Source organism: Mixophyes fleayi, chromosome 4 (genome assembly GCF_038048845.1).
Source record: "Mixophyes fleayi isolate aMixFle1 chromosome 4, aMixFle1.hap1, whole genome shotgun sequence".
Classification (NCBI taxonomy): Eukaryota; Metazoa; Chordata; class Amphibia; order Anura; family Limnodynastidae; genus Mixophyes; species Mixophyes fleayi.
In genome coordinates this window covers 128,142,906-128,209,346 of record NC_134405.1, presented here as the reverse complement: position 1 = coordinate 128,209,346, position 66,441 = coordinate 128,142,906, and the positions used below count along the sequence as shown (strand labels likewise).

Genomic DNA, 66,441 nt, shown 5'->3' with positions numbered 1-66,441 from the left:
ATAAGTGTATTAGCCTAGGGTGGCCCGAACCTTTAATTAGGCTCTGGGAACAACATGCATAGTAGGTTCAATCAAGCACTTATGTACAGCTCTCTACATGCAGGGCCACCTTCTGGGAGGTACAGACAGTACACCTGTAAGGGAGGCAGGACAGACTAGGGTATCTGGTCAGACCCCTTTGTCTGTCTGGGTCCCCTAGTCTGTCCAGGCCCCCAAGTCTGTAAAGGCCCCCAAGTCTGACCACTGTGACTCAGCATCCCTCTGCAATGCGGCAGCTCACAGACACCGATAGGTTGGGAGTGCGCGACGCCGTGACGTCATGTCTGCGGTGCGCGGTCCCAGTCTGTCAGTGTCTTGGACCCACATCATCGCGTCAAGAACAAGGTAAGTGAATTTTGGGCATACCTTGTGCAGAGGGAAGGGGGCATGTATTGTGAAAAGGGAGGAGGACATGTATTGGGAAGAGGGAAGGCAACATATTTTGTTCTGAGGGAGGGGGCATGTACTGTGAAGTGGGAAGGGGACATGTACTATGAATTTTCCAAACAGGGTCCCTGTGACAGGATGGACCATTTTTGCCGTGAACCGACTGGGCTTATTTTGCCACCGTTCCCTTTCTTTATCCCAATTGCGCCCTTGCCGTAGTAGGAGCGGCTTACAATACTGCCACCACCGGACTCCTTAACGGCATCCAGAACCGCGTTCCTTCTTGGTAACTGTCGCTGCTAGTATACCCCCTTGCTGGTGTACCTGGGCTGGTACCTCTGACCTCTTCCTATAGATCAGGGTTGCTGTGGATGAATCCGCCCTGGCCTTGCACACTGGCCAGAGCTGCTGGGTTGCGGGCAGAGCGGTGGTACTGGAAAGCTTGGTCCAAACCTCAGAACAGCCGGAAACGGATTAGATTTGGGTCTAATCTGTAGGTCTCAGGAAATACAGCAGGGAAGAAGTTGTCAAAGCAGGATCTTAAAGCAAGTGATGTTCATTAGCTCCAGTGTCCTGATAAGGACAAATCACACTGGTTGAGGATACCAGTGATCAGAAAGTCAGATGGAACACTAATGATACATTTCAGTACAAACAGGTGCTGGTTTATACAGTTTTGGACACAGCCTGGCAGGGGGTAAGCCATGCCCCTGAACTCTTTGCTGGCCCCAAGAAGTCTGAGTCATTTTTAGTATGAGGATGCAATATGTTTCCCAAAACATAGATTTAAATGCAATGCAAAGTTAACAAAATTTACACTAATCTGCTATATCCCAAAACCTTCTGCGTGCATTATTCGGACAGGATCTGAGATGCAGGATACAAGCTACACAGACACAGAGGCAGCGTCTCCCACCTGTCACAAATCGGGATCTTAGCCGCACTTACCTCATCCGCCGCTGTCATATCACGGCTACCTGGGTCCCTTCTGGTCATCTGCAGCATTCCCGTTCTCCACACCTTCGTTTGTAAACAAACACATACTGTTTGTTCTGCTGCATGGGCGCGGCCATCTTGGATGCAGTCAGGTGATCATTCCAAACCAACCAGATTCAGAAGCTGTGATCACATGAACTGATCAGCCAATATTTGTTTGGGACATCCTATTTAAACCTGCTGCTGTGATCTGTTCATTGCCAGAACAACACACTTCTCTCCAGAGGATAGTTCTTGGCTTCAGTGTTCCTGACTGCATTACAAGTGCAGTGTTCCTGACTGCATTACAAGTGCAGTGTTCCTGACTGCATTACAAGTGCAGTGTTCCTGTCAGAATTACAAAGTGCACTGTTCCTGTCTGCATTACTAGTGCACTGTTCCGGTCAACATTTCTAGACTGCTCATTCCCCTGCTATATTCTACAATGAGCAAGACGATCACCCAGGCTGCTAAGTTCTGTTTCACTCCTGCTCCAGCTAGTCCCAAGGGTCCCGAATCGGATCAAGAAATTCAGACGACCGTGACAGTTTGTTCTGGCCCAATGGATCCGCTAGGGGGACATACTCCGAGGGAGGACTCTGTCCAAATATTAGCTGAACGCATTGAGAGACAAGAAACTAACCAGGGGCAAATTTTGAGATTGCTGCAGGATGTTTCTACACGTATGGATACCTTGCAGTTATTCCGCAGTCAACCATCCCATACTCCGCCTGAGCCAGTAATACCTGCTTCACTACCTACTTCATCCAGAATCCATCTTCCCACGCCAGCTAAATACAATGGCGATCCGAAGAATTGCCGCGGGTTTCTCAACCAGTGTAGTATACACTTTGAATTACAACCCGGGAATTTCCCCACTGCACGTACCAAAACTGCTTATATTGTTTCGCTACTATAAGGGTAAGCTCTGGCATGGGCATCACCGCTCTGGGAAAAATCTGACCCAATTTTATTTGATATTGATAGCTTCCTGTCTACCTTCCGCAGAATATTCGACGAGCCTGGAAGAACAACGTCAGCCGCTTTAGATATTCTGCGGCTTCGGCAAGGGCAGCAGTCTGTGGGTCAATATGACGTTCAATTTCAAACACTTTCCTCTGAACTATCTTGGAATAACGATGCTCTTGTTGCGGTCTTCTGGCAGGGCCTGTCTGACCACATTAAGGATGTATTAGCGTCTCGGGACTTACCTACAGCGCTAGACCAATTGATTACCACCTGCAATCGGGTTGATCTTCGGTTCAGAGAGAGAGCTCTAGAATAGAGGAAGCTGAAACACCCCAAGTTCCACCCTATTCAACGGGTCCGTGTACCGTCCCCTTTCCCTGAAGGACCCATGCAATTAGGCAAAGCACGTCTTTCACCCACCGAGCGAGAACGGCGAGTTAGAGAGAAACTTTGCTTATACTGTGCCAGTTCCGGACATCTGTTACATCATTGTCCTCGTAAGCCGGGTAAACACACCCTCCTAGCTGACGATGAGGAAGTGAGCCTAGGAGTGGCCCTTCGCTCCCCACAAGGCAAGGACTGTATTATCCCAGTCACTCTGAAACACGCTCAAGGCTCCCAATACATTTCAGCCCTGCTGGATTCTGGAGCAGCTGGGAATTTCATGTCTGCCAGATTAACTGCTGAACTAGCCATTCCACTAGAGAAAATTCCAGTGACCATCTTTCTCTCTGCGGTTGACGGTAGCCGTATTCCAGGGGGTACCATTATGCATCAGACTTCTCCAGTGACGCTCCAAATAGGAGTTCTGCATTCCGAGTCTCTTACCTTTTTGGTCATCCCAGAAGCCACTAGCCCTGTGGTTCTCGGGTTTCCATGGCTTCAAACGCATAACCCCCATATTGACTGGTCGACTCCACAAATCCTGGCGTGGGCTCCAACTTGTTTCGGGTCCTGTTTACAACGTGTTCTTCCACATTGCTCCACCTCTGATAAGGAAGTTTTGCCAGTTCCTTCTGCCTACCAAGAGTTCACATACGTTTTCAGTAAGCAGGCCGCTGAAACTCTACCACCTCATCGGGATTGGGACTGTCCCATTGATCTTGTTCCGGGTAAAACCCCACCGCGTGGCAGAGTCTACCCTCTTTCTATCCCTGAGACAAAATCTATGTCTGAATATGTAAAAGAGAACTTGGAAAGGGGCTTTATTCGTCCATCCTCTTCACCGGCAGGAGCCGGGTTCTTTTTTGTAAAAAAAAAAAGATGGTGGATTACGTCCCTGCATCGATTACCGAGGTCTCAACGACATTACCATCAAGAACCGGTATCCTCTGCCCCTCATCACAGAGTTATTTGACAGAGTCAAAGGTGCCCAAATATTTACGAAGTTGGATCTCCGCGGGGCCTACAATTTGATCCGTATCAGGCGATGAATGGAAAACCGCCTTTAACACCAGGGATGGGCACTACGAATATCTTGTCATGCCATTCGTTCTGAGCAATGCCCCAGCGGTTTTTCAGAATTTCATAAACGAAATCTTTCGGGACTTACTGTACCATACTATTGTGGTATATTTGGACGATATCCTCGTTTTCTCCTCTGATATCCAGTCCCATCGCAGACATGTTAAAGAGGTCCTCAGCCGTCTCAGAAGGAATAAACTGTATTGCAAGCTTGAAAAATGCACCTTCAAAGTTGAATCCATTCCATTCTTGGGGTATATCATCTCGGGCACTGGTCTCCGTATGGACTCAGAGAAGGTGCAAGCTATTCTTAACTGGCCTCAACCATCTACACTAAAGGCAGTACAGCGATATCTGGGATTTGCTAACTACTATCGAAAATTTATTCGTGGCTACTCTACTGTAGTAGCACCACTCACCGCCCTCACCAGGAAAGGAGCTAATCCTGCCAAGTGGTCTGAAGAAGCCCAATCTGCTTTTCAACTTCTGAAACAAGCATTTATTTCTGCTCCCATACTCAGGCAACCAGATTTAACCTGTCCATTCTACTTGGAAGTTGATGCCTCATCTGTCGGAGTAGGGGCAGTTCTCTCCCAAAAACCAGCTGATGAGCAATGGCATCCCTGCGGGTTCTTCTCCCGAAAATTTTTACCAGCTGAACGAAATTATGCCATAGGGGACAAAGAGCTGCTTGCCATCAAATTGGCGCTTGAAGAGTGGAGACATTTACTTGAGGGAGCTCGTTATCCTGTCACAATATACACGGATCACAAGAATCTGCTCTACCTTAAAACTGCACAGTGCATGAATGAATCCACGTCAGTCCCGATGGGCACTATTCTTTTCTCGATTTGATATCCATGTCACCTTACGTCCTGGTTCCAAAAATCGCAAGGCCGATGCTCTGTCACGTTCTATGGTAAAAGAGGAAGATTCCATCACTGTGGATCCACGGCCTATTATCAGCCCACTCAGCATCGCAGTCAGTAGACCCGACAATACACCTCCCCAGGGGAAAACTTTTGTTCCTGAGAATCTGCGTAAAAAATTGCTCCAATGGGCACATTGTTCCAGATTTGCCGGTCATGCTGGCATCCGCAAAACTCAATCTTTCATATCGAGAAGCTACTGGTGGCCTACGCTTCATCAGGATGTTCAGCAATTTGTTTCCGCATGTGGCAGCTGTGCCCAACATAAAAGTTCAAGACAATCTTCAGCTGGTCAACTTTTGCCTCTGCCTATTCCCACCAAACCCTGGACCCATATTTCTATGGACTTTGTTTCTGATTTGCCCAATTCTAATAATTTCAATACCATCTGGGTCATCGTTGACCGATTCTCTAAAATGGCGCATTTTGTTCCTCTCCGTGGACTCCCATCAGCACCTATCCTGGCTCTGCAATTTATAAAGGAGATCTTCCGTTTGCATGGGTGTCCTGAAGAAATCGTCTCAGATAGAGGAGTTCAGTTTGTGGTGAAATTCTGGAGATCCTTGTGCCAAGCACTACAGATCAAACTAAACTTCTCTTTGGCCTTTCATCCCCAATCCAACGGGCAAGCGGAAAGAGTTAATCAAGACCTAGAAACATTTCTCCGTTTGTACATATCCTCTTCTCAAGACGACTGGGTAGATCTGCTTCCTTGGGCAGAATTTGCTCATAATATCCATTATCACGAATCCTCTGCTTCCACTCCATTTCATACGGTCTATGGCCTACACCCCAGGGTACCCTTGTTTACTCCACTTCCTACAGCCTCAGTACCTGCCTCTGAAGTTTTCCTAAAGAATTTTTCAGGCCACTGGCGCCAGGTTCTGGAATCTCTACTTAAAGCGTCCCAACGCTACAAAATTCAGGCCGACAAAAAGCGACGAGCCATTCCAAGCTTGAAACCTGGAGACAGAGTCTAGCTGTCTACTCGCAATCTACGCCTCAGAGTTCCATCTATGAAATTCGCTCCTCGCTTTATTGGACCGTTTAACATCTCCCGAGTCATCAATCCAGTGTCCTACAAATTACATCTACCATCTTACCTCAGGGTACCCAACACCTTCCATATCTCTCTCTTAAAACCACTGGTGCTAAATCGGTTTTATACACCCAAACTGGTTTCTCCTGAAGTGCAGACTGAACATGGTGACGAATATGAAATTAAAGAGATCTTGGACTCTCGGTTTCGACATAAAACCTTACAATATCTAGTCGACTGCAAAGGTTATGGTCCAGAAGAGAGGACCTGGATCAAAGCTTCTGATGTTCACACTCCATCTCTCATCAAAAAATTTCACCGCAAGTTTCCAACTAAGCCCCAATCTAAGTGTCCAGTGGCCACTCGTAAGGGAGGGGGTACTGTCACAAATCGGGATCTTAGCCGCACTTACCTCATCCGCCGCTGTCATATCACGGCTACCCCTGGGTCCCTTCTGGTCATCTGCAGCATTCCCGTTCTCCACACTTTCGTTTGTAAACAAACACATACTGTTTGTTCTGCTGCATGGGCGCGGCCATCTTGGATGCAGTCAGGTGATCATTCCAAATCAACCAGATTCAGAAGCTGTGATCACATGAACTGATCAGCCAATAGTTGTTTGGGACATCCTATTTAAACCTGCTGCTGTGATCTGTTCATTGCCAGAACAACACACTTCTCTCCAGAGGATAGTTCTTGGCTTCAGTGTTCCTGACTGCATTACAAGTGCAGTGTTCCTGACTGCATTACAAGTGCAGTGTTCCTGACTGCATTACAAGTGCAGTGTTCCTGACTGCATTACAAGTGCAGTGTTCCTGTCAGAATTACAAAGTGCACTGTTCCTGTCTGCATTACTAGTGCACTGTTCCGGTCAACATTTCTAAACTGCTCATTCCCCTGCTATATTCTACAATGAGCAAGAAGATCATCCAGGCTGCTAAGTTCTGTTTCACTCCTGCTCCAGCTAGTCCCAAGGGTCCCGAATCGGATCAAGAAATTCAGACGACCGTGACACCACCCTTCTGTGTATACAGGCTGAACAGACGTGTTGGCCACTGAGATGTAAATGTCCAATTAAAATGAGGGACTTTCTTTAGAAAAGTTAGACAAATCCAATCATGACATCCTATCTCAGAGGTTACAAATCAATACCTCAAATACTCTGGCATGCGTGCTCTGATCATACCAAGTCTTCTGTTTCGCACTGCGCTGCCACTAAGTTAGCCTGTGCGAGCCCCATGACATTCTGTAACCGATCTCTGAGCTTCAACACATACTCCACCACAGAGACATCCTGGGTGGGTAGCTCCCCTTCCCAAGACTCCCGGAACAGGTCAAGAGGTTCACGGACTCCAGCAGTAGGGAGCAGTACGGAGTTGCCGCACCCAGCACTTTGCCCAGAGACAGACTCTTGATATTCCCCAAATTGAGTTAGACTCGAGCATTACCATCTGTGGGTTGGATGGTAATCCATTAACTGGAGGCAAGATTCTCGCTAGAACTCCACCCGTTCAGTTATCAGTGGGTGTTCTCCATTCCAAAGTCCTGTCATTCTATTTAATCTCATGTTCTTCCGCTCCATTGATACTTGGGCTTCCTTGGCTTCAAAGCTATAACCCCCACATCGATAGGAAGAATGGAGAGATCATTTGCTGGAATACCGAGTGTTCGTCTACCTGCTTGACACTACCCCTTCGAAACCTTCAGCCTAGTTTGGAGCTCATTCCTGTGCCATATCAGGAATTTCGTGATGTGTTTTCAAAGAGAAAAGCAGACTCTCTTCCTCCTCACCGTGAATATGACTGCGCAATCAACCTTATCCCTGGGTCTAAGTTGCCCAAAGGACGCTTATATGCTCTATCAATTCCTGAGGCCAAAGCTGTGACGAAACAAGTGTGATAACTAGAGATGGTCACTGACCCCCGTGTTTTGGTTTTGGATTCGGTTTTGGATCTGGATTACCGTCGTGTTTTGGTTTTGGTTTTGGTTTTGCAAAACCGCCATTGCGTGTTTTGGTTTTGGTTTTGGTTTTGTTTGGTTTTGTTTTGCAATTTGTTATAAAAATTACATTTATTGGTGCTAAAATAACATAATTTAGGTATTATTTTGTAGCTACATTATTATTAACCTCAGTAACACTAATTTCCAGTCATTTTTTATTCAATTTTGAACACCTCCTATGTCACAATATGATTTTCATACACTTGAAAAGAAAAATTGCTGCAGTTCTTGCCAGTGATAACAAAAAGGCCATTGTCATGCCTGGGCATAAGACCAAAAATCCACCTCTTAAGTGTGGAATTATTTTTACACGAATCCTGGCAAGAGTTGTCGATCCATTTGTAACATTTTGAAAGCCACACTCAGTAGAGGTAGGGACCTTAACCATCTGGGATCCTCATCCATGTTTCGTCATTTTTCAGCGAGTTATTGGCAAACTGTTGGGAAAATCAGAAACTTTGGTTAAAAAAAAATTAACAACAAGCATTCCAGCATAATCTACCTCCCTTCTCTCATCTACATCCCAGCACCTGCAATCTTCCCCCCCAACAATTGGCAAGTAAACAATCCTCTGCAAGAGGAAGCAAGAATGAAACCTGTCACCCAGTCGCAAAGCGGATCACAGACGCCCTGGGTACTATGCTAGCGTTAGATCTGTGTCCAATGTCCACTATTAATACAGTTGGTTTAAGACATTTAATTGAGGTGTTATGTCCCTGTTAGCAAATGTCATCACTATACCATTTTACTAGAAAAGCTTATTCTCTCCTGTACCGGAAAGTTCCTAAAAATGTCATTATTGGGTGACAAAATGGTATTCTACCCACTGTACACTTAACCACAGATATGTGTACAAGCGGAACTGGGCAAACAAAAGATTATATGACTGTGAAAGCCCACTGGGTTGGTCTTTCGCCTTCCCCAGCATGGACAGCAGCAGCATGTACCCAGGTGCATCACATTTTTGAGAAGTAGGCTACTCTGTGTATCAGCAGCTTCACTAAGAGGCATACAGCTGACAAACTGTTCCAAAAACTAAGGGATGTCATTGAAAGATGGCTAATCCTGCTTGGAGTCTCCTGAGGATATGTCATTTCTGATTACGACCCCAATATTGGTCCAGCATTACAGCGGGGCTGAATTCCATCACATTTCCTGTTTTGCACACACTATCAACTTGGTGTTACAGAACTTTTGAAAAATGACATGCAGGAGATGCTGTTTGTGTCCATAAACATTTAGGGTCAATTTGTGGTTTCTGCAACAGCATGTAGGAGAATACAGCAGCTGCAAGAAGACTAGCATTTGAGGGGAATATACTTTAGTCCAGCGAAGTAGTTACCTGTGAAGAAAGTGCAGACACAGTTAGCTTGAGTCAAGTGATTGCCTTAATAATAGATTTTGAAAAGGTGCTACATAAAATTATAGTGTGCAATAAAACAAAGTAAATGTGCTAACTATATTTTAATTGTAGATGAAATACTTAATTTTCTTTGCAAGGATCCCAGACTTATCAACATCTTGTTGGGACGTCTTCTCCTTCAGTTTCTCTGGCAACTGCTTGTAATAAAAGAAATTGCTTTCCCAAGACACCCAGTGATGATGCAGATGAGTCCGCTAAACATTTTGATATTTGCTGTGCTGTAAAAGAATTGCCCAAAAACCGTGACAGCTCTGCCCTAAAATCAACTAGTCATTCCCTTTGGAAGGCCATTATCAGCAATTACATCATACTACACAGACTTCTATGATATTGGGATATTGGGATGAATTAGTATTGTTGGAGGAAGATTATCACTAAACCCTGCCACCTCTCCAGTTTCGCAATGAGCTATGGTACAATAAAATGTAACTGCAGATTTAGACCAAGACTGTCAGCCCTATTATTTCTATTTCAGCAATTACAATTAGCAATGGAGCAATGGAGCTCTTCTCTTTGGGTGTTACCTATATAACGCAGCACAATTTGCCTGCAAATTCTACAGACAAGCCTGCTTGTCTTCCTCTCCATCAATGACTCTTAGCAATTGAGCACTCGTCTTTGGGTGTATATTACACCCAAACATTATTAGTGAAAATTATGAAAAATACAGTTTAATCCCTGATAGGCCCTCCACCATCCTTTGCATGTTAATAGTAGGATTGGTTGGAATTATGGTCAAGGTCACACATTTTTTTGACAAATCCTTCAAACCAGCCCAGATGTCAAACTGTTGTGGTCTGCCCCCTGCGTCATCCCTGCTTGTGTTTGGAAAGTGCATATTGGTGCCAGAACCTCACATGCCAGAACTGCTCCCACTGGTGCCACACTGCTGCAGGACTTACACAATCAACCGCATCCTCATCGTCGGATACCCAAATCTCCCCCACATCCTCTTCTAAAGACAAAGTGTCATCCTCACTTGGTGTATCACCGGCTACACTCGGGCTGTTCAGGCACACATCAGCAGAACTGCTGAAAGGGCCCTTCTTTATGGGTAGACTAACAGAATGGTCACGATTAGACATCCCACTGTTGGATGGACTCTCCACAGGGATTGTTGTCATTTGTGAATCAGAGCAAATATTCTCCTGTAATGCCTCACTGTTATCTTGCAGCTCGGCTTTGACGCGTAACAGTAGTTGTGCACCAATTGTAGGCTGGGTAACTTTTTGGGATCTGCCACTAATAGCCAAAGGTGAAGGCCTCATTCTCTCTTTGCCACTGCGTGTGTAGAATGGCATGCTTGCAATTTTTTTTTTATCGTCACTTAACTTTTGCTCAGTTACACTTCTTTTTCGCTTCAATACAGTAAAATTTTTTTGGGTTTTTGTTTTTTGCACTAATTTGAAAACACTCTGTTGTTTGACATCGCCTTGGCCAGATGACGTACTGGGAACACTAACATCAGGACTGGTGACAGAACCTGGTTGCTCATTTAGATCATATGTGGACTGCTTTGAATCCATTCTGAGCGCAAACCACTGGGGAGTGCTAAAAATTATTGAGTAGATACTGCTGACAGATATGACTTTTGACAGCCAGAAATATTAATGCACAATTAGGGAGGACACCCCAAAAACACTGAGGAGTGCTACAAATTATTGAGTAGATACTGCTGACAGATATGACTTTTGACAGCCAGAAATATTAATGCACAATTAGGGAGGACACCCCAAAAACACTGAGGAGTGCTACAAATTATTGAGTAGATACTGCTGACAGATATGACTTTTGACAGCCAGAAATATTAATGCACAATTAGGGAGGACACCCCAAAAACACTGAGGAGTGCTACAAATTATTGAGTAGATACTGCTGACAGATATGACTTTTGACAGCCAGAAATATTAATGCACAATTAGGGAGGACACCCCAAAAACACTGAGGAGTGCTACAAATTATTGAGTAGATACTGCTGACAGATATGACTTTTGACAGCCAGAAATATTAATGCACAATTAGGGAGGACACCCCAAAAACACTGAGGAGTGCTACAAATTATTGAGTAGATACTGCTGACAGATATGACTTTTGACAGCCAGAAATATTAATGCACAATTAGGGAGGACACCCCAAAAACACTGAGGAGTGCTAAAAATTATTGAGTAGATACTGCTGACAGATATGACTTTTGACAGCCAGAAATATTAATGCACAATTAGGGAGGACACCCCAAAAACACTGAGGAGTGCTACAAATTATTGAGTAGATACTGCTGACAGATATGACTTTTGACAGCCAGAAATATTAATGCACAATTAGGGAGGACACCCCAAAAACACTGAGGAGTGCTAAAAATTATTGAGTAGATACTGCTGACAGATATGACTTTTGACAGCCAGAAATATTAATGCACAATTAGGGAGGACACCCCAAAAACACTGAGGAGTGCTACAAATTATTGAGTAGATACTGCTGACAGATATGACTTTTGACAGCCAGAAATATTAATGCACAATTAGGGAGGACACCCCAAAAACACTGAGGAGTGCTAAAAATTATTGAGTAGATACTGCTGACAGATATGACTTTTGACAGCCAGAAATATTAATGCACAATTAGGGAGGACACCCCAAAAACACTGAGGAGTGCTAAAAATTATTGAGTAGATACTGCTGACAGATATGACTTTTGACAGCCAGAAATATTAATGCACAATTAGGGAGGACACCCCAAAAACACTGAGGAGTGCTACAAATTATTGAGTAGATACTGCTGACAGATATGACTTTTGACAGCCAGAAATATTAATGCACAATTAGGGAGGACACCCCAAAAACACTGAGGAGTGCTACAAATTATTGAGTAGATACTGCTGACAGATATGACTTTTGACAGCCAGAAATATTAATGCACAATTAGGGAGGACACCCCAAAAACACTGAGGAGTGCTACAAATTATTGAGTAGATACTGCTGACAGATATGACTTTTGACAGCCAGAAATATTAATGCACAATTAGGGAGGACACCCCAAAAACACTGAGGAGTGCTAAAAATTATTGAGTAGATACTGCTGACAGATATGACTTTTGACAGCCAGAAATATTAATGCACAATTAGGGAGGACACCCCAAAAACACTGAGGAGTGCTAAAAATTATTGAGTAGATACTGCTGACAGATATGACTTTTGACAGCCAGAAATATTAATGCACAATTAGGGAGGACACCCCAAAAACACTGAGGAGTGCTAAAAATTATTGAGTAGATACTGCTGACAGATATGACTTTTGACAGCCAGAAATATTAATGCACAATTAGGGAGGACACCCCAAAAACACTGAGGAGTGCTAAAAATTATTGAGTAGATACTGCTGACAGATATGACTTTTGACAGCCAGAAATATTAATGCACAATTATGGGGGACACCCCAAAAACACTGAGGAGTGCTACAAATTATTGAGTAGATACTGCTGACAGATATGACTTTTGACAGCCAGAAATATTAATGCACAATTATGGGGGACACCCCAAAAGCGCTGGGGAGTGCCAAATATGAAGAAAAAATAATAAACCTCTATCCTCCTCTCTGCACTAGCGATTTTGGTTAGAGCAATTGCAAGAACAATATGGTATTCTCTGTCCCTGCTCTAATTAGCCTATGACTACACCCTGCTCTCTCCCTCTGTCAAATGGCGATGGATTGCTGTGGAGGCGTGTATTTATAAAGTTGAAGTATCGCGAGAACCGAGTCCCGAGATCCGACGACGTCACAATGACGTTCGGCCTCGATTTGGATTCGGAATGGGCGGGAGAGTACCGAGCTGCTCAGCTCGGTACTCGGATACCCAAAGTTCGGGTGGGTTCGGTTCTCGGAGAACCGGACCCGCCCATCTCTAGTGATAACACTAATCATTCTGTTTCTCGTTTTTTACATAATGTGGATTGTAGCAAGTACTTTTTATAGCCCTTGCTTTTTTTCCCCAGCTCACCATTACATATGGCTAAGGGGATATTGTAGCTCAGTGTAAATATGTATATTGTGTATTGTATATTGATGACTTGGCAGTGAGGTTGTGATTCATTGTCTTTAAAGTGAAGCCAGGGGGTTATGGGTAAGGATCAGGTTGAAAGATACTGGTGGGGCTAAACTACTTAGTATCCATTGTTCTCAGAAGACTATTCCAGACCGGCCATCTAGCTGGGGAGGTTCTGTGGAAGAACAGCTCATCTTCACTCCCCTCTCCAACCCCCCCCCCCCCACCCCTAGTCCAGCACTGACCAATGGTTAAGAAGAATAGACCCATGGGAAAAGACTGTGAAAATTTGACCCTAAATATAAGGAGCCACTACAGGAGGGGGAGGGGGTGTTCATTCTGAGATTTCATTCATGAAAGGTGCAAGATCTGGTTTTGAGTTTTCGTTCTCTACTAGAGTCTACAGGTCCTCTCTGGGTAGAGCTGCAGGGGAACTGTATCGTGATACATTCTAGGGCTTTGCAAAGCAGTTAGCACTAGAAACCAGTTACCATATTATTCTGAACTTACTCCTAGAGGCTTTAAGGTAGAAAGTGTCACGAAAAGCGTTGTGGGCTTTAGGCAAGGGAAGATGCTCCCTAAGTGCCGATTTGATAAGGGGAGGTGCACCCCGCCAGTGGAGAGCGAAAGATGGAACCGTGTTTCAAAGAGGACAAATCACAGTGAGGTGATCCCTGGAAGTAAAATGGGTGTGAGCTCTGGGAACAAGAGAGCAGATCATAGCCCAGTGTTGAAAATGTTCCCAAAGGAAGGGATGAAGCAGTCCAGTACAACCAGGAGAAAGGTGTACTGGGATGAATGACTGTGGCAGTGACTGCAGGATGGGGATAAGAATGTGTTGCACCACCCCACCACAATGTAGCACATTTTGGATTATTGGGATGAGGAGTGGCCAAAGATTATTATGTGGAAAGGAGCCAGTCTACAGGAGAAATTGGAGAACCTGTTGGATGTGTTCCTAATGTTGAAAGAGGAAGCGAGTGCCTGTAATCTGGTTTTGAGTTGTCGTTCTCTAGAGTCTACATATGCAGCTGAGAGAGATCCATGGGTCGTCAAGTCTGGACAGTTAGTGGGGTAAGAGACAGATGATGTGGTAAACCTGCCTGGCATTTATTTACTGTGTGTACATAATATTCTAGTGTTGTTTGTATGACAATAAATGTACTGTTTTACTTTTCTAACAGCATTTTCCTGAGTGACTATACGAATCCTAGAAAGTACCGGGTAGACTTCTACTGACATAGGAAGGCACTCGTGGGTTGCCAGCAAGCGTAAAGTGGGTAGCATTGTGCCAGAAAACCCGGTATCTTCACACAAGCCATTGAACAATATGTGAAGGAGAATCTCCTAAAAGGAATCATTCGAAATTCTAAGCCTCCGGTAGGAGCTGGGTGTTTCTTTGTAGCCAAAAAGGATGGCAGCTTGAGACCCTGCATTGACTATCCCGGTCTAAACAAGTTTACGGTCAAAACACATACCCGCTTCCTCTCATCTCTACACTCTTTGACCAACTCAAATTTGCTACTATCTTCTCCAAGATTGATCTTCGAGGTGCCTACAACCTGGTGCGGATCAGAGATGGAGACGAATGGAAAACAGCTTTTAATACTCAGGGCATTATGAGTATTTGGTGATGCCATTCGGCCTCTGTAATGCTCCAGTAGTATTTCAGGACTTAATTAATGATATTCTGCGGGAATTTTTATGCACATTTGTTTATCTAGATGATATTCTAATATATTCACAGTCCTTGATGCAGCACCATCAACATGTTCGAGAGGTGCTTCATAGACTCCGCCAGCATCACTTATATGCTAAATTTGAAAAATGTGAATTTGAGCTCACCCGTGTTACCTTCTTGGATTATGTCATTTCCTCCAGGGGGTTCTCAATGGATCCTGACAAAGTCCAGGCAGTCCAGGACTGGGTTCTTCCCACTAACTTGAAAGCCATTCAACAATTTCTTGGCTTTGCCAACTATTATTGGAGGTCCATCCGCTCATTCTCAGTGCTTGTGGCACCAATCACTGCTCTTACTCGTAAAGGTGCTGATACAGCTAACTGGTCACCGGCAGCTCTTACCTCTTTTTCTGCTCTCATGGAGGCCTTTATATCTGCTCCAGTCCTCAGGCACCGAAACCCTGAATTCCTATTTATTGTCGACGTAGACGCTTCAGATGTTGGGGCTGGTGCTATTCTCTCTCAGAGGGACCCCCACAACCAAAGGATGCATCCATGTGCATATCTCTCCCGGAAATTTTCAACTGCTGAGATCAAATACGATGTGGGTAACCGTGAGTTGTTAGCCATCAAATGGCCTTTGGAGGAGTGGTGACATTGGTTGGAGGGGGCTATGCATCAAGTTGCCATCCTCACAGACCATACAAATCTTCAGTATATTCAGGCTGCCAAGACCTTGAATCCTAGACAAGCCCAATGGGCCCTCTTCTTTACTCGCTTTAATTTCTTAATCACTTTTTGGCCAGGCTCCAAAAATGTCAAGGCGGATGCTCTCTCTCGGAGTTTCATGTCATGTCACGCTCCGCCTCCTGATCCTCGGCCCATCATTCAGTCCTCCGCAATCCATGCTGGCTTGACCCAAGAGCTGGTGGTTACCCTACGCCATTTTCAAAGAATTGCTCCCTCCGAAACCCCTACAGGCAAGCTGTTCGTTCTGGTCCATCTGAGGGAAACGGTTTTGACAGAATGTCACAGAAACAAACTTGCTGGGCATCCAGGAATATCCGAAACCATTGAAGTCCTTTCTCGTTGTGTTTGGTGGCTTACCCTATCCTCTGATGTTAAGACTTATGTTCTCTCTTGTGAGGTGTGTGCCAGAAATAAGTCCTCCAGAACCCACCCTTCGGGCCAGTTGATTCCCTAGTCTATTCCAGTTAAGCCATGGACGCATCTCTCGATGGATTTCATTTTAGACCTGCCACTGTCACCCGGTCACAATTCTATCTGGATGGTCATGGATTGCTTCAGCAAAATAGCTCACTTTGTGCCATTACCCAAGTTACCCAATGCGCAGACCCTGGCTTCAATGTTTGTTCAGCATATCTTTCATTTACACGGACATTGTTTCTGATCATGGCTCCCAGTTTGTCGCTCAGTTCTAGAGGGCCTTCTGCAATCTGCTGGGAATGAAGGGTAGTCTATCGTCAGCTTACCATCCACAATTGAACGGACAAACGGAAAGGGTAAACCAGTTCCTGGAGCAGTATCTCCACCTATACATCTCCAAGTTTAATGATAACTGGGCATCTCTGCTCCCATGGGCTGAATTTGCCTATAATAACTCCTGTCACTCCTCAACCCGTATCTCTTCATTCTTCTGCAACCTCGGTTACCATCCCAGGGCTAATTCTCTCTCCTCCATAAATTCTTTTGGGTCTCCTTGAATGTCCTCTACTGCATCACGACTTAGAACTATCTGGAAGAGGGTCCGGTCTGCTCTGATCCAGGCTTCTTTCAGATTTATATGTGTCAGATCGGCATCGTAGAGCTTGTTACTTTAAAGTCAGAGATGAAGTGTGACTCTCTACACGGAGCATCAAGCTTAGACAGCCTTGCAGGAAACTGGGACCCAGGTTTATTGGACCTTTTACTATCATCAAGAAGGTCAATCCTGTGGCATTCCTAATACATTTCATTGTTCTCTCCTGAAACCGTTTGTCTCCTCTAATAAATTGTCACAGGTGTCGAGGATCACGGCCAGGGAGTGTGGATGGGCATCATGAATTCCTTGTGGAAAAAATCCTTGATTCTAAGAAAGTCCATGGACAAATAAACTTTCCTGTTGTTGAGATAAGAAGCACGCTGTTTTTTGTTATCTGACAATGTATGTAACATTGATAAAATGGTTCTTCCAAGTATGCTTCAATTTTTCAATTTAAAGAAATGTTACGAGATAAAATGTCGTCTGTGAGCGAGAATTGTGAATATATATTTGTACTTTAAACATGGAAATCACAGAATCTGGAAATATGTGTGAATATTTGGTTTACAAAGAGATGATGAGAAAGGAGTGGCTTTGAACACTCGCCCAGGTCTCGTCACTTTGACATTCCCTGTTTGTGAGATTAGGGACTGCCCCTTTGAGGAAATCAGTTTTTCATTGCATGGAACGCATAGCGTCACAGTTAAGCTACAGAAACTTTTAAACAAGTGTCGTATTAGCAGCTGTTTAATGTGAATTAATAACAGTTACTGTAATTCCTAGTGAATAAATGTTAATCTCTAAGCAAAAGTTTTTTTCTTCACAGAAGCTCTCCAGCTACAAAGCACCCTTTCAATCCAGATTGCATTGATCTAACTTCCAATGAAATATGTTTTGGTCTACAGCCACAACAAACATAAGTATAAACTAATGAAGGATTTAAAGAACGTAGATTCTGCTGAGTAATGATTACCTTGTTTTGGAAAGAGATATTAGAGTTTATGGGCTATTCGCATAGCAAATGCATGAACTAGCTGGTTTTTCTGTATGTCGAAGAACGTGAGAATATGTTCTTAAAGAGAAAAGGAGAAATGGACTAACATAGTTGAATATGAAATAGTGTTTAAGTTTATTTTTTATTTTTTTTTAACCAAATTTTATATCAGATGGTTTGAAAGAAAGTAATGCAATGTAATGTCAAATTATGGTAGATAACAAAGGTTTTTATTCTTTTATCCTCATAATAGTTTTGAGTCAATCAGTGTTGTAAGGACATTCACTGCCCTTATTTACTGTGCTATAATCATCATATACTGTAAATACCTCTTTGTATCATGGGTATGGTAATGCATTGATGGGAATTCAATGTTTGCACATAAATGAAAAAGCCTTAACACTTTATGAGCTATTATCTGTGCTCCTGCAATAGCACTTCTGCCATTTATACTCTCCTCTGAGCAAAGCCAAATGTTTAACTAATTTTAAGTTGAAGTAACTTCAGCGCCAGCACTGACTTTGCCAGATTATGACAAGCCTTTCACATTATTTTGTTATAAAGTAAGTGCACACGCACAAGGAGTACTGACACAGATACATGGTCGCAGGCTAAGGTCACTTGCATACTACTCTGCACAATTAGACCCAGTCATATGAGCAATGGCTGCAGCGGCCATAGTGATTGGAAAAAGTACAGATATTGTGCTAGGGCAGCCAGTAACCCTAATGGTGCCACATGCGGTAACAGAAATTTTAAATCAAGCACAAACAAAACACTTCTCAGCAGCCAGACTAAGTAGCACTGCTAACTCCCTGTAACTCCCTGTAACGTTACACTTAAGTAGTGCACAATGTTGAATCCTGCTGCCTTATTGCAGCAAGTTTCAAAAGATGGGAGAAGTACCTGTATATATTGGGGTTTCCCTAGGGATTTGGGGGAATCCCATCCCAGTTTGAACAGGAAGAAAAAGATGCAAACACAAAATATTGTTGTATAGAACTAAGGAGACAAGGATCTTTTGGTTTTATCTGACATAGATACACTGCTACCAAATGCAGACATCTTACGCTACCACATAGATGGACATGTCAGCACAAGGAGCTGAATAAAAGGCCCTGATACTTCCATGCATATATGCAAAAGAACAAAGAGTAAACATTTACATTGATTCAAGTTATGCGTTTTTAAGCGCATGATTATGGCCAATATAGCACACGAGAAAGTGCATCTGGGGAAAGATGCTATGGTTGTACTCACTAGCAGGTTATGGATAGCAGCAGGGTTTGTCCAAGCAGCACAGTCATTAGTGGCAGGATCCCTAAATCTGTGCATAGAAAAACCCGGGTAAGTCTGTCCTATGGAAAACCAGACCCCAGACATAATATCCCTATAAGAGGATACAGATAGACTTTATACAACTTCCCAAATGCTCGGGCTTTGAGAATGTGCTAGTCTGTGTTGACTTCTTTAGTCACTGGCTGGAGACATGGCTGTATAGAAAAGCAAATGCTAAAGCAGTAGCCATGAAATTTACGAGTGAGGTAATCTGCAGATATGGGGTACCAGAGGTCATTGAAAGTGACAGAGGGACACACTTTATGGGGCAAGGATTCAAGGAACTGTTAAAAGACATGGGAATCATATCTGCCCTTCACACCCCCTACAGACCCCAAAGTTCGGGATGTGTGGAGCGCCTTAATGGTACTCTGCAATTGAAAATGCAGAAAATAATGGCTGAAACAGGTCTGCCATGGATCTCAGTAAGAAACACTCCTAAGAAAGACACAGGTTTAGCACCAAATCAGATACTGTTTGGCACAGCACACAGAACAGGCTGTTACTTTCCATAGCAACTACAGCATGTACATGGTGATTTGTTGAACTATGTTGCTTTATTATAGAAACAACTAACTGAAATACATGGTCAAGTGATTTCTTCCATTCCAGGCCCTAATTTTGATGCAGGTACCCATAAACTGCAACCAGGGGACTGGGTGGTCGTGAAAAAGCACGTCAGGAAGAGTTTTGAACCCAGATATGAGAGTCCTTTCCAGGACTCTTATTGACGACTCCCATGGTAGTGGAAGTACAGGGAAATGACACCTGAATACACGCATCCCACTGCAAGATCTTCAGACAAGGGGAGTCTGAGTAAAATGTATTTTACAAGTTTTTTAAAGGTCCAAGTGAGACCAGGGAGTGGTGTTCATTGATATTAGCAGGAGGAATATTGATTGCACATTATGTTCCTTTGCTGTAGGCTGTAGATGTGTACTAATCTAGAAAGGAAAGCTAGGTCTGGAAGAACCAGACTCATGCAAATAGTAATGTAGAGATCATTATACATAATGAGAAAAATTCTAATATTAAAGTTTAACCCAACCAAATAAGAAAAGAGCAACCGATGACTGTAGGGGTTTACACCCAATACAGAAATGTATGTGTGAGTATTGTTACCCAACACATTATTACATTTACACAAGACAATAGGTTAATATTGGACTACCTGACATTTTAGTCTGGAGGGTACTGCCTGACCCTAAATATATAAATTGAAGCCCAGGGTTGCACCTTTTTAACTAGTGACGCAGATGATCCAGAGAAAATGTTTGATGAACACTTACAAAAAATTAAGACATGAAATATAAATTTTTAAAGGAGTACACTGGAGATGCTTATCTAGAAGGATAGTTTTCATGGCTGTACCTGGCCGACTGGTTCAAGGGTATAGGAGGATGGTTATCAGGTTTTATACATGTTGTACTTCAAGGACTGTTACTAATCCTTATTATAATATATATACTAATAAAACTGATGTGGCTTATTAGCAAGTGTATTAAAGCTAAGTGTTTCTCTTCCAGAAAAATTAGTTACCACATCTGTCTTAACAGCTGTACTGTACACCCCATCTAATGAGTGTGAACCTTGTGGAACTCTCAGTACTACGGCCAGTTGTGATCAGTGCAGAAACCAAGAACCATTTCCTTGGAATCCACATGCTTGTTACTGAAGTTTATCCTTATGAAGATATACAGCACAATGGACAATCCCTTCTATTGTGAAATAAGTGACATATAGCACTTGCCGAGCGCACTGTGTATTTTCTCCCTCCCTTTCCTTTTTTCCTTCCCTAAAAAAATCCATAGTTAAAAGACAAAAAAAAAAAAAAAAAGCACAAGAGGCCCCAGAGCCTCTCATGTTCACTGATACATGTGAAGATCTGACATCAGGACATGCAGCGGGTGCAAGATGGTTGTCGACTCATTGACCATCTATCAGCTAGAAGAGGGGCCGCTCAGTTAGACCGCTATTAGGGCCGGGGGGTAGGCCGGCCGCCCCCCCGGATGGAATATACCACCTTTTCGCCGCGGCCGCATCTGATGACATGAGATGCGGCCGCGTCAGCGCACAGGCGGCCGCATCACATGACAGGCGATGCGGCCGCGTCATTGATCCCATTTCATGTGATGCGGCTGCCTGTGTGCCCCCTGGGCTTCCCTCTCCCAGCCCGCACCTGGGGATGGGTTGTTCTATGTATCCAGTTTTAGGCAATCCTATTCATATGTTCTGTTAGAAAGGTGTATGCATATAAGTACCCATTAAAAGCGACAGCAAGAATGTGATCTCTGATAGGTAATGTTAGGGTAAATAATGAATAAAAAGATGGGAAATGAGAAATGTGATTTTGCTAAGCTGACACCATCTTGTTGCCTTATAGCCATTTTGTTCTGTTATAGCTTAAATACAATTAGATGCACCTGTTTTGTAGGAGTAATTCATTATTTGCAAGGCTATGCTTATAACCTTGAACATACCAGACAGGAGATAAGCCAGTCCCCCCTCCTGGGGAGTTCTAGTGTGGATAATGAGAGAATATACTAACATCTGTGTGAAGGAAACATGAGTGGTTAAAACCTTTTGGGGCGTAGTTTTCTGCAATACGTGATTTTTGCTATATAGATAGGAACTTGTAACAAATAAAGCAGAGTTTATTTGTACACTCAAACCATGCAGTGTATTTAATTCTCTCCAGCTGATGAGCTCATAACTGATAATCTGACACTTACAGGTGAACAATCTGATATAGATTCGACATGCCCAAACGAGCTGTCATTCTGATACAACTTTTCTTTATCTGCAACCATTTTCACTATTATTGTTCTCTACTGTTTTCTTCTCTGTCCCTACCCTTCCTGTCAGTACCTCTTTGCTTCTCTTATAAAGAGGTACAAAATATATGGATAAGACTGGCCAAAGGGTTATTAGACAACCGCAGTATTGTGACACAAGCCTTGCATGACTGTTTGCAGTCTTTCCAACCGAAAAATGGGTTTGTTCTAATTGTAGTATTGTTATGTCATCAGTGTCTGATATTAAACACACTTTTGGCCCTTCACTGTGCCCCCTCCTTCACTACACTGCTGTCTCCTCTGTTCTTTACTTACTACAACCTTATTTTCTTCCGTTTCCTTCTCTTCCTCTTATGTCTTCTTTTCATCAGGGTGCTGGCTCCTCTCTGCGATGCTCCTCACTGACAGTGTCGGGACGTGGTGATGTCACACCCGAGTGTCAGCGAACAGGAAGGAGCTGCTGCTGGATGCAGCACCGCAGGGCCTGTGGTGTAAGGAAGTGGGGCGAAGAAGTATCGCTATGTCAATCCGGCACATACCACCCCACTTCGAGCACTGTTGCAGCTACTTAATATAGTTCCTAGAAATTAGTTGTTTTACAGTACCATCTGCAGTCTTCAGCTGATATTCCGACCTGCAGTAACTGGGAATATGTAGTTCAAAGCTTGCCACCAACCTATTAGAAAACCACATTAAAATAGGTGTAATGATTTACTATATAAATAAAATAAACAAGCTCTCTGCCCATGGCCACTCTTAGGGGTTTTCTGCTGCCCAGAACACCCCTTCCCCCACCATGCTGAAAATAAATATAAGGCTTTTCTCTGAAAGCAAAGTCATACAGAAGAACAGTGCATGTCTCTGTGATGTGTGCAGAATATAAGGGGTGGGAGGTTCAGGCAGCAGCAGACCCCGCCTATCATGTGCGGAGTGTACTGTACCAATATGTCTGTCTGTGCCCCAGTCCTGCCATTGTTTGTCGCCCTGTCATGTCAGCGTCTCTCTGTCCTGCCAGTGGTGTCATTCAGTCCTGTCAATACCTCTACACAAGCTATATTACCTTTATGATGCAGGGCACAGTTCACCAAGCATGGGTATTTTTTTACATTGTGTCCTTTATCTATAAGTTGTAATTCGTAACCAATATTTACGGCGATTGTAAATTCGTAAGTTTCTGTATGAAAACTTGTTCAGGAGACCCATAATTCAGCTCAGGCTTAATGCATCAATGGAACTCTTCCTAAAGCTGCTGAAGGATATAATACAAGGGAGAAAGACCTGTCAGATAGTCTGCTAACCTTTTTCCCAGCACTTATATGATTTAGAATTTGATTAACTTGTAGTTAGACTTAATTATTGCTCATCTTTATATGGTTATTCTTGACCTGTTATACAGCAATCGGAAGGTTGTAATGGTAGAAAATGAAATTCATATAACAGAGGCTATACAGGATTACTGAAAGCAAACAACAACTAAAAGGTGTTCTGAAAGGCACTTCCCACATTTAAGAGTTTATTAGTGTTCCTCTTTAGGTTTCTATTAGATTTAATGGCAATGTAATTTAAGTAAAATCTTGGGGAGTATTTCTAGCTCTATTCTTGAAGATGAACGGTAAACGGGAGAAGTATGCGCCAATTTTGCACCTCAAGTAAACATGCCATTTTTTTTAAAAAAAATCCTAACTTGTTTAACCCAGTAATAGCTTTTCCAAAATGTACCAATGACAATTTTTTTCCAGAACACAAGAGGCTTTCTTATTGTAACATAATTGTACAAGTATGGATTCACCTATTTTGCAATTTCTACTGTTTAGAGATGCCAAGTTTATAGGTCAAATATTCTGATGCATCTTTCCAAAGTTCTTAACATTTTACTCCTTTTAACATAGGCTGAGAGGTCAGTAATGTACCCACTATCAAACACATTGTCTGTAATTGAGTGAATGGAACAAGAGATATCACCGAGCACGACCCAGTAGCTGTCTACAGTGAACTTGTTGTAGAGGTTTTAATCTTTTCAATGCTGTGGGTGTTGTCTCTGAAAGAGTGTGAAAAAGGAGAGTGAGAGTGTAATAAATCTATATTATAAGTGTTACTTCTTTCCAGAAGACCTTCAGTCATACAGCAAGGTATGGCAAGATTATGTGAACAGTTTTCAACCATTTTATGCATTACATGTAAGATTGTACAAACTAGTAAAATACATTTGCATTATTTTCAAGGGCAGATTGTATTAGGAACTTGCATGTATTTGGAGATTTGCAAGAAAAACACAGACCCGTTTACAGTTCTCTTCTTGCAATTTGAAGAGCAAAAAAAAAAACCCCAAAAAACACTTTAATGGCCATTTGGGGTAGATTTTCTTCTGTAAAAAAAAAAAACCCAAAAAAGCATGGATTTCTTTGGGCACCATGCAGAAAATTACTAACATTGATGTTGGAAAGTAGCCAGCTCAAAAAGTGCTCAAATAGGCTCAGCAGAGTGTGAAAAAAGCCCTGGCAGCAAATGTGTTAAAACAAAAATAACCTGAGCAAATAATTGTATTAACATTTTAGACCGCAGCCAGATAAAAATATGTTCTGAATAAAGTCATTGTAACAAAATACAATTGTCAATCTTTGGCTTCCTTGTCAAAGCTGTCCTGTTCTGCCTTCCCATGACCACATAGGTTCTGGAGAGTATGTATACCTACGATTTCCCATGCACTGTCCCTCCATCTGAGCTCCATTTATTATTGGAATGACACACAGATACACCCAAGACACACCAGGTGGGGCTTGTAATATCTCCATGAGGAGTTCAGGGAGATGCAGGATGGAACTTACACGTTGCACTGTATCTTTGCTTATATATGAATTCTCCCTGTGCACAGATAAAGTGGCAATATGGGGGAATTGAACACATACATGTTCTCCAATTTTGCTCCTTCTTTATGAATCTGGTTAAGTGAAAACAAATGTGTCTAGCAGTGGAAAACAGTTTCTTTAAAAAAAATAAAAATAAAATAAATTACAATAATTTGCAGGGACAGCATTCTACAAAGTTCCTCTTAAGCTAGTTGTGGTTTATGGTGATTTAGGTATGAGATGCATAGCAAAATACACTATGCTCAGCTAATTGAAACCTTCATTTGCTTGCCATGTTGACAATTACTTCATATTAATGTATATAATATTTCTACCCTATTGGTATGTCCATAGCCTAGGTAGAAGATAAAATACCATTATCTGGTCTGGCACACTTGGTTGAGATGGTACAGCACCAGATAGACCCTATGGGTTTCGTTACATTTCTTCAGATGGCAGATGAGACCCGATGACGACATCAGATGGTGCATGCATGTACCTGATCCTGCTGATGTGGACCTCTCAGGTGCAGATGTTCCACCCAGGCTCCAAATGTCCTGATCTTTCAGATTTGGCCATATGCATTCGATATTAAACAACTCTTAAACAGCATTTGTGAAATATTAGCAGAATGAGAATTGTAAAATGTGTGTGTTCCCCATTTGTTACTTTCTGTACAGCAGTTTCTTCCCCCCCTCCTCCTCCATAAATGCCACCAAGGGCATACAATTATAGAACCATTTCCAAAGTCTATAGCATCACTGGATGCTAGAGCATTCAACATTCACTTAATGAAAACTTCCCTGTCAGCATAAACTGCATAGATGATGCTGCCACTTCTACCCTGCACTATTAATGCGGGAAGACATCAGCTATACTTCCAGTAAGTATTGAAATATAAGAGAAAGGAGTTTTGTAGCACCAGTGAAAGAGAGTGATACCTCATTTATTACCTTGAAAAATAGTATATTATTTATATTGGTAAAGAGGGTGCACCAACCATCAATGGATAATGTAGACCGAAAAACAAAAATAAATGGATCAGGTGCACACTACTCTCTAATTTTACAATTTGATTGAGAATTGTTTACCTCTCTCCATTCTCAATCAAATTGTAAAATTAGAGAGTAGTGTGCACCTGATCCATTTCTTTTTGTTTTTCGGTCTATACTTCCAGTAAGCCCTGAACCAGATGTTCACTTCATAATGCAAGTGCACCAGATTACCTTTAGCTACTGGTTAAACACATGATAATGTCACACCAACTATAATTCACCCACATAAATATACCCAGGCCAAACAATACAATGTGAAATTAGCAAAGGAAAAATCCTTGAAAACCGGCTTTAATCAAGTAGGATTTGGTTCTTATAAATTCAAGTGTAGCTGTAATTTAAGCTGGGTTACACACCTATGCACAGTGGCCTAGTGGTTAGCACTTGTGCTTCACAGCACTGGGGTCATGAGTTCGATTCCCAACCATGGCCTTATCTGTGTGGAGTTTGTATGTTCTCCCTGTGTTTGCGTGGGTTTCCTCCGGGTGCTCCGGTTTCCTCCCACACTTCAAAAACATACTGGTAGGTTAATTGGCTGCTATCAAAAAAATTGACCCTAGTCTCTACCTCTCTGTCTGTATGCATATGTGTGAGTGTGTGTCTATATTAGGGAATTTAGACTGTAAGCTCCAATGGGGCAGGGACTGATGTGAATGAGTTCTCTGTACAGCGCTGCGGAATTAGTGGCGCTATATAAATAAATGATGATGATGATGAAGTATCACATAGACCACACGATTCATGACCATTTGTTCAGCTATTGGAAGAGTCACCCACAGTTGTTTAATTGTATGGTACAAAAACACATCGCATCTGTAGATTTTGTTTTCTAACCTTACTAAAAAATCTCAATCAATGATGGAACAGTATCAGGCAAAATGTGTAAGTAAATTCTCTCCAACATTTCTATAGATTGTACACTCTACAGATATATAGAGAAACGGAGTCAAAATCTTTTCGTCAGATGATTATGAGAGATGAAGATCATAGATCTGAAGGTAAATTACGTAGTGTGTACACATGAATCGGCATGCTCATCGGGACTTTGTCATCTGTGAAATTGTTACAGACATTGCATCTACAGTAAGATTGCATAGGTGTGTACCCAGCTTTAGTCAGCATCCATGTGAATTATTATTAGATTATAAGCTCATTTGGGCAGGGTCATCTTTGCCTTCTGTTCACGTCACTTGTTTGTATCATGATCCCCTCAATGTACAGTGCTGCATAAAATGTCAGCAGTTTATAAAAAAAAAAACCTTATAATTCCAGTAGGACAATACTATCCACAAATGTACACTAATAGGGCTGCATTTATGGTTTTGCTATGGTAGGCTGAATACTACATGTTAATATCAAATGATGCACTACAATATTAAAGGACTAGGAATAGTGGAGGTCCAGCAACAGTATGGGAGGGCTGCACTGAGCGTGCCTGTTGAACAGCCCTGAAATCACTTTCTGAGAGATATGACTGCAACAAGAATTGCTTAAACTGTGGGTAAAGTAGTTAGTCAGCAAAATGTTATGTAGTACATAAATGTCTCATAACAGACTATTCCCCGGTGACATATTTACCATTTAAAATGCACAATTAAACGTTCCTCTTCTGGGCCATAATTGTAAAGCTCCAAGTACATGGTGTACAACAGGGAAACGAATGCCAAGCTCTTGGGCACCATGGAGGCTGGGTCTCTACTGTTACTAGAGGCTTTGGAATGTCCCCTACTGCTGTAGACATAGTAGCAGTGGGGAAAGAAAAAAAAAAGTGATCCTTTTATTGGACGCATACAGTGTTTCACTGCACTGCAATAGGAGAGAATAGAGGTGATGGGATAGGCAGGTTAAGCAGCACCCTATGAGGGTGACACTGCATCATTATTTATTTTTACCCTTATGTACACGATATACATAACCAACCATGTTAGAACAATGCTTGTAACACGTACAGAATAACTTCTGTAACAGCACACATAGCAGCCCAAGAGGTAATGAGCAGAAATTACACCTAGGGAATGTTAAATGCACCCCCTTCGTGTCACTGCTTTACAGGACCATTGGCACAAATACACTAGTGCCATCAGTACAATAGATCAACACTGTAGGGAGAGCCTGTAATTACCCTGCCACCTTATTAGGGTCCCATGTAATGTACATGCAATTAAAAGAAGTGACACAAGAACAACAGTGTGGCATTTAAGATAACTATTTTCTCATATGCAGCTTCAACTACATTCTGAATACATGTTTGTGATCACAGACTGCAAAGTGCTTGAAGTTAATGCTTTGTCACAAAATTGCAGAGTCAAAACAACAAATCTTATTCATAAAACTGAAAGAAAGGCCAAAAATATCAGTCCATCGCATGATCATGCGCGCTTGTCCTCCCATGCCCAGGAAAAAGTGCAAGAATTCCCAACAGCTACTCTGACACAAACAAAAACTAAAAAAAACTAAGGAAAGAAAGAAAGAAAAAAAAAAAAAAAAAAAAGCTAAAGGAACTACACGTCCCGTCTAAATCACTCCTCATCTGAAGAACTCTGGTCAAGTGTGTACACCATAAAGAGAACTTCTGGTCGTGCTGGTACGCAGGGGTGCCCAGGACGCACAATCTCAAAGCCCAGGAAGCTGAACGTCTTCAGAAGTGGACCTATGAAAAAGAGAAGGAATAGTGAAAGGTAAGGAATGAAACCGAATGATGTATGCAGACATTTACAGGTGCAGGGAGGCTAGATATGAAAAAACACTTTATATTGACTTTAGACTGTATAAAATTACACTACCATTTTATATTGTCATTTTTATACATGCAAATATCAACATCATTGGGTATATTTTAGGACTTCAAGGCTCAGATACACAGCAGCATACAAAGGTATTCCTTTGTCATCTGTTACCTCGATCAGTGTCTATGCAGATTTCTAAGCACAGAGGCAGAGTTTGACCCCTGAATGACCAGATAAACCAAGCTCATGCTTCTTGTGTCAAATTACATGCGAGATTTACTTTCAGAGGTAAGCCACCTATCCTGTGGTTATTTATAAAGCCCTTGCCAATTATTTGCAATACCCATATCCAGGTCATGGCATGCAAAGGGATTGTCAGATTAACAAGGTATAAATTTAGATTTAGTCAATTTTGAGCAGAAAACTATGCGTAACAGTCACACAAGACATACCATTTCAGTAAGCTATAGCCTGTAAAATACATCTGGAAGGTCCACTTACAACTACATTTTTAATTTGTAAACTTAAGAACGACAGAAGGTATCTTTTCTGATTCAATAGTGCAGAGTTGTCCTCGGCCTGTGCTCTGGCCTGAACATTAGCGACTGCAAAAGGCAGTAAAATAATTTTGCTGACCATTAAGCTGTCTACAAGCGATATCTGTCTGCAGCATCAAGACAAGCCCAGAATTTATAGCCTTGCAATCCATTATTGTACAGGTTGGTAAATGCAGCCTGAAGATGACCACAATTGTCCTGGGAACACAGGCATCTTCACACGCATATCCCAGAAGTAATCTAGTCTGCCAAACTGGTCACCAATATGAGCAGGATTTCCAAGTACGTGGTCAGTAGAACAGAGAACAAAGACCGATAATAAGAGGGACTGCATGGTATATGAGAGATTTCTCTCAACACAGGATAGAGCAGAAGCAGATCACAAATCTGTAAGTGAAGGCTCACATATGTCCAACAGTGATCACATTTGTTAAATAGGTCATTGGGGAGTTTAAAATATTAAAATTCAATACAGTCTAAATATTCAACGATAATTTGACAGTTGGAGTGGGAAATGTCAAGAATTAGAGCATTTCAAAAATAATAATGAAATTGTGTTGATATTGAATAAGGGTAATGCTGCAATCATATATAACCAGCTGCTAATGTGTATCTCTGCCTGAACATCTTGCACAATGACGAATGGTATAGGAGATTCCCACCCTCATCTTTATGGCTGTCCCCAAATTTTTTTTTTTTTAGATTAAGCTCAATACCCATGACTACTTGAAAATACAATTCAAAGATGCTGGCTAGTCTGTGCCATTCTCTTACGGACACACCAAGTAGACCTATAGTTCAGCTTGGGATCACCGACTAAAGATTTGCTCATTTGCTTATGCCTACTTACAGCTTATGGTCATAGATGTGCCCTTGTTTATTACATATACCACAGATTTGTTAGGATAAACGGAGGGCAAATATTTGGAAGATATGATATGTACTCTGTTGGTTAGATTATATGCAAGGGCATTATATAGGACTATCCCACATGAGTTAGATCTTAAGGCTTTGCCATTTTTGTTATGCAACACAGTTTACCTGCAGGTAGTGAGATCCATCAAATAAAGGTTTTGGCAATGAGGGATAAGAGCAGCTCCACACATGACAAGCTGTGGTTACTGCAGTGGTTGGAGCACCAAACTCTCAAGGATAATGGGACATGTATGTGTATGTGATTTACATGGAGAGGTTCTAAACAAAGGGATCAATATATAGACCTATTGGAAGACCAATTTAAATGTGATTTTCACCTTTAGAGTTGAGTAGAATTATACTTTTCTGGACTTGGCACCATGGAGAGCACCCTTAACACATATTTTTGGAAATTGTTTGTAGGTTACCATGTTTTCTTGCTGTTATTGCAATATTATGGAGTGCATATATAATGATGATGACTATTCATATCCCGTATGTCCATATTATTAAAGACTGATAAGAGACAGCTCCCAGAGTAGTACACTAGTACAGACTGTTTCCACATTCAACCAAAAACCTCTTGTGCTTGTGGAAGGCAGGGAGCCACATACTGAAAGATTAAGCTTGGCGTGTTTGAGAATTTGGACTGTAAGCTCCACCAGGGGGAGTGGACCCATGGCAATAATTAAATATTTTCTGTAAAGCACTGTGTAATAAGTTGGTGCTGTAAAAATAAAACGTTAATGGTACACAGCAGTCTGCAATGTAGACTTTCTAATGAACGAAGGTGAAAATTTATATCACTTACCTCTATCTTCCCGGCTCTTTCTGAAGCAGACAAACACATATCTCACTTTCATCTTTTCTTCTGCAAACTCAAGTAGAGCTAGCAACCTGGAGAAAGAAAATATTACACAGCTATGGATCAACTAGAAAACTCAATGCAAAAAACCCCCCAAAAAAACAAAACGGTCAGGACTAGGAAATCACTTTAGATGTATCCACTAGTGGATTGGTTTCCTGCTTCAGCATAATTACATTATGGCTGTTCTGCTTTTTACTGTTAACAGAATAGTTTTGAATATTTGGGCTGAACAACCAAAGGATTGTATTACCCCACCATCAGCTCTGGGATTAAAGCAGGCAGGATATCTAGCATGATGGCAGAATGTAACGAGCTCCACAGGTAACCAATCATATGGTGATGTTGCAAGAGATGGCCAGTTTAAGTTTCTCTAGACTCTAGAGAATAGTTTGAGAATGTGAAACTTGGGATGTTAGACTTAATAGTGAATATACCCTTTCACATTCATTGACTATAACCTAACCAATAGTCATGACTATTGAAATTCACCACTACGTAATATATATTATTACCCAAGTACTTGCTCTATACAAAATATTGATAATTGTAAACTGTATTAAATTCATCTTACATTTAACAATTTCAGACAAACAGATAAAACTAATAAAAATGACTATTTGCATACCCCTCTTTGCTCCCATCAGCTAAGATGCCTTCGGGGATTTCCACAAAGAGGCTCTGGTTTGACAGCATGGCCTTCCATGAGGACTGTTTCACCTCGGTGACCTTGTACTGGAAGTAGACGAGGTAGGGCTTCCCATCATTCCTCGGGAGATCCTGAGAAACTGTAAGCTTCTCGTCCTACATTGAGCGATAGACAATATAGGTGATAATAGAGAAGGAAGGGGAACAATGGTTGAAAAATAATACCCATATGCACTTTTGACACTATTATGACCAATCCTAGACGGTACCATGCTAAATTTAATTAATGTATGCTTCAATGTCTTAAGAGTATTACGTTTATGGAGCTCAAAACAAAAACCATGCGAAACCCTTTTTATGTGTTTTATCTGCTTTTTCCAATAAAACAAGAAACAAATCCCAAGCACTATATTACACAATTTATGATAACTCAAAAAGAGCCACATATAGCAAGCTACATATTAAATGACCCAAGTTACTGGTCACTCAGACATCCTACAGAGAGACCTCAAGTGATATTCTGATCTTACAAGGTATTAATAAACCACAACAGGCTGATGTAAGCACGGTGCAACCAGTAGAACATGCATCATCACACAATTGGGACATGTGAGGGGGGAGAGAACCCCTCCCCCCCCCCCCCAAAAAAAAAAACAACCCATTAGGCTTAAGCCATGAGGGAAATAGTCATGAGTGTCAGTTAATGTATCTATGTGTGGCCAATTGGCAGACAGGGAACAGACCCTCAGGGTCATTTTACTTGGCCTGCCAAACAAATAGTTAGATCTACTCAACTTGGTTATAACGTTTGTGTCTTGGGCTGCACACCTGGATCTCCAGTAATCCCAAATTACTGTTATTATAAATCTATCCGATGTCAGAGCAATGTAAAATAATAAAAGACTAATACTGAACCACAGTTAAATAGTACATGCATTTGCCCTATGTATTCAAATTTTAGCTACATAATTTTTTTTTACTGGGTTTTCATCCATCTATAAAAATAGTCTGAAATTTACACACATTATGCAATTGATGCTTCCCTATTCAATCATGCAGGCCAGAACTAAACAGTATGTGATACAGGATTATACAGAATTAATGTTACAAACTACGTTTGCGACAAATCTTTTACACTTACTAAGATTTAAAAGTGAATCTACTTCTCTATTGGTTTAATCATATGCTTAAAAAAAAAAGCCAGAGTGAGATGCATTTGAAGGTAATATACAATGGATATATCTGTAAAGGTGAGGTTGCTTTAAGCATGCATTTCAAGCTTAAACACATAATATAATGTCATGGCAGCATGGTATCACAATGGTTAGCATTGTTGCCTCATACTGCTGAGGGCACTATGTGGAATTTGTATGTTCTTCTCATGTTTACATGGGTTTCACCAGGTGATCTGGTTTCGCCCACATTTCAAAAATGTACTGTTAGATTAATTAGCTAACAAGAAGGATCACAGTCACTGCAACTTTAACACACAATTAAAGAGCCATTACAAATGTTTACTTAAGTTTTAACAAATATCTGTTATGTCACCATTTCAATCAATGTTCATAATAAATGAACTGAAGGGTAATAAACCCGGAGTACAGCTGATCTTGTATGTGTAATTATAAAAACAAATAAGTATCTGCTCATTACTATTTTTAATCATTTATGGACAGAAGGTGAAATGCAACTCAAATATATGATAAGAGTCATGTGCACTGCATGTTAAACCTGATAATGCAAATAAACAGGAAATGGCAACAGTGAACGACTTATCTGTCTTTGAATGCTAACCAAATAGGTCCTTAATAGGATATCAAGGACTTCCAAGAACATCTAAACCTACTCTTAATCAAACAGCAACTTTAAATTATAGATTAAAACCTACATAACAAAAGCCATACACTGCGACAGTAAATATATAAAAATATATGTAGAACTTTTCAATTTAAAACATTTGGAGGAAATAAAGTTTGGACAGGAGCAAACAGAGGTTATGTGCAGTGTCACCTCTGCCGCTCTACAACCCATCATGTTATGCTCACTAAATATAGCTATATCCTTTTTGCATTTTACACACACCTTAACAAATAGAACCAGTTTTCAATGTCTTCTCTCTGGTCTTTAAAGGGTTACACTGCATAACTAATCAGTAGTGAAAAATAGGCACAATTACAGTGCCATAGAATCTCCAACTATGATTGAAATGTTTTGTTTTTTACTTTTAAGCAAACAATAAAATGCACAGCAGCTTTCACATGCTTTTAAAGTTATGTTTAAAAATATACTTTCTAAACTGGAAATATTTCTCTCCCTAATTAAGCTTGCATACAAAAAAAATCTTCAGCAGCACATTTACACCTCAAACTCAGCCTGAAGTCAGGACGTGTGCATGAATAAGATGACTGCTGTTTGTAATGTCAGATGTGTGTTTATCTCTGGGAGTTGTGGTGACACAGATCAACTGAAGAAGCTAAATTAAAAACAAGGTCTGGATTTATTTCCAGAGCTACAAACAATGAGATGAATAGCAGGCTTAAGCAACCTTTGTCTCTCCAGCTGTAGTAAAACTACAAGCTACAGCCAAAAGGAAAGATTTGCGCTTGCCTATAGTTTTTAGGATGCACATTACTTTTTTGTAATATCAAATTTACTAGTCACAGACCAAGATTGTTCCTATAGTGTGATGATAATTTTGATTGATAGCATAGGATGTGGAACAATATGTATAAAACAACTGTGTTCTCCCAAATTGTTGACTTTTTTTTTTTTTTTTTTTAAAAGACACATTGATGATATTTTGAGTTAAATACTACACGATGCTTACAATAAAGTCTCCTAAACTGGAGAAGTAGTAATAACAATGGAGCAATACATTATTAATGAGTTTAAGATTAGATATCAGTTTCAAGGATTTAAGATTTCATAGAAAAAAAAAACTTTTATAGGCTGGCACTTTTATATGACAACACAAGTTTACCACTGCTCTTGGTTGGTCAGTGGAAAAATGAAACATAAAACGGAATATGTAAATTTATATAAAAAAAAACCCCAAAAACACCCCCCCCCCCAAAAAAAAACCACTTAGGAATTTCAGAGAGATTATAAAATAACACCTAAAAATTTAATAAATCTAACAATTGTCCTTTTCTATATTGCTTACTGTCTAATGTTGTCCCGTACGCTGCCTGCCCAGTCTATAAACAGTTATTTAGGTGTGGTTTAAAAAACAAACAGTCTCGTCAAAGTCTTGCATCCTAAGTAGAGGCTGATTTTAGCTGCATTTCAGTGATGTTTGAAGCAAAGATCTGAGCGTAGATACTTTACCCACTGCAAGCGTAATTGTTTTCTTCAAACTAATAACCAATACCTATTGTGCTCAATATATAGGTTTAGCTTTGCACAAGAGAGTATGAGTGCTTACAACTATTAAGCTTTTCTTGTACTGCCTTTCCTTTGCCTGCTGTCTTCCATATTGTCAGACTTCCAAACATAGCCACATGCCCAATTATGTTAATAATAGCCGCCTATTGTATCACGAGAATAAAAACACATTAATTAGTTTGGCAGGTTTTCTTTGGTAGGCAATAAAGAGTATTTTGGGATAGAGTGGGGGAAAAAAAAGGCAGAACATTTGCAGAGTTTAGCTTGTCAAGGGTTCGTAACACCTTTTGTAAAAGCTGGCTAAGAGTAAGTTACTTATCAGTGGTTGTAGAGAAACTTGTGGTACATTTCTCTGTAGTCGCATGGAGGTAAATGCAGCCACAAAAAGGTTGACATGGGAAATAAAGACAGGGTAACATTCCATACCTACCCAAAATGTTGACACAATGAGTGCCACTGGGCACATGTGCCAGCTGGGGAGTATAATAGTACCCTTTGAAGCTCAGGACTCCCAATTCAACTTATAGAAGTCCATATAAATTACCTAAACATGCACTCAAAGGAAGAGGGTGCTCCTTCATAGGTAAAGTGTTGAACAATATAAAAGTGTACGCAAGATATTGATTTTACTCACTGATGTGACCAATCCAAGAGAAGTTTTAATTATTTCTGGAGTCCAGATCAGATTTGGTGGCAATTGAGAGAGTGAGTAATAGTTAGTCTTCAAAAGTGATTCCATATTTATGGTTATAGTAATATTTTAGTTTACAGGAAGCTTTGGTGCAGCAGAAAGAAGTCCAAGATATTAGTCGTATTAGGGTTAATTTCAAAATGGGAGGAAAGGCTAATCTAGTGAAGTTCAATATTTGGTCGGGTCATTGGGGGCTTGGTGACTGATTGATGGATGGATATCATCTTGGTAAAGTGCTATTTTGGGTTCCTGTGAATCCACTTCCATGCCAAAGATAACATTAAGAGCCAACCAAAGCAATTATATAACTTTTTCAGCATGCAGAGCCATGATCAGAGAGAAAAATTTGCAGCTATTTATGTGGTGGACGAAGTCTAGCGTTATCCAGTGCTTGACTTCCTGGTATGCATCTGGTCTGGGTGGACAAGGGCATGGAGATATATGTATGGAGTCCATTGGCTAGGAATTTTAACAGAAAAAATGTAAAAAAATAGTATGTTCTGCATATGAAAGGGTCTGCCCTCTATATGAATAACTCATTTTAGTTACTGTGGCTGCTAAACAGAAGGAGGTAAACCATTACATAAATGTCTTGCCCAAGTCTGATTTCGACAACAATTATTCTTACGCTGATGGAATCTCCCATAGTGGAAAAGGGGAAATACCATTGGTACCATTTAGTATAAGGTATTATTTCAGTGCTTCCGCCACTTCCGAGCATATGGACATTTTAAATAGCAAGGCGTCATCTAGGCATCAGGATGAGGTTCTTGAGAGATTTGTCAATCAATGAATTAGGGTCACTGCATGATCTACCCAAAGAAATGGAACAATATCTTTGTGACCCATGAGGGGAGGGCAAGCCAGTGAAATAAAGTCAATACGCAATTATACTTTAAGGGGGCCCCCCCATGTACCAGCCGCCAAGTGAGCGGAGGATGGTAACATTTTTGGCTAGAACTCACTGAGGAGTTCCCTGCAGCGACTTATGGGCATGTGTGAGAAATTTGTCTAAATTGAGTCGAGCATGAAGTTAAAACCCCATGCCTAATAGAATATGGCTTTTCACTTGTTCATCAAAATGTGGGCAGAATATTGAAAAATGACAGCTGTCCAGAGATGAATCTGACTGTCTAAGGGCCCAGGGAGCCTACAACAAGCATACATTTTCCTTATGAGTTGCCGTATGTGTGGGAGGGGTTTAAAAGGACTGTATGCTGGCATAAAATGGCTACCTGTAAACGCTTAATGGCTGCAGAGAACAATGGACGAGAAAACAATTTTTACTTGAATGTAATGTGGAAAAGGAGTGGGGTAAACATAAGTGTCTAGAAGTCCTGGAAAGCGAAACTTAAGAGTCGCTTAAGATGTGTACTCCATCCAAGAGTGGGGAGGGGAAAATTGGTTGATAAAGGGAAGAGATGGGGATACAATATGTATGTAGGTGTTCAGGTGGTATGGCTTGCTTGTCAAATAGCTTCATGTAGAGGTTTGTTAGTCATTTTAGGAGTAGATAGCAGTTTGCTAGGCTCTGGCACCTAGTTCTAAGGTTTATAAAGACAACTAGGAAACATAGGTTATATGGAGAGAAATACATGGTGATCCAATTGATGGTGTAACAAAAATGGGTCTGTAAGGTCAGGTAAATTGGTAGATTAGTTTCACTAGGGTTGCCAAATGCTGCTAAGGAGGGTCCTAAGCAGGAAAGGGGCATTGTGCAATTTACCTGGAATAGGACTACTAAGAATGCAGTAGCAAGAGAAGAATGAGAATGGATTAATTGGTTATAGTGTCGATAACAGATAATACTAAGGGGGTAGCAGATAGAAGGTCTCTACTCGGAAACTCCCTAAGGTGGAAAGGGCATACAAATTATTTTAATTCAATCCCAAACAGGTTAAAGCCTTTTGCAACAGCAATAATACAGCAAAACATGAACATATCAAGCAAGAGTTAAATTATGGTTAAATAAACAACACTGTCACTGATAGGTAGCGCCGGGATTTGAGAGACAGTAACATGTAAATTGTATAAATCAGACAGGTAGAGTGGAAAGCTGGCAAAATATAAAATCGCTTCAGGTATGTGCTTAACCCAGTTTCTTTGCATCCTGTTCTCCAGGTCCTCTCACTTTTTCACAAGGGAGGAAACCTAAAACCTTAGTGAGGCCAGTTCGTAATTCATAGTGGAATGCTCTTGGCACAGTTCAATCATTTTTGTTTCTACAGCCTCAGTCCTACCACCTGCCTTGGCAACTTCAGCTCAAATCTCACCGACCGCTTGTTGTAGCTCTGTTTGGAACGTCGCTTAAATATCTTCAAATTGAGTTGCAGTTAGATGGTGTACTCCAGGGGTGGCATCCTTATCTAAGCTCAGATTGGGGCTAGGTGAGCGGCAAGGACACAGAGGTGCAGCTTGGGTACTTTCTTTGGAGCGCTTATCAAGGAAATGACATTCTACCTTTTTGTTTCTTTAAGGCATGTTGAATGTAGGGTTGACCAGACAAAAAAGCTGACAACTTGTTTTTAAGGTTCAGTAGATCACCCTACTATATTGTAGGCTCCAGTGAACATGCTAGAATGCTTTTCCACCATACATTTTTAGACTACATCCTATAGCATACTTGATCTATGTCTTTGGTTTACCATGATTGCGATACTTCATGGTACTGGGGTCATAAGTTCAATTCCCGACCATGGCCTTATCTGTGTGGAGTTTGTATGTTTTCCCTGTGTTTGCGTGGGTTTCCTCCGGTTTCCTACCACACTCCAAAAACATACTAGTAGGTTAATTGGCTGCTATCAAAATTGACCCTAGTCTCTACCTGTCTGTCTCCCTCTCTGTATGAGTCTGTCTGTGAGTGTGTGTCTATATTAGGGAATTTAGACTGTAAGCTCCAATGGGGCAGGGACAGATGTGAATGAGTTCTCTGTACAGCGCTGCGGAATCAGTGGCGCTATATAAATAAATGGTGATGATGATACTTCCCATTGAACATTACATTGAAGCTAAAAACGTATGCGTTATGCTGTAAAGTTCTCCCACTTTAACACTATCTTAAAGCTAAATCATAGGCTAAAACTACCCATATAGCGAAAGATGGTAACATATAATGAAATTATATCTTAATACATTTAAGTGTAGAATACACTTGGTAGTTAGCAAGGGTGGCAATATAAAGGCGGTAAGGAAGGGTTATAAAGAGAGAACACTGTTCGATCTTGACGTTCTGTTGGGATGGAAAAAATAAATAAAAAATATTGCAATACCAATTGGTACCTCACACATGTGGAGAAAATGTAACGATATCCAGCTACTTAGCACCCTGATCTGTTCCAGCATCTCAAGGGCAGGTTACAGAGGTCAGAGATCGGAAGGAATGTAATAAGTGGCCACATCAGGGCCTGAGAGAAATTACCTTTTTGCATTAATAACACTAATTTTAGGTCATCGATATTGACTGAGTGCAGCATTTTTGTGGCACTGTGCAATATTACCCTCCTTTAATCCTCTCAGCTGTTAGAGTTGATGTTTGGTGTAGCTCAGCATCGGTTTTTGTCATCTAAGTGAATGCTATATTTATTTTTCTCTTAAGACAGATGGGACTTTCTATTTGGCATTATATAGCGCTAAACAGACAAATAAAGAAATATAAAAAAATATAAGTTTTTTGTTGTTTTTTTTTTTTAAAACAAGAAAAAAAGTTTTTATTGCATTTTTTTAGCCAAAATGAAAAATCAAGCAAGCACACAGGAAAGGTAGGAGGGAGGGAAGAGAGTGGGGAAGGGGAATATATTAACACATTATCAATCAAGTACACCAGTCAGCTGGAGAGCACATACATAAAATTGATAACAAAATGACATTAAATTACCAGTCACAGGTCGGGTAAGGACTGTGGTGAGGCCAAGTGCTCTGTGTAATAGTCGCTTTAGTCTAGCCATTTGATCAGGGGAGACTAAGGAGAGGCGGGAACCCTATAGTTTCCATGGTAAAGCTTTTCTGGACTTTATCAAGTACCACAGAAACAAGAGGGTGGTAGATTTTCACTGCTGAGCTATTGCAGCTCTAGTAGCAATAAAAATATGACCTAGAACATATCTGTTATGACCATGGGTTTGAGGAGGATAGTGGTGTAGGAGAGCCAACTCAGGTGAAGGGGGTAGTTCAACATTCACAACTTTATGTATTAATACAAAACTTTCCAACCACAAGGGTTAAATATCTGGACAACTCCAAAAGATACAATGAAGAAGGCTTCCCACCTCACCATAGTTCCTCCAACAGAATTTTGAAACAGTAGGTATGAATCTGTGCAGTCTTTATGGTGTTACATTCTATGGAGAAGCTTAACCAGCATTTCAGAATGGTTGATACATTTTGAAATTTTAAAGATATTTTGGAAGATTCGATGCCAATCATCATCTGACAGGGACAGTTGGAGTTCAGACTCCCATTTGAGATAAAAAAACAGTTTTATCCACGATTCTTCCCTTTATAATATGAACAGTTAACTCAAATAGCTACATTTTTATTCATCAACATAACACGATTATATGGACAATCATTCCTAAACCTCCTTTTCATTCTCCTATTAGTGTGGAAATCTAATTGAAAGGAAACGCAACAATTTCATCCAATGAGATTCTAGCGCTTACATCCAATGAAGCTGTACGACTTCTTAGCACAACCAATTATAATCTAGCTTGATGAATTACAATAGCAATTATGAAACCAGATGTGGTTATGTCTTATTGGTTTTGGTGACCCTTTTGACTTAACTTCAATGAAAACGCTGTTTACAGTCTGTAGCGGACACAAGGTGATATTCAATTGGTTGCCAGATGAAGGGAAGTATCCTGCTCAAGCAATGCTACTCCTGAATAGACAATCCCAAAATCAGGCATACCAACGGGTTGTGTAAGGGAATGACTTGCCTTGCTGACCTTGATTCTTCTACCTGTCTGTGATCCAGCTTCCCCATATCTTCCCACTTCTAAACTGACCCTAAGCAGTGCTCCTCAGTGAGAGACAATCCCCTCTCCAAGTTGTCTATTGACCTTAGTGTTGCAAGTTGCTGATTTAGGGCCAGAATCTGGTCTGTCACAGGAGCAACTTCTTCAGCAAAATTCACTCTTGAACGACTGTTCCAGAAGTGTATACATAGTACAAGATGTACACTACGTAGCATTACCAATCATGGAACGCATTCTGACTTCTTAGGACAACTATATAGGGATAATTACAGGCTAAATACAATTTACTGATTGCAGATTATACAATTTTAATTTAAGGCCCAGTGACTTAATTCACTAAAACTGGTTTAGCAAAAGATTAATACAGTGTTAGAGCATTAAAGTAGCGTTTGATTACAAAATACATTAAATTAAAAAAGTATTAACAGTGGATTAGAATATGAATATTGCTTTACTTTAAATTATTGGAGTTTTTGCCTTTATAAAAGTACGTAACATTTTAGGGCTGCATTGCTCTTGGGATATTCTGTTTTAGACCGAATATACAAGTTGAGCCAATATAAAGAAGCATCTTGTCACCCCTAGGACCTATATTTAAAAATCCTGTACCATGACAGAACTTGATATGTTTGACACAGTATTTATATTTACTATGGATTGCAAACTATTGGTCTGTTATCAACCATTTCAGACTGACAGGTTGATATGCCCTTCAGTATAATGAGACAGAATGTATTATGCTGGTCCTAACTCTAAACAATGAGAGTCCCATATATTTGGGCCATACATATGTGTTTTTAAATTGAGAGCCAACTTACCAAAGAGAGGTGGGTGGCTTTAACATTTGCAAATGTGTGCAACTAAGACTTTTGCATTTTTATCTACAGTAGAAATAGCCAGAAACAGATCTGCTATAGCAGTGTGCTGGGGGATCTCTGTGTTTGTTCCTTTTAGGATAACCCCATCCTTTCACACACCTGCTATAGCCTATAAATTGATTGAGCAACTTCCATTTCTTTATTAGAATGTATTATGCGTCTAGAAGAAAACATTTCACAACTATCATGACCATAGAAGTAAATTCAGTTTCATCACAAGCTCCAGAAACATCTATATTTGTTTGTGAATATTACTAGTAACTCTTATTGCAGGTGACTTGCATTGTATATTTAGGGATCCTTTAAGGACTAAGCTGTTCAAGCTTGTCAATATCTTTACGGCTTCAACATCCCTTACATGGCCCCCTACAAACATCTCTAACTGGAAAATGCAGTCCCCATTTAGCTCATACATGAGATGCCAGTGTGTCAGATTGCCTAGTGTTTAAACATGCCCAGGAACATGATTATGTGTCTTTATTTAAATCAAGAAGCAAAGTTCAAGCAAAATGCTGGATCTCTATGAGGGAGCATTAATCATTACGCCATACACAGTACAGAAGCAATTATACATAATCAGGATGAAGTACACCCTCTGGGAGTAGGTAAACAACAACACTACCAAAGTAATTGTCAAAGCTTTTTATTCCTATGTCTAAGTCAGCATAATGTTTATTTCAAACTAGCTTCCATTAAATATACTAGCCAAAAACATTTTTGCGTGTACTACATGGCACCTGCTGTGGAAGCTATAACAATGCATGACGTCCTCTGAAGTTTGGTTTCACTGGGTTACAGACCCTATTATGCAGCTTTGTGACTGTCCGGCTCACCCTCTTCCCTTTCAAACTCCAATGTGTGTTATCGTCTCTACAGCCCTTAGCTCTGTGCAGGTTTACACTAGCTGATGCAATCAGACAGATCGTGCTCAGTACTATGGTTGCATGCATTGAGCGATTGATAGGTGTTGCAGTTTATTGCCACAATCATTGCACACAATGTTGGTGCAAGATTCCTTTCCTCCACCAAGACTGTATTTTGAAAATATACAAAGTCAGAAGACTGCTACTGGGGTTCGTTGCTACAACATGTATTTCCTGGGTAACAGTATTAAGACAATTTCTTGGACAAATATTAGCTTTATGACAAATGACTTATGAGAATTATTCTTTAGAGATAAATGTAGAACAACCTAGCTGCTATAATGGTATTGCAGGGTCTTCCATATACTATAAAGCCATGGTTTCTTACTTCGCCCCATAATCCACATATCCTCTACTAAAGGCCAGGTCCATTTTATACATAAAGTACAATAGCTGGGAGCTGTTACCAAGGTGAGGCAAAATAAGACTGAGGAAGAAAAGATGGGCAGAACACACCAAGTGTGCACTAGCCTGTATAGAAATACAGTAATAGAACATCAGGTCATGCATTCCATGTACTAGACACAACTAGGCAGAACAATTAGGACAGAAAGTTTACCTTTTATTTTAAAATTAATACACTGATATTACAAATATGTATTTCTTGCCCATTGCAGCACTTTGTTGTTATTCATATTCCTTGTGCTCACTGATGACAATATTTTAGACATGGCTATTTGTCACTGAAATTTGAGTAAAAGATAGAAAACCCACAGCTATAATATAAGAGAAGTCATACAAAAGCTAATTGTTTAAATGTAGTGAATTTACAACAGTGGTTTAACGATCAATTAGATACTTTAAATCGCTCAGGTTTTCAGCAAAAGAAATCCTATGATCTTAATGATCTTTATCGTTCCATGCTGAATATCTGGATCTGAGAGTAGCATTATGCTTTCAACTAATTTTCTGTTCCACTTACAAAATGACCATATACTTTCCCAGTATTGATATTAGTTCAATTTATATGAAAACCAGTTTGCTCAACTGTTCTTCAAGGCCAGACTGCAGGACTTGACAAGTAATCCATCACAATCCCAATGAGCAATGCATTTATTGGCATGTCATGACAAGGACAAAAAGCTTAAGGACAGGGTATAAACACTGCAATAGTTTATCTGAGCTCTCATTGCTCGAACCTAATAGGTCTGGTATCTTAAAATAATATAGGAAAAAATGTTAATAATTTAAATCATCTTTGTGTTTGTACTGTATCTTCACCCCAAGACGCACTGGCATTATACCTAGTCAACTGGCACAGACTCAAATTGCCAATGGCATGATAAATTAGATATAATTGGACAGTGATGTAAATAAATTACAACCTGCTGTACCATTAGAGCCTCGTCTAACAGAGCTGCCAACTTTGAGGTAGCTTATTTTTGAGTTCAAAGCTACTCTTTAACAGCATCATCAGATTCTTATCTGTATTCAATAGAAAACAACTCTGGGATGGCTTCATCAGGAACTGCTGTAGTCACCACTATATGGTGGATGCAGACAAAACTTTTTATCCCCTAACATTGTAGGGTACAACACATGTAGACAATTATCCTTACCTTATAGATCACAGCTGGGAGTGCAGGATCCCTGCTGTCCCCTCGCCCACCGGGGATCTTCGACAGTGGGTGAGGGGCATCAGGAGCACCACAGAGGCCCGGGAATGAGGTGCCTGCAGCACTGGAGCTGGGGACTGCTACTCAAAGGTAAGATACTACTGCAAAAGAAAAAAAAATGAAAGTGGTCATTAAACATGAATACAAATGTTAAAAAGACCAATACAACAATGTTTAAAAAAATACAGGTCTGCACTTGAAAATTTATTTTACACTCAGTGAGCGGTATCCCTACATTACTTGATCAGGGGGGAACACAGGGAAGCTCAGAGGTAGGAAATAAATGACCTAAGTGTTAGTTGGAGAGGGTTCCTTCCTACTTACAATTTACATTGTACACAGCAGGAAATGGACCACGCACACCAATTAATTATATATATATATATATATATATATATATATATATATATATATATATATATATATATATATTAATTATAAATGTAAAAATATTATAGAGCAACTATTTTAATAAAACACTGACGACATACTGGGGTTTAACGTGCAGAGAAACTCTGAAGGCCAATTCACATATCGCTGTGGAAGTGCATTTGACATGCAAAGCATTCTGACAATTGTTTCCCATCTCATCAGACACCATATACATTATTTAGAAATGAGCAGAGGCCCAGTTATCTTTAACTTGGAAAAAAAATGTATTCGTCCAACATGTACTTAACATGTAAGATACTATATATTGAATAATTTTCTTACATTAGCAAGCTGTTGCCTACTACACAATGCACATTTTCTTCCTCTTCGCTACCTGTTAATACTGTCAAGGCCAAGTCTCTTTTCAGTTTGAATATTCAAATAAAACTATATGCAACATGGGACTTAGACTCAAGTATACCCTGCATTACACAATGGTGACAATGTATGTTTACTTCTAGATTGTAATCAGCAATAGGTTATTTTTATGAAAAAAAACCAAAACCCAGAATAAAAGTGATATCTACAATTTCTGCACGGGGCTCCACCGATTCCAAATACTTCCCACATCACCTCACCCTTCAGTTTTGCTGACTTACCACTTTCTATTCATCCTGTTATGACTGGCACAGATGTTTTCATTTTCCCCTGAAGCTCTCCCAGCTTTAAAAACAATACTGGGCTAAATGAATTGAAGTTTAACATAAACAAAGAGGAAGTTTTATATTCCCCCTCAACCCCTCCCCCACATCAGCGTATTGATATCACCAACAATAATGGGTGACAAATTCCAGCAACACATAACTAATCAGAGGTCACCCTAAATATTAAGTTCGGCTAGAATAGCCATACAGGTTAAAATAGAAATAAAATGTATGTGTAATAATTCTAATGTTTATACTTTGGTAGCATGTTGGAACGCTTTAATTGTATAATTTAAGTGAAATATAAAAGTAAAGTGGAAATAAAGGGGACTTAAAAAGACTTACAATATTCCACCAAATTTTACACCTGACATCTAACACCAGCCTCTACCTCTAAAGACAGTTATTCTTGTGTGTTCTGATCACCACTCATTAATGTAATTTATACAGCACCCCCATTTGCAAATTGGATGCAAAGCCAACTTAAGACATCACAATTCAGAGGGAAAGAGGCCCCCTTCCCCAAACTTCAAATTTGAGGTGCTATTCAGTATCCCACAGAAAATAATTTTAAAAAGGCAAGAGACAATTAAATGAGAAGTAAACAATTACCTACAATTAACGATATGTGCATCAAAACAACAATTGCAGAAAAAAGGTCAGTTTACAGTGGTCATTAGGCTGATGTCTGCTAAATCAGAAACAAAGTAGTAAACAGGACTGATCAGGCTAAAAGTACACACTAGTAATGCTGCATTCAGCATTTCTAGGCATAGGTGATCTTATATGACAAGTACTGCGCATCTCCCATTGCTGAAAAAGTTGCAGAAATATAAGTGTGGCACAACACTTTTGCCATCCCATTTATTTATTTCAATATTAAATACTTTGCAGTCAGAGTTGGGTGGCAGACTTACTGTTACAAAGCTATAACAAGCATGTAAAACAGGAGGACAAATAAAGAATTCAGGAGAGTGCCAATCAAACCCAAGAGCCAGCAAGACTTCTAAGGTGTCAGGGAAAATGCATACATTGACTAATAAAAACATATACCTTCACAGATGTTAGGCCCCAGGAATACGTTCTTAGGCTTACCTGACTTCTGGAATTTGTCCAGCAATTATGTAAAAATCATGAAACCACTTTTCTAATTCCATCCATGATTTTTATTTTTAAAGCCCGTTGGACTGTAAACGCTAAGGAAATGCTAGTGGCAACATTTTCTGTCAGAATTTCATTCAGTCAAGGAATCTACAGGTTTGCAGGGCATAAATTATTTCTTGAGATTAAAACAAGGGCATCCAGCAAGCTTATTAAAGAAACATACCCACAGAGGGATCTAGATCTGCAACAGTATACAGGTCAACCTAGTAAAGAAAATGTTTCAAGAAGAAAGTGATACTGGAAAATAAAGGTTCAGGTCTACAGTCTAAAAAAGAAACCTAGGGTGTTCTTGATTATTTTTACTGTCATTGTGTCACTTGGTGTCCTGTTTCACTAAATTAATACTTATGCCATCTGGCAATCACTTCAGGGACTATAGCAGAGCTGCAATTCAAGGTTTTAAACACTGGAGTAGTTTTCAAGCTAAACAGAATTAATCCGTTACTTGCACTAATTGACATTATTTTGTAGAAAGCTGTTTGCCCATACTCTTACATGCAACTAAACTGAAAAACAGAAGTCTGAAGCATAAAATACTATTGAGTACGTTGATCTTCCCCTGCGGTATAATAAAAAAAAAATTAAAAAAAAATCGCAGTGGGCTATTTCCTGCCCCTACCAGCACAAACATAGCCCACCGCCCCGTGTCAAGCATTAAGGCTGTTCATGTAACAGAAAAAGTTCAGTTATTTCTTTTATTTCTACAGACATCTCTAGTCATGTCCCTGTGTATAGAGGTTTTCAGTTTCCTTGAGACTATAAATGTCAATCAGATGCAGGCTTCTGCACTGCCCCAGAGTGATGCAAGATAGAGAATCCCCTTTCTAGGCAAACAATTTTAAAGTGGACCAATAATCATGAAAAGTTAGCCTCTAAGACTGCACAAACTGATGTCTTCCAAGAGGTAGTTCTATCGGTGGGAAAATGGCAAGATATTTAATATCTGAGGCTATAGATAGTATGTGTTTTTGTAGATATGTTATACTACAAGAAGAAATCTACAGACCTTTAAGATGTCCTTGCACAATGGATCAAGTCATTATCAGGGGAGTCTAGCTGACAGTAATCTGTCTTTCTAAGAAACACTAATGCCTTGTGTGATGGATAATATAGCAGGACATCCATACTCCACTGTCCTACACTGAAAGTCACAGATGTGATTTTTTGGCAGCAAAAAAAAACTCCCAATGCTGATGCTAACACCAGAGAATGCAAACTTATAGGATGTTTTTTTAATAAAAAAAAAATGTTAACACCAAAAAGTACAATACCTACAAATTGATAAAACATTGACATGAGAAACACAGATTAGGTGGCAAGTAGGAGAAAAAAAAATATCAAAGCCTTTTCTGGCAAAAATAAGAATTGCACCATTTATCAACTAAGGCTGTGACATCACCATTTTAACAAAAACAAAAAGTATACAGAACAATGCACGGATTTGCAAGCTTCTTGGGCTATGTATCCTTTGTTCTGAAAAAAAAATCAGAATTAGCCTATTGTTTACTTATAAATCTGCTATCTGCCTTTTAAACAGCATTCGGACAGATATCAAAGTCATGCAATTTTAGGCACAAATGTCAATTAAATCTTGAACATGTGTCAAATAAAACTGATCAGTACCATGAACACAACGTCCATTTACCAGTCAGGTACTAAAACACAATTGGATAAAGAGTAAATGCAGGTATATGTTGTGTATTAAATGCCAGTGGTCATGTAACAAGTGACTATTTGGATCTTAACTCTATTGAATTACACTATCAAAGTCCTCATTCCAAAGCATCAGGTTTTAAACTCTGGTATGTGGCAACACAAATTTCTGCAGTCTACTCTAGGACAACACACCCAGTAAAATACAAATCCACCACTAGATCAGATTGCACTTTTGCACCTCTGCCAACAAAGTCTGTCCCTAATGCTTTCTTGTTCTCCTTAGAGGCAGAATGACTTGTTTGTGTAATGTTATTTTGCAATACATGATTAAGCCATCATCTTGCCTAGCACTACCCTGCAACTTTGTCAGATTACTGTTCTGGTTTACACAGGCTGCCAGGCCTCCCTCCTCCAATAGGTCTTCAAATCTGATGGTTTTTTACAGAATGTGAACATTGTTTACACTTGCTTTTTTTGTGCAAATTGCTCATGGTAATAAACAAGACAGATAAACACTGTACTGCACGATTACTTATCACACAGTGCACCAAAAAATTGCAATTTTCTTGCATCATTATAATGTGATTTGGATGTTTGTCAACACCAAGATCTGTCTAATAAGTTTACCACTGGCTGAAACTACCCTATGTAGATCTTTCTGAATCAGTTTCAGATATAAAGCATAGGGCGATATGTTTGGACTGAAGAGCTTGGACTCAAGAGCTTACACTCAGCGCCACAGAACACCTGACTTCTCCTACATGCTCAGTGATGTAGTGCATGGCCTATGTACACTGACATGCTATGAAGAGCTTGGACTCAGGAGCTTACACTCAGCGCCACAGAACACCTGACTTCTCCTACATGCTCACAGTGATGTAGTGCATGGCCTATGTACACTGACATGCTATAACACACGGAGCTCCGCACCTGTCCTGCGGGTCTATCATTCTCCCCGCGCCGTGTCCTGCACTCTGTGGATCGCGCTCAGTCTCTGGGCCCCGACTCTCGCCTCTTTCCGTTTACCCGTCCTGCGCTTCGGTACCGGAGCAGCCAAGCCAGTACCTGGACGACACACGCGCTGTGTTTGCTGTGCTTTCCTGCTCACACAGAACAACCGCATCCGGCCCCGCGATGTCCCCCGGTGCTGAGCGCCCGACAGCCGAGTACTCACTCTCCTCAACAACTCCGCTCGGTAACTGGGCTCGCTCCGCCCCTCCGCGCTCCAGAACCTTCCCAAGCCACGCCTACTTCTATGACGTCGTGCAGTCTGTCAGTTCTGATTGGGCCCGTCACACAGACGTCCTCACCTACACTCGAGTTGCTATGGATGTGAGCCTCGCTGTGGACCTACGCTTCCGCCTTTTTGTTGTTGTTATACGTTCCGTCGCCCAGGCCCCGCCCACTTACTGGCACTTAACCACACACAGGTGGGCGTGGCTATCGGAAAGACAGCTGTGTCGTCATTCAGACATGACAGGGTCAGTGTTATGTTATTGTGGTGAGGGCAGGCGTGTAGTCCCACAGCCTGTATATGAGTTAGTGGCATCTCCACAGCCTCACATGATAAATAGCCATTGCGTGCAGTGCGTATCTGTCGTTTGTCAGCTTGTTTTTATAAGGGATCTCAGTGCCTTGAACGCTCACAATGTATTTTTTTCTGTTTAGCCATTAAAACTTATCGGGTTTATATTCTTCTTGGTGTATATTACCAGACAGCCGTATTATTTACTAACAATGTTCTACTTCTTTTCTTCTGGTATCAAATAACCTTGTAGAAAACATTGTACTTTCCCTTAATGAGACAACAATAAGCATTAGTGTTTTGACTCATTTGCCAACTTAGGATATGAGACCTTACCCTTTTTACATAAAACCCCCAAAATGTACGTAGAACGGAGCATTGTTCTGCAAGTCTCCTGGGATATGTATCCATTATTCAATCTATAGATTACTTATAATTACTATCAGCCCTTTAAAAAGTATATATATATATATATATATATATATATATATATATATATATATATATATATATATATATATAGCAAAGTTATGCAGTTTTTGAGCACCAGTGTCATGGTAAAATGTTCAAAATGTTAAAACAAATGATTGCACGTGTGAAAAGTAAATTTGATCAGTGTCATGAACACAACATACCTTTACCACACAGATGCTGGTGCACAATTGGATAATGCCAGTGGTCATGTGAGTGTCTTTTTTGGATCTTAACTATGTTTGGAATTAAGTTAAACTATCAAAACCTCATACCCAAGTATCAGGTTAAACTCTGGTATTTGTAATATATATTTTTACAGTTTTATCTAGGGCAACACACCCAGTAAACTACAAATCCAAGTGATCGGATTGCACTTTTGTTTTTGTACCTCTGCCAACAAAGTCTGTCCCTAATGCTTTGTTTTCCTCCTTAGAGGCAGAATGACTTGTTTGTGTAATATTATTTTGCTTCATGATTAAGCCATCATCTTATATAGCACAGCCATACAATGTCTTGGCAAATTACTGTTATGCGTTACACAAGCTGCCCAGTGTCCCTTCTCAACTAGGTCTCCTAATGTGGTGGTTATTTATGGAATGTAAACATTGTTTGCATTTGTTTTGCAAATTATTCACAGTAATAAAAAAATACATTATACTGCACAATTATTTATCACATAGAGCACCAAAATCTTGCTATCTTATTTCAAAATATACCTTCATAAATGTAAGTTAGATCCCATAGATTGTAAGCTTGCGAGCAGGGCCTTCTCACCTCTTTGTCTGTTTTACCCAGTTTGTTTATTAGTTTAGTATGTTTGTCCCCAATTGTAAAGCACTACGGAATATGTTGGCGCTATATAAATAAATGCTGATGATGATGATATTATTCTCAGTTATGTGCCAAATGCTATAACAAAGACTTTGTGTGAAATTTAGCTTTAGTAAACAAATTCAGCACAATTTACTGTAACTAAAAATAAGTAAAAGAAGCAGTATGTTCTTTCTATGTTCTAAGTTTAGTTATTATCATCATCATCATCATTAGCTATTTATATAGTACCACTAATTCTGCAGCTATGTACAGAGAGCTCACTCACATCAGTCCCTGCCTCATTGGAGCTTACACTTCAAATTCCCTAACATACACACACAGACAGACGAAGAGAGACTGATTGAAAAATTATCTTTATTTTGTATAAAGGTACAAAAAACATGATACATTACATTCAAGTGTACAGCGTCACAGCGCAGCTGAAAGTACAATACACAGTGAAACATAATAATTCATACTTTTTAGTACAATACATGACATAAGGTACAAGATATGACATCCTACACTATACATCAAGTACTGTACTAACCATGCAAAACTTAACATGACAGTTTCAAATAAGCAATGGTTTTAGGGGACGGTAGTTGAGAAGGGTAGGGGTGGGGATCACAAGCTCAAAGCTTTATTGAGGACAGACACAAATATAGGGGAAGGTGCATAAATTAAGGCAAGACATTTCAACAAAACTTTAAACAGTGATGGGGGAATGGGAGGGGGAGGGAAGGGGGAGACACAAGCCCAAAGCTTTATTGAATAAACACACATGGGGGGAGAAGGGGGAGACAATAATCAATCATTTTTCTCTTCCTCAGGACTGTCTGTCACAATTCGGAGGTCTTGGAGTGCCCGAAATGTTTGCTCGGTTTTAGCACCACCCTACTTGAGTTACGGAGTCTAACGGAGAGGGGGGTTTTCACCAGGACTCCTGCGACGGAGTATGGACTTAGTGGCTCCCTAACCGCAGGTTGCGGTCCTCTCAGAGGGTAACGGGCGAAACCTGAAGGAGAGCCTAGCATACAGAGGAACTGAAGAGCAGGAGGATATATTCTGCAGCAGAGAGTGCTTAGGAAGTCCTGTGGAGCTAGGAGGCGCCAATGAGTCAGGAACACAGCGGAGAAGATGTTCTGCAGCAGCGGCTGCTAAGGAAGTCCTGTGGAGCTAGGAAATGCCAATGAGTCAGGAACACAGCGGATAATATATTCTTCAGCAGCGGCTGCTAAGGTAGTTCTGTTGAGCTAGGAAGCACCTATGAATCAGGAACATAGCGGAGAAGATGTTGTGCAGCAGCGGCTGCTAAGGTAGTCCTGTGGAGCTAGGAAGCGCCAATGAGTGAGGAACACAGTGGAGAAGATGTTCTGCAGCAGCGGTTATTGAGGTCCTGTGGGGCTGGTAGCTGAACAAGCAATAAGGCACTGGAGACTTGTCCAGCTTGGTAACAAGAGGAAACAGAAGCCAGGACTTGGACACGTCAAACCAGGAGGAGAGACCTGCAGATCTAGCACTCATCTAATGCAGGAGGTACCATTTATAGTGAATCTGCAGCTGATTGGTGTCCAGAACCTGAATGAATGAAAACGCCGGGTCCGCACATGCACAGAACCCGGCAAGATGGCGGCTACATCAGAGACCGCAGCGTTCGTCTGTAGGAGAGCAATCTGGGAGAGAGAGGTAATTAAACGCCCGTCTGATCAGCGAGTCTGAGCAGTAACACTGCCAATGGTGTTATAGTCTCTTAGCAGGCTGTGGATCAGCCTGCGACAGTCCTGGATGGTCATCTTTTCCCTTTTCAAAATGAAGCGAATCTTGGCAAGCCATATAGCGTCCTTAAAGCAATTCATTAGGCTCCAGGCCTCCATGATTGCCCCAATAGTGTGGGTCCCAGGAAATAATTCATAAGATACCGAATGGTATGCAAGGCAAGTCCTGGGCACATTGTCCTTAAGTTCATGTTTCAAGGCATTCAACAGTGCCTATGCAGTGGGGCAGTCCCAAAAAATATGCTCTGCTGTTTCCCTTCTGGTTATGCAGAAGGGACAGTGGACATATCTGCACAGCTTCCGGGAATGCATGAATATCCTGCGAGGCAAACTCCCCTGGATAGCCATCCATGAATTGTTTTTATGTCTATTAGTCAGCCTCTTAGAGGCTACATTCCCCCACACATGTTTTGCTGTAGCAGCAGTGAGCCCTGGAACAGACTCCATAACGTCTTTAGCTCTGATGAGCTTGTGGACAGTTTTTTGGCTTCCACAAGTCTGGTTTAAGTCCAGTGCTTTCCTTTCGATGGTGAGGTCTCTGAGGCTCCACAAACCAACTTTCTGTTTGACTGTCGCCAGTATCTCTTTCCAACACTTCAAGGCCGCCTACTCTCCACCAAACCAAACTACAATAATCTAGATGAAGTTTGACATGATGGTGAAGGGAAATGCAGCAGGGGGTGACAGGTGCCACTGCCAGAAGAGCATCGCCTCTGACTTCCCGCAGTTGACCTTTGCCTCTGAAAGCTGAAGTTCTTGCAGGTCTGGACGAGTGCCATCAACGAACACTTATCAACGTAGAAGACAGTGATGTCATCCAACTAGAGCGAGCACTTGGCCTCTAGACGATCTGGACCCGGTGCAGTGATGCCTCTTATCGCTGGAATCTGTCTGATGCACAGCGCAAAGAGCTTTATATGACAAACAAAAAGGAGCGGTGAAAGAGGGCAACCTTGTCTGACTCCAGAGATGACTAAAAAGGGTTCAGTTTTCCAGCAGTTCACCAACACTGAGCTGTAAATGTCAAGGTACATCAGGTTAACATATGAACAAAACATTTTCCCCAAGCCAAACAAAGGTCTTCTCCTGATCAAGACTGACCAGGGCCACGCGTGCATGGAGATCTTTGATGTAATGGACCGTATCCCTCAGTAGCGCAAGGCTATCTGCAATCAGTGACCAGGAATGCCACAAGTCAGATCTAGATGAACAATCTGCCCAATGACAACCTTTAGCCTGTTGGCTGGTACCTTGGTGAGGATCTTCTAGTCCACGTTCAGGAGAGAGATGGAACGCCAATTTTTTAAGTCACATCTCTCCCCCTTGCGCTTGCACAGGATCGGGATCAGTCCCTCCCTCAGAGTAGAAGGCATTCTGCCCTCCACCACCATCTCCTCGTACAGCTCTAAGAGGTCCGGGCCAATGAGGTCCTACAGCGCTATATAGAGCTCCGCTGGGAGACAATCACTGCTTGGGGCCCTACCCGGCCTAAAAGATTTAGTCACAGAGAGCAGTTCCGCCAACACCAGGGGGGCATCCATGGCCTCTTTACGTGCAGGATTAATAGTATTAGTGATACCTGACAGGAATGAATCAGCCGCTTCTGTGTCAATGGTATTAGTAGAGGTTGCTGTAGTAGTCTGTGACAACTCCCATGACGCCCTCTTTTCCCTTTCTGGCAATGCCAGTCTCATCTCGCAGCTCAGTCAGGGGAGTGTGGAGTTTTCTGAAAAGTTACATTTCTCACCCCTCCTCAGATTCTCCACCTTGGAACGGAAGATAATGCATCGGGATTCTTCCTCAAAGTGCCTTTTCGGACCCCCCCCTGGTCTTCACCAGATCATCCTTCACATCCCAGCCGCAAACTTTGAGGTCCAGCAGGGACTGCAGTTGCCTTTGTAGCCTTCAGAAGTTTCTCTTCCTTTCACATGCCTGTTGTCTACCTTTAGCCTGAAAGAGACTGCAAATTTTGACCTTAGCATATTCCCACCAGTCAGACATACAATCAAAATAACATTTGTCGTTCTTCAATGTGATGTAGGCATCCCTCATCTCCTGAAAACACATCCTCTCAATTTCCAGGAGCCTGGGCCAGGAGGAAAGCCATGGTGCCTAAATTTGTAGGTGAATAGTCGCTGCTACCACCAGGCTCTTTCATTAGAAACTTTGAACCACTTACATCTAGGAGTGGTGTATAACTGCTGCAGCACCTCTTTTCTGGAGACTGTGGCTGGTTCCTGTTGACCCCCTGAACTTTGACTCAGGACACTGAGCTCAATACAGCCAGCAGGGATGGATGAGAGTGTTACCTCTTATATAGAGGTCACAGGAACACAGGTAAGGCAGAAGTACGGAGTAGGTGCACCACTGCGCCTCCTTCACATAGCATAGCATTTTGCAGGAATCCTTAAATATAGAGTTGTTTATTGTCAATAAATCTAACAAGAACTATTATACACAACCATTGGAAGGTAGTGGTTTAGAGCAGGGTGGGCAATTTGGGAGAGGGAAAGCACTGAGTCAACCAATCAGGACTAGTTTCTAGTAGGCCTATGGGCAAGGACCTACTCCTCTTTGCAGTTACTTTCTCCCCTGGTTAGTCACAAGGACACACATCTTCTCTTCCAAACAGGAAAGCTTTCAGCATAGTGATATTACACACTAATTGATAGCATGAGGGTGTAGCTCAGGGTACAGGGAACACTGTTGGTTACTGAAAATGAGGTTTAAATACAGTTAACACTATTCTGTGATTCCCCAATAAAAGCATGTCTAGAAAGGTATGATTTATCATTGGGACAGTTTCCCCTAGTAGCTCTAACACACACAGGAAGGCCCCATGTGGTGTTATGGCCTGTCCTTCAACAAATAAATGTGGTTGTCAAGGTAAATACTTCCCCTTCCAACTCCTGGAGTAAAGAGTCAACACTTATACCGCTTTCATACGGCCGCCCCGGCAATATCCCGGGTTTTTCAAGCCGGGTTTTTGCCGGGGCTCGGAGCGTCCCAGCTCAGAAACACCATTCATACTGCACCTCGGACCCGGGAATTTCCCGGGTTGACCCCATTCATATTGCACAAGTCTGTGCCCTGGCAATTTGTGGGAGTCATCACCAGAGCAGTTTTCATTGGCTGAAAAATGGTGATGTCATTGAAAGGTGACTAGTTTTTTGTAGGGATGTGCATCGGCCACTTTTGGTGTCTCGTGTTTTGTGTTTTGGATTCGGATTTGCTTGAAGTTTTGGGTTCGGATTTGTTTTGCAAAACACCTGACGAAAGGTTTTGGTTCGGATTTAAGGTTTTGGATTCGGATTTATTTTGAAAAAAACATAAAAATTGTTAAAATCAAGTTTTTTGGTTTATTTTCACTCCTACGCTATTATTAACCTCAATAACATTCAATAACAATCATTTCCACTAATTCCCAGTCTATTCTGCAGAATCAGTGAACTTTGTAATATTGCAGTACCAATGGACTTATACTGCAGGATTGTTTTTGGATATTTTTTTTTAATTTCTTTTTTTTATAACTTTTTTTAAAAATTTTCGTGCTGTGCTGTGTCCTTCTAAGGGCATTGTTATTTCCCCAGCACAGCACAGCACAGCACAGCACGAGATATAGCAGGACAGAGGACCACCTAACACAACCTCCCTCTTCCCTGATCAATGCCCGAGTGAAGATGGCGGTGGCTAGCGGGGAATTTATAGGATCCGAGTATCGCGAGATCCGACAACCGGATTATGACTCAGAGCCTCGGTTTCAGTTTTGCAATTGGCGGGAATACCCGGATCTGTCTCGGATCCGGCTCGGATCATCAACGTTCGGGTGGGCTCGGATTTCAGATATCCGAGCCCGCTCATCTCTAGTTTTTTGACGCATAAAGATGATGCAGAAGTGGGTGGTGATTGTTTTCCACATTACTTTTCATCATGGCCGATGACTCACTTTTGTGTAGCCCAGAGTTCATGTTTACTAGTGTGTTTTTGCTGTTTTATGCAGCAAATGAAGGCCACTAACTTTGGGAAACCTATTCCACCATGTAGGCGCCTTTCTATTGTGTTGTGGTGGTATGCTACCCCTGGAGAATACCGGACAATCTCCTGCTTGTTTGGAGTGGGGATATCCACGGTGTGCACTCTAGTGCATGGAGTCACCACGGCATTGCTGGAAGCCCTGTATCATCGCTTCATCTCCTTACCGCAAGGTCAGCGCCTGGATGATACAATTGCAGGATTCCTGAAGCGTGGGTTTCCACAGTGTGCTGGAGCCATAGACGGGACACACATCCCCATCATTGCCCCCACAGACAACCATGCGGATTACTACAACCGCAAAGGCTGGCATTCCATCATTCTGTAGGCTGTGGTTGACCACAACTATTGGTAAGCATTTTTTATGTTTTTTTTTATGTGACTGTGCCATGTGTAATGCGTATTGTAAAACATTGCTATATGTATTTTTTTATGTCAGTTTCACAGATGTTTTCATCGGGTGGCCTGGACGTTCCCATGACGCCAGAGTTCTAGCAAATTCAGACCTTTACCAAATTGCTGAGGAAAGACAAGATGGCTGGCTGTTCCCTAGGGAGGTAAATATAGGTGTAATGTTGTATGATGTTTTTGTAATTGAAGCTTATATACTATTGTTTGCTATCAATATTGTATGTATTTACTGCCCCTTTTTATATATAGATGTACCACTTGCAAAATGCATTTTCACCATATAGTACCAAGTGTACTGCGTTATGTGACCATTATTTTTAACATGGTGACGTGAAACTGCATGTTTTTATTTACAGAAATCTACGTTTGTTGATGGACTCCAGTACTTTTGAAGGAGAGCGCACCAATACCTCTGCTGAACTTATTAGGACCACCCCCACTGCCAATTTGACCTCACTTGTTTGAATGTACCACACAAATGTAAAAGTAAAAAAAAAAAATGTTTATTTCACATATTGTATTTTGTTTTGTACATATTTCCTCATATGTCTCTTAACAAAAATATAAAATGACACAATACAAAAGTGCTTACTTGCATGTAGAAAAATAAATAAATATATACACAAGTAGTAAACAGAAGACAGAAATGTGCCCAAACAGTAAGTGCAAATTTGCTTTTCACGTAATATGTGAAGCTAAGGGCGTGATTCCAGATCACACGTAACATACATGATAACAATTAACTGTTAAACATTTGTCCATAAAACATGATTATTACAATTGCCGATATTGTGGCATTTCTGGTTGTGGAGTGGTTTGGTTACCAGGTGGGTATTCTATGTTGGGGTTACCCATAGGTTGAGCATGTTGTGTATTCTGTACCGGGTTTGGAGGGTTATTGTTGCCTAACATGGGTTGCCCCCGCTGGTACATAGGATAATGTCCGTCATAATAGTAAGGACTTGGAGGAGGTGCCTGCACCCGTGAGAGGAGTCTGTCCATGAATCCCATCATACAGTCACGATTTTCGCGTAACACGCGTTCCTGCATGTTCATGATTTGCATGAGGAAAGAGTCCTGGAGATCCCGCTCATTGTCCATGAAACGCTGCAGTTGTGTATTCTCGTGTTCCCTCATGGTGCTGTCCATCTCCCGCAGTTGATCCATCATGACAGTTGTCATTGTTTTAGTTGCTTGCTCCATTTTGTTGGGCCTTTTGCGTTTTTTAGGAACGTTGTAAACTGTACGTAGAAAAAAACACAGTAAAACATACATTAGAATATATAATGTGCAAGAACAAAAAAGCAGTGTTGTAAGCTGATATGTGCTTGAGGCCTCCTCCCTCTTGCCCAGTAGTTTTGCACTGCAACATATGCGTGTTAATGTTTTAATACTTTGGAGTGTATTATATTTGTCTTTTGGGCTTTTTGTTGATATAGTTCTCTTTTTTAAGTTATGTAGATATATTGGTATTTGGTTTGCATTTATGTTGATATACTTCTCTTTTTTTGCCAGTTATGTTCAAACATTATTTTTTTTTAAAGTTATGTAGATATATTTATTGGTATTTGGCTTGCATTTCTGTTGATATAGTTCTCTGTTTTTGGCAGTTATGTTTATACAGTTTTGGGTTTTTTTGACAATTATGTAGATATATTGGTATGTATATATAGTTGGTTATTATGTGAGATTATTAAAGATACTTACTGTTGGAGCGTAAACTGGGACCTGGCGTAGACTTTGACACCGGCACTGGTTCTGGCTGTGTTTCTTGCGAAGTATCTGTAACGACTTGCGCAGCAGGGAATGGCTGTGAATCGTTCAGTTCCTCCAAAGAAATGTTGGTGTCATCTGTTGTGGCAGAGCACTCCAGTTCTGGGGTGTCTTCTATAGAATCTTCTATTATTACCGTTGCGGCCTCGCTTGTCTGTGTGCTCTCTGGTGGTGTTGGTATAGCCGCATCCACATTGCTAGAAGATGACAGTGCAATTGGATTTGTCAGAGGAGAATGTCCAAAGACCATATTGCACTGGTCATAAAAGGGCCAGTCCATTCTTGCAACGCCACTTTTGCGCCTGTTGTGGTCATGGACTTTAGTGTACTGCTTCCTCAGGGACTTCAATTTGTTCAGGACTTGTTGCTGTGTCCTCTTTATGCCACGTTGTGTGAGTATTTTGGCGATGTTGTAGTACACTGTGGCATCCTTCACAGTCCCAGTCACTTGCCTATGAATTTCTTCCTCCCCTCTGACATTCAGCAGCTCACGCACTTCTTCCTCCATCCAGTGTGTCATAATTGCTGTTAATACACACTTTTTCAGTGAAATAAAAGCAATTTTCTCCAACAAACTCTGATTCTGCTTCAGCTTGATCTGCACTCCACCATTCACCATTTCTCCTAAACTCCTTCTTGAATCTTCCACGGGCTCCCACCAATGACATCATCCTCCAGAGACAGGCAGACAGCCAATCAGCTTGTTTTCTGTGCAACCCGGGTTGAAAAACCCGGGTTGCACCATTCATAGTGCAGGCAACCCGGGTCTGACCCGGGAATTACCCCTCGATAAATCCCGGGTTGAAGACCCGGGTTTTTAGACCCGGGATTTTTGACTTGTACCATTCATACTGCACCAAGACCCGGTTCGTTTGAGCTCGACCCAGGAAAAACCTGGGATTTTGGTGCAGTATGAATTGGGTATTAATTACCTTGTCATACGGCAAATGGAATGCATGGTGGCACAGTGGTTAGCAGTGCTGCCTCACAGCGCTAGGGTCATAGATTTGACTCCGACCAGGGCTCTGTGTGTGCTGATTTTGTATATTCTCCACATGCTTGGAATGCTCTGGTTTCCTTCCACAGTAGAGAAACATTCTGGTAGGTTAATTGGCTCCAGTGGGGCAGGGACTAATGTAAATGATTACATATTCTTTGTACAGTGGTGCTATATAAATAAATGTTAATAATAGCAACAACACAAACCTTGCTGAAATACAGGTAACATTCACATAAACACATATATGTACATAATGGAATAATACATCATAAAAGTCAGTATTGTAAATTAAATTATCATTTCAGTATGGGTGAAGGTGTATCCAGCCACAACATCTTAGTGATATCTTAAGGGATTTTTTTATAAAGTTGTATGTCTTAGAAAGTTGCAGGAACTTGTAAATCACTATACACCGTAATAAATAGCATACTTGACTCTGGTGCTGAGACCACATGTCCTTGATATAAATTGAACTCTACATCTAAAGTTACAAAGAGCTTTGTTTTGTTTGTGTCTTTCCATGTTAGGGTTTATTTTCCCTTTAATAATGCCCAGAGTAACATTCATGCTGTGTTCAGCATCCTGATGTTCTATTTATATCCCTCAGGAAGGCAGATATGAGGTTCCCACGCTGTGCAGGGCACTTGTTCAGGCTGTTTGTTGATGCGGATGTTTTCTTGGGGATACAGTTCTGTTTTTAGTAGGATTCTCATGGGAAAGTTGATATAGTCATGCCATTTAAATGTAGAGTCACCCACATTGTTAATATTTATTACGTATTTCTCATTATAGCGCATAATACAATTCTCAGTAATATTTTAAGCAGTCTGAAATAAAATGGGTTATTTATGAAAGCGGAATAAAAAAAACAACCATTCAGTTGTGGACATTGATTTATCAGTCGACAGAAAATATTCAGCGTTTGCAGACTGCTTAAAATATTACTGAGAATTGTATTGTGCACTATAATGAGAAATACGTAATAAATATTAACAATGTGGGTGACTCTACCTTTAAATGGCATGACTATATCAACTTTATTGTGTTGCCCTATCTGCCACCACTGCAATTATCAATGTTCTCAACCCCACACCATATATATAAAATGAATACATTATAATAATTTAGACCTGATTGGAACTATGTTTAAATGTTATAATCTGTAAATACCAAATTATTGATAGAAAAAAAGTAAAGCGATGTGCAAAGTGATCAGAATGCAGCTCCATAAACCTTTGGCTTTGTGACCTATCCACAAATCCGGCCATGAGCCCAGCAAGTTCAGGCTGTAGCTGTGAGGAAGATAAAATAAATCTCTCAGCAAAGCAGATACCAATATAACCTGTTCTCCCATACATCTAAATGGAATTAATTCCCTAGATGCATGACCTCAATCATGCTATTAATTAAAGCTATGTGAAAAACATAAAATAGATCATTGACAGTGTGATTTTCTTAGAATGGATCTTTCAAAGTTTGAAAATATTGCAACATATCCTACAGTTAAGCCATTCAAAGCTTTTTTTTTCTAATTATTATTATGTGCTTTGTTGCTCATATCAGGAACATCTTTGTTTACTATATAGCTATTCCTGTAATTATTATCTATGGGATATTGATTCACTTCATTGATTCTGGAGGGCAAAGGGTTTGACTCTTGATTCCTGTCATCATTGGGAGTACCATAATTTCCATTAAGATCTGACGTGTTGTCCTGTGTTCCTGTGCCACCTTATATGAAGTGAGAGTGTCTATCAGATGACAAACAGCCTGTAGAAAGTCACCTTGTCTCTTGACACATAGAGTTTCTCCTGACGCTGATCTTGCAGTCATACTTGGACTGGACATAAAAGATACCAGAGAATAGTTTCCAACTGTCTCTAGTATCCAGGATCCAAAGACTGAAATATTTGTTCCTGGAAATGTTTGCCCTTGATAATGTCATTATTTTTAAGTATTGATCAGCTAAACGGTATAATTTCTATTATTTTGTACTATTTAGATGCATTTCTGGCACTCTTTTTCTCTAGATTTTGTAAATTCATATTGATTGAAGACTAGTACATTATACATAATAGATTTAACATTACATATGTTACATTATGGGGCATATTAAATTAGGGTATTGGTTCGCGTGATCGCGCCAGAACGGGCCGTAAACTTAATCCACGTTACCGCAATAACGTGGATTTTCATTCGCAGCCCATAGGGTTGCGTACGAAAATCTGCGTTATTGCGGTACCATAATACCGGCAAGAACACACGTTACCGTGAACCGGAACCCTAATTGAATATGCCCCAATGAATGTATTCAGTGAACATTTCTTGGACTTGTAATGACCACATGTTTTGTCCTTAGTTCCTGCAGCATAATGCCCATGTGAATTATTTGCAAAAGTTGGTAATTATGCCTCTGTCTCCCACTGTTGTGTCTCTATTCTTGGTGGGCTCTATGCCATGGCTGACCTAAAGAAAACAAGGTAAAGCTTAAAGAATTTTATCCAAAAGCCATGCAACATTTATTATATATCGATACAGTATGCAATATACTATTGAGTATAAAATGTATCTCTTTCATATATTAACCCCTTCGCTGCTGAGGCTTTTTTTACACCCCCTATGCTGAGCCTATTTTAGCACTTTTTAGCCTGGTTGCATTCCTTCATCAATGTTGGCCATTTTTCTGTGCTGTCGTCCCCACACAAATCATATAATTTTTTCAGAAGATTTTGTACTTTCAAAAAATACAATGGGATTATGTATAACCTAAGACCTGAATGTGCAGTAGTTTACAGATGGTGAAGAAGTAGGTGAAAATATCATGTTTTTTATACATCTACCAAATAATAGTATGGAAATGTTTATATAACATGGATTGCAAACTTTTCTGAATGTTTAGGAAGGTCTTCTGAAGACAATGGATGGTACCACTTTTTTACTCTTTGTTCTTTGTATGTAGTATAGTGATGTAAAGCACATCGACATTGGATTGTGAAGCAGTGGAAATGTTTTTCTGTGGAGTGGCGAATCACGCTTCTTTGTGTAGCAGTCAGGTGGGCGAGACTGGGTTTGGCGGATACCGGGAGAACGTTACCTGTCAGACTGCATGATGCCAACTGTGAAGTTTGGTGGAGGAGGGATAATGGTATGGGGGTGTTTTTCAGGGTTTGGGCTAGGCCCTTTATCTCCAGTGAAGGGCAATCTTAATGCTTCCGCATACCAAGTCATTTTGGACAATGCTATGCTTCCAGCTTTGTGGCAACAGTTTGGGGAAGGCCCTTTTCTATTCCAACATGACTGTGCCCCAGTGCACAAAGCAAGGACTACAAAGACATGGTTTGATGAGTTTGGTGTGGAAGAACTTGACTGGCCTGCACAGAACCCTGACCTCAACCCCATCCAACATCAGTGCCTGATGTCATAAATGCTCTACAGAATGAATGGGCACAAATTCCTACAGTAACACTCCAACATCTTGTGGAAAGCCTTCTAAGAAGAGTGCAAGCTGTTATCACTGCAAAAGGGGGACCAACTCCATCTTAAAGCATATGTATTTGAATACAATGTCATTACAATGTCAGGGTTATGTGCAAACACATATCCCTGAGGAAGCCCATACTCTTTTAAGGGGCAAAACCAGTTGGATTAACGTTATATTATTCTACTTTCAACACCAACTTTGGCAGTATCCCGTACTCAAGTATTCCATGCTGCAACCACAACAAGGCTTCATCACCAGCCGGCAAACACCGAGGTCAGACTGCACCTGCGCAGCCTTGGAATCTAGACGTCTCCGACGGGACCCACGAGCAAGCAGCACCACCCACATTTGGGGAGGGCAGGAGTGCCCGGACTATAGGAGAGGAACGTCACTATTCTACAAGCAACATCTTTTCAAAAACGTGAGTTATTGGGAATATTTCCCACATCTGGACAAGTTTGACTTTAACAGTCTATGTATGGAACTATACTTTATTGAACCAGTCTCAATTATCTTCATATACTGTACATCATCCACTGGACGAACCATAGATATAAATTGCATATCTGCACTTCATTTTTATGTCGCTATTTTTTCTTAAACTGCTTTAATTCACTACTCGCAGCCCACATCCTGCGGTATTACCAGCATCTCAATACATTGCTGCTTATGCATGTCATAACTCTGTATGATATTCTGGCCAGAATTTTTATTTATGATGTCACAGTGATACCTATCACATTAAAGTTTATTTATCTGTAACACACCTGCCATTATACATCTTCATCCGCCCTAGAACCTATTATGCCATATCCTCATATCAATAATGAAACTGCCAGGATAAAATAATGTAAACTTTAATATAAAATTATTTCAGACATTCAAATGCCTCTACATTTAAAATAATTCATCATAGTTTGTCGTATACAGCAATGTTGTCTCAAGGTGGCATCCAAACTCTGGCCAGGAATAAGGTATCACTAACTGTACAGGAGATATCCCAAGCAGTTAAGTGTTCACCAACGCATTTTATCAACTTGACTTCCTCAGGGGATATACATAATATCCAAAAACTGGCAGTTTGTATAGTCCACAAGGTAGGCATGGCGCCAATCCGGCATCACTGGCTATCTCAGTGCGGGGTTCCATATATGTCACTTTTGTCTTTCAATGATTTTTTCCACCTCCAAATGATGCTATGGATGAAGGCAGAAGTGATGTATGTGAAAGCCTGTACACACAGTGCATTGTAGCTTGCTGCGTATGGGGCTGCGTAGCCACAGGCCTGTCAGAGTGCCCATGCTGACCCCCTCCCACTGCCAAAAGCGCCTACAGTGGGCACATGAGCACCAGAACTGGACCATGGAGCAATGTAAGTGTCACAAGATTAGATCATTGGTGGTTACATGCTGGTATTTGCACTGCTCGAGAGAGAGGTGCAGAGTTTAACGTGCCTCCGGTCTTCACCAGGAACCCCCGCAAAGGGATTTGGAATTCGCTGCGGAAGACGCGCAGGTCGCGATCCTCAATCTGAGCCACCAGCGAGGCAACGGAGTGTAGAGGGCAGTCAGACAGGCCAGTTCTGTAACGTTCAGTCAGCGAAGATGCACCATGAAAATCCAGAAGAATGGTTGGAGGCAAGCCAGGTCAGTATGGTTCGGTCAGCATGATACACGTAGAGATCCAAGAGGGTGGTCACAGGCAGCAGGGTCAAACACAGGAACGCAATCAGAACTAGGGATAATAGAAGCAGGTCAAGAACAAGCCGGGGTCATACACAGGAGATTAATACATAGGCAGTAGCAAATAATACTTGAGCTGGGGGATCCAATTCTCTGTCATCAGTATGGTACCAAAGACCTCTTTAAATAGTAAGTGGAGACTGCTGATTAGCGCCGGCAGCGCATGCACCAGGGGACGCCGCTGGAGCTTCCTGTAGAATCCCGTTGCTTAGCAACCAGCTAGAAAGCAGCCGTCCCTGAATGGAAGAGGGATGGCGCCTGACAGGAAGAAGGTGACATGGTCTGATGAATCACGATTCCTTTTACATCATGGGAATGGCCGGGTGCGTGTGTGTCATTTACCTGGGGAGGAGATGACACCAGGATGCACTATGGGAAGAAGGCAAGCCAGCGGAGGCAGTGTGATGCTCTGGGCAATGCTCTGCTGGTAAACCTTGGGTCCTGGCATTCATGTGTATGTTACTCTGACACATACGACCTACCTAAACATTGTTGGCACCAAGTGCACTGGTATTACTTAATGGCAGTGGCCTCTTTCAGCTGGATAATATGAACTGCAACACTGCAAAAATTGTTCAGGAATGGTTTAAGGAACACGATAAAGAGTTCAAGGTGTTGACTTGGCTTCCAAATTCCCAGATCTCAATCCGATTGAGCATCTGTATAATGTGGTGGAACGACAATTCAGAGCCCTAGCGGACCACCTCGCAATTTACAGGACTTAAAGGATCTGCTGCTATCTTCTTGGTGCCAGATACCAGAGGACACCTTCAAAGGTACTGTGGAGTCCATGCCTCGAAGGGTCAGAGCTATTTTGACGGCACGGGGGGAACCTACGGAATATTAGGCAGGTGATTTTAATGTTGTGGCTGATCAGTGTATATATTTGTCTAGAGCATGATGGACTAAGGCTAATGAAAGCAAGTGTTTGAAAGGTTGCTATGGGTTATTGCCAGTGGCTGAAGTGCAGGTGCATATGGTGGTATGCCATACCGCCACTTCTCCTTCTTCCTTCATTGTAAAACTATTAGATTCCATTAATTTACATTCCCATTACATTCTTCATACTGCCACTTCTACATTTCCACTATGGCTACTGGTTATTGCACTAGATTAAAATGGGGGTTACAATGGGCTCACTAATAAATCTGCTGTCAGAATATGTGCTCCCTGTGAAGGTTATTTAGTATATCTAATGACTGATTGTTATTTTCTGTTGAATGTATGACAATGTATATTGTATGTAACCTTGTAATGTAATCTCAACATGTGCTTCACTAGATGACATGAGTCTGAACTGCAAGTGTCAATAATCATTTGAAATTAGCCAGACCGGAGAGAGATAGGCATCTCTGAGGAGTTTGAAGCCCCAAAGTTGTGAACCATCTAGCCAAGCAGAACGAGCAAAGGTGAGAACTCAAGGTCCTGTGAACATTCCTGATCTCAGGACATCCCTAGCTCACTTTCGAAAGCCCAGTGACATTTGGAAGATCAATCTGTTCTTATTGATAGCTAAACTCCAAAGGTGGGGGGGTGAGAGCTATGTGGAAAAAAGTTTAAAATCTTCTGCCTTAGACAATAACGTGTGCATTTTTATGAGGG

At 41.0% G+C, this 66,441-nt stretch overlaps 2 protein-coding genes and 1 long non-coding RNA gene across 3 annotated transcripts; 1 reads left to right on the top strand and 2 right to left on the bottom strand.

Annotated features, from left to right (window-relative positions):
• Positions 1 to 27,925: 27,925 nt before the first annotated feature.
• On the bottom strand, positions 27,926 to 49,099 carry OAZ2 (ornithine decarboxylase antizyme 2). The gene is given in 6 exon segments (XM_075208195.1): positions 27,926 to 28,385; positions 30,745 to 30,830; positions 31,427 to 31,602; positions 43,858 to 43,938; positions 43,940 to 44,015; positions 48,741 to 49,099. Coding segments are annotated over 6 exon segments (570 nt in total). The 5' UTR covers positions 48,761 to 49,099; the 3' UTR covers positions 27,926 to 28,254.
• Positions 49,100 to 56,034: 6,935 nt separating this feature from the next.
• LOC142149962 (uncharacterized) lies at positions 56,035 to 57,606 on the top strand. The gene is made up of 3 exons (XR_012690948.1): positions 56,035 to 56,783; positions 56,872 to 56,989; positions 57,200 to 57,606. It is a non-coding gene; the product is annotated as an uncharacterized LOC142149962 (long non-coding RNA).
• Positions 57,491 to 58,915, bottom strand: LOC142149961 (uncharacterized). The gene is made up of 2 exons (XM_075205235.1): positions 58,551 to 58,915; positions 57,491 to 58,084 (listed from the first exon to the last, which is right to left on the bottom strand). Exons 1-2 carry the CDS (start codon positions 58,894 to 58,896, stop codon positions 57,618 to 57,620), a joined length of 813 nt encoding a protein of 270 aa, XP_075061336.1. The 5' UTR covers positions 58,897 to 58,915; the 3' UTR covers positions 57,491 to 57,617.
• Positions 58,916 to 66,441: the final 7,526 nt, after the last annotated feature.

Coding starts and splice junctions, on each gene's coding strand:
- LOC142149961 (XM_075205235.1), bottom strand. CDS start 58,896: ATGGACTGGCCCTTTTATGACCAGTGCAATATGGTCTTTGGACATTCT. Junction 58,085..58,550: donor TCCCAGTTTACGCTCCAACA/GTAAGTATCTTT, acceptor TTCTACGTACAG/TTTACAACGTTCCTAAAAAA.